This window comes from Rhea pennata, chromosome 3 (genome assembly GCF_028389875.1).
Source record: "Rhea pennata isolate bPtePen1 chromosome 3, bPtePen1.pri, whole genome shotgun sequence".
Taxonomy (NCBI): domain Eukaryota; kingdom Metazoa; phylum Chordata; class Aves; order Rheiformes; family Rheidae; genus Rhea; species Rhea pennata.
This window is the reverse complement of record NC_084665.1, coordinates 80,574,071-80,645,784: the sequence shown is the minus strand read 5'-3', so window position 1 is coordinate 80,645,784 and position 71,714 is coordinate 80,574,071. Positions and strand designations below refer to the sequence as shown.

The window sequence follows — 71,714 nt, the reverse complement described above, 5'->3', positions numbered from 1 at the left end:
CGCATGTCCTCTGAATATGGTAGAGCTTGTTTTTAGAATGCCATCCAGTCTTGATTTAAAGGCATTAGGTAATGCAGAATCCCCCACACTCATATCAGATTGTTCTCTTGGTTCTTATTTATTTAAAATAAATATAATCTTTAGCATTCTATTTTACTTCTCTCTAAATACATCTAGTTTCAGTTTCTTGCTAATGTGTCTATAGGGGGCTTCAGCAGAGCTGCTGTAGAGTAGCTGAGAAGATGTTTTCACCCATGACAGAACATTGTCCGTTTGTTCTTCCCTGTATTTTAGTATAAAGCTACTGGATGCAAGTAGCATCTTTATGAAAAATAGCCTGTCCTTAATAGTTAATTCACAAGCAATTTATTTGCCAGCACAACATATTTTCATAATTATAAGTAAACTTCTGTCCAACTACTTGTTGTCCGGAATTCCTCAAAGCGTTCTTGGTTTGCCAAGTGTGGTTTGAGATGTAGTTCATAATGTGGGGGATTTCAGAATGGCTGATGAGGTTAGTTTTCCTTCCTGTAAAATATAACATTGTAATAGAGATGCTCTCTTTAAATATGCAAGATGCACAGAAAAAAAATATAAAGAATAACGTTGAAAAAAAAGTATGGAATGATTTATATTTAGTATATAGGATTCAGGAATTCTCTTTGCCACAGGAGTCCCTTGCTTGCCGAAAAGCTGCTTCTTCCACTGATCTTTGTAATGTTATACTGCCAAAAGATAATCATATGGTACCATGATACTGCTCCAAAGAATATCTGTTAATACAGATACATTTACAGATATATTTAAATATCATATAAATGCTTATGTAATAAACAGGGAAAAAGGAATCTGTTCTATTACAGGAATGTGTATGTTAGAGGGTTTATGGGGTAGGAATGAGAATTCAAGTGCCGTGAACCAGAGGTAAGGTTTGTAGTAATTGGACTAGTCATAACTTGCAGAAAGAGCCAATTTATCTGTATGCTACTTAGGTTGTCAAGGAAAGTGCTTGATGTAAAGCACGATATATTCACTACTTTGCCACTACACTAGAACTTCAAAACAGTACTTTTCCTTTCCTTAATGACAGAAAGAATATGTTACTATTACATTTCAGTCAGCATTTATTCTCACTTGGGAACAGGATTTTGGTGGCTTAGTACAGTGCCGTTCAGAAATACTTGGATGATTTCAAAAGTGAGTAAGTATATGCTATCTGCTAAAAATGAGTCTTTGTAGCATGGTCATGAGTTTGAAAAGGCTTACACTTTCATGTCCAGATGTAAACAGTTTAAAGAGTGCATAGTCTTGAACTGTACCTATGCTGGAAAAAAAAAGCCTCATCAAATAAGCTGACATAACAGTAGACACCTCTGTTATTTTCCTGACAAATGCATTCTCTCTACTAAAGAAAGGTGATACAGCACAAATTAACTCAGTATTGATAATTATTTTAAAAAATATTATCTCAATGTTATTGTAGAAATTCATGTAAGAGGCCCATCCTGAGCTTGCCTGACTCCATGCATCACCATTGATTTCCATGGACCTGAACAAGTGATTTTCAAATACAGCCAATAGGCTTGCATTCAGCCACTAGCAATATCATGTGCAGCCACCGTGCAAAATCATACTTTTATTACTCAAATGTCTTTCTGGCAATGCTGTGGCCAGTTTGAAATAGCTATGACTAAATATGTAGTCAAAGGAAAAACATATTTTAAAACTCCTGACCTGGAATGGTTGACAGAGGCAAAGGATCCAGCCCAGGCTCTTTAAACAAGCTTACTATAAGCTCAGTTCCCTAGTTGCCCTGATGTGTTTTTTCCTGTTGATTTCTGGATCATCCAGAAAGATATCAATCCATAGCCCAGGGACAGCCGTTTCTTGTTGACTTCAGGATCTGTGCTTTTTGGGGAAGTACGCGCCATGCAGATGAAGTGAATGGGATCAACTATGCAAGTGAAGAACGGAGGCTGGTGCCCTGTAAGCGACTGACTAGGCTTTCTGTGCTTACGGTCTGAATCTGGGGTGGCAGGACAGCTGAGCAAACTGTACAAAATAGCATTTGTTACCAGTGTGGTTGGTGTTTCACAGTGAACTTGTATGTGCATTTATACACAAGTAAGTATGCTTTAAGCAGAGGATGATCTCATGGTAAGTATGCTGACTTGGAAGGAGGCACGTCCAAGCTGAATTTCATGTTCTGCCTTCATTTCCACTATGATCCTGGGCAAGTAGCTGGGATGGCATACTTTTCACCTCCCTTCAGCTGTCCGTATTTGAGTCAGCTCGCTCAGAGCTTCCTTTACCGTCAATGGAGAGAAAAAGCCGACATTTCTAGCACATTTTATCAATCTGTTTCAGACATCTGCAATATAGAAACTTTCATTTAGTTAAATGAAACCAATACTTAACACCAGACTCTAAGACATATGGTGCAGATGGGTACCCACTGGAGATACCAAAAGACTGTGGAGATTTACTTCTAGGCTGCCTCTCTGTTACCCAAGGTGACAAAGTATCTTTAAAAATCAATCTCTGAGCCTCTTTGGGTTAGCAATGCTAATATATTGAGCATTAAACAGTGCAAAAGAGCCCTAGGCCCTGGAAATCTGTACTGTCAACTTGTCGGAGTGGTTGCCAGCAGTTTTGGCCCAGCCCAACCAATGCTTTCAGACAATTCCTGGGCACAACCTGGCTGTTAGGCACAGGCTGGGGATCATTCCTGGCAGCTTGGATGCAGCCCTGTTTTGGAGGCTAAAAGATGTTAGTAGTATGGTAAGGGCCATTCTGTGTGCCCCATCCTCAGTGCCAGAGAACAGTTACAGCCATATTTAACTTGTTAGCCTATCAGTAGCATGTGTGTCTCACTTCCCTATTTTTTGGATAATGGTGATAGTTTTCCTGCCTCAGAGTTGTTTATGAGCGTAAGTTAAAGCTTGTGGAAAATCACTCAGCCGGGTAGTTTACAGCCGGAGCGGTTCCTTGATCCATTTCACACACAGCTGTACAAATGCTCGTGCCTTTATAGCTCAAGGAAGATTGCGGTGGGGGAAGGTAAAAGGTGTCTGCAAGGTAGGAAGAGGGGGGAGGCAGCAACTGCTTAAACCAGCATTGCTGCCAGAAACTTGTTCTTCCAATGACCCCCTGTCGACTTCACCTGCCCATCCGTGATCGTTTGCATAGTTCAGTATATTGGCTCCAGGGAGCCCCAGAACAAAGGCTGTCCTTAAAAACTCAGGCCTTACTCAGATAAAACTCCCACTGCTGCCCCAGGGAGTTTTGCATGACGAAGGATTACAGGATGGTGTCTTAGCTTTTGCAATGTGTACCGCCAGTAGCTGCATTTTAGTTTTGGGTATGACTAGTAAGGCTGTGCCTGTTCTGAGGGCAACTTGGCTTCTGCTTCCTTGCACTACGTTTAATGGAAACTTGTTACCCTCCTTTTTATGAGAATAGAGGTGAGGCTTGCAAAGAATCTGCCCGTTATCCATAAGGGTAGAGGAAGAAGTAGCCCACCAGCCAGAGTTGCCTTGGGTGAACTTGCGGAAGGGAGAGGGCTTCAAAGATCTTCCAGACAAGCAGCGGCATCCGAGTTTCACAAGTTGCTTGCGCTCCCGCCCTCAGGGGCACCAAGGTCTGCCGAGCACAGCGGCTGCTGGGTCTGCTCAGGGTTCGGCCAGTCAGAGGATATTTTTTTTCCTCCTTTCTCAGTGTGATGGGTGCGCTGCATAATGTCTTTAGTTTCTATGATTCTGCGGTTACTCATAGTTATTCCGTGTTAGCAAAGGCAGGCAGGTATTGCGATACCCTCCTCTACACTCACCCTTGTCAGCAGGTCCTACAGTTTCTATTTCCTTGCATAAGTGGTAAAGCAGTCACTTCACGGCCAGCAAATTTGGCCTCATTTCATCAGCTGGAAGGTGACTAGTTAAAATCTAACTAGCAGTCTCACACCCACTGCCTGACAGGAGCAGTCTTTGAAGATTATTAAGAAAATAAAAATTCCCAGCTATGTCATATAATGGAAATGAGTATACTTCCAACAGCCATCCGTTCTAATCTGTTGGCCAGTCCTTAGCAGCTTACCAAGCCTGTATTTAACCTATTTCCCTAATGGCAATTAAGAAATGTTTTCATTTCCCAGGGAGAGGATTGCCAGTGAAATCCCCTTCTCTCCCCCCCCCTGCCCCAATCCCCATCCTGCGCCTTGCTCTCTCCCTCCTCTTCCCCACACCCCAGCTCCTTCTTCCTTAGCCCAAGGCATCTGAAGCATTCCCGGGGTGTTTGGGTAGCATGCAGCGAGGAAGAAATGATTAAGCAGCTGAATGTTTAAAATCCAGCTAAATGCACCGATTATTATCTGCTTAGGGCTTTCTTATCTTGAACTGTGTGGTGCTTAATGGCCGGGCCATTGTTTTCAGCTCGGAGGTATTAATGAAGGAATCAGGGCAGCGGGCTGATGTCAGAGGTGGCTGAAAGGTGACTCGCCGCGCTGATTTCTCTTACTCCACCCCTTCCCAAGTCCCTTCCAACTAGTTCAGGTTAGTATTTTTAGCGTGGAGAGAGAGAGGAAAAAAAAAAAAAAAAAAAAAAAAAAAGGCAGGTTGCATTTGTGTGTCTGGTAAAAGGATTGTGAAGGCTCCTAAATATCCTGCTTAAAAGATGTACTCTCTTAGCTTCTGCTCTACTTTCTCGCTTGATAAAGACTCGCAAATGCTCGCACGGGGCGCAGTGTGAAAGCGGTCTGCCCTGGTTCACACCTGAAATAGCCACTGGCCAGTAAACTGCAGCTTATATTCTGACCTATACTGAAGGTGAGGTTTACGGTTTGCTTTTTTTCAGTTTGAAGAAAAAGCTGTAAGTAACTACTACCAAGAATTACTTCTTGAGCTGGGAACTTTGCTGGAGGACAGCCTTTCTTGCTCCAAAAATGATGTAGAACTTAAAGAAGGGTTTCTGTAATCAACTATCAGATGTGTTTCTGTAACATTTCCAAGTTAAGTTACATATGGTTTTTTTTAATGTACACAGTTATTAAATACAAGGTTTGGTATATGTTGTGTGAAGAGAAACCCCTCTGTCTGGGGTGGGATGTTGTGAGGTATATTTCAGCTTTCTATTATATGGCATAGGCAATGAAAAGAAGTAAAGATTCAAAGTAGATTTACATTTGATTGTGATGTCGTTATATTCTAATCATACTGTTTATTTCCATGATTCTTTATGTGATGGATTTTAACCACTGTTCCATTGCAACCTTCCATGGACTGGAAAACGATGCTGCTTTCTTTGACTTGAAGCTTATGAACTAAATAGCATTGCTTTACACTGTTAAACTTGGCATAATGCTGCCCACAAAAGTGGTAAATGTGAACAAAATTTCATCAAGTATTTTTTTCATAGGCTCAGTGAAGAATCGGAAGAAAAAAAATGTGCTACCAGAACCTGACTTGCGGAGCTCTTGTGGTATATGGAACAATAAAATAAAAATAGTTTTGAAATAGTGGTGTCATAAGGTAGCAGATATAGAGCTCCTGTATATATATTCAAGTGAGGCTCAGACAAGAATCGAAAATGTCCCCCCCCCCCTTTTTTAGAGGGGCTTTTTAATGAGGCAGCCTTTTCTGTAATATGTAATTTAATCTGACTCTTTGTGACTACAGCTAAAATTAATGTCTTCGCTGGCATGTGATTACTGAGTTAGGACTTTAGTCTTATCTAAATGAACGAGTAAATGAATCCTTTTTCTTAATTTTTTTGTTTGTTTTTTCTCAATTTCAGTTTAGTTTTTGTCTGTTGCATATGCATTAGCTTTCACTGCTCGTTGGAGAATTTGGTGCCTATTGAAGGTGCTGTCTGAATAGTTGACTAGTAAAAACTAGATAGCAGAAGAGAAAGCAGAGGCAAAAAAAAAGGAGAGTGGCCCTGAATAATAATACGTACATCGACGCCAGCTGCTATCTTGATGAATAAGTTTTGCTTAACAGTAGCTTTGGAAATACTCTGTTTAAATTTGTTTTTTTTCCTGCCTTGGGGAAAAAAAAAGAAAAAAAAAAACGTATTCCACTATACTTCTATTTTGTCCTCCTAGTCACTTGATCATTGTTGGGTTTGCCACTGAGAATAAAATCTGCTAGCATTTTGATCACGCAAGAAGAATCTGGAGACCTTTTAAAAATCGTTAGCTAAAAGTGCTGAATACATCGATTGGCATGAGTGAGTTTCTCCTGTCTCTCTGATTTAGGCCCAAAGTTTCTCTAGGATCAGCAGTAAAAAGCTATTGAAATGTGAGATTACCAAGCTGAAGCAATCAGTCTGAAATGATTAAGAAAGACGACTATTCTTTTCTTTAGATGACCAAAAGTCATCTTGTTAAGAGTCCCTTATCTTCAAGCTGGTATTTCACAACTGTTTCTTTCTCTTCAAGTTTGTATTTCCTGTTAATCAAAATCTAAGATAGAGTGGTTTACCTCATATGTAAGTTTGCATGTGTATACCGTCACCATTACGTTGTAAGTAATGGGGTCTGTCTTTCTCTTAAAATTATACTGATTTTTATTTTTAAGGAAAAAGCGTTTGTTTATTTCTTCAGTAGTTTAGGAGATTATGTATCAAGCCCAGGGTGAAATTTTGTTTGCTGAACTTATCTTAAACCTGAGAAGGGGGAGGAAGGCTCTGTTTAAAGGTCAAAGTGTTTCAGGATTTGAATTCAGTATATTTTTCACCCTTTAAGTGTTCCCTTACCCCACCCAGACCTCTGACTTTAGAAACTTTTCAAATGCCTTACATGTGTTCATCTTGCATTGAAATATTTAATGTAATGATACATTAAATCTCAGAACAGTTAAATATCTATGGACACTTTATTATCATCCACTGTACAAAACATCCCCTCGAAAAAAAAAATCTGTGTTTGATGAGGTTAGGGGAGAATGCTGGAGCTGACAAAATTCAGGGGCTAATGATAATTAATTTAAGTAGTGGCAAAGATAGGTGCACTGCCAGGTGTTTTACAGACAGATAATATCTGGTTTCTGCTTCAGTGAGTTTACAGTCAGAGGCCCTGGTTTTGTGGATAGTTATGCACAAGAGTTATGCCTCTGAGTGCAGTGACACTACTCATGCATGTGAAGTTACTCACCTGTAGTGAGTATATCTGTATAGTCTCAACTGCATTAGCTTTTCAATCGATTTCACTGTGAGTCACTAATTGTTTAGTGTGATAATTCAAGTTATTTAATCACTGCAATTTAGAAGTGAAGAGAAAATACAGAAAATACTCTTTTCCTTAAGGAATTTGAAAATTTTTGTGGAGTGTTTTTTAGGATGCAAACAATCCATGTTAGATCTGGGAATTTTCTTTCATTTCATGCTGACTTAAATTGTATTTATTTGCTTATCAATCACACAGGAGAAAATAATCATGTGATAATTTGAAGGGAAAAGTGTTATCCCCCTTCCTCATTTGTCCTGATGTTGATCTGGGGCCACATTAAGAGTGTTTCCAGTGAAATTGCTTTCAAGTCTGGGAAGGTTTAATCAGCAAAGGCCTTGGTAGCAGTAAATTTGTGGCAGCAGTCCCTAATTCATCTTGTAATTCTATGACAGGCTCTGAATTGCCCGTATTTGGCCAGGGATCACCTCAGTGGACAGTTAATGAAAGAGTAGAGGGAACTTGAAGGTCAGTCATGCTGAATTCTTTTTTTTTCTTCCTGGATGCATCTTTTTTATTGCAACAAATCTTTGTATAATTTATTCAACAGAACCCCTTTTTGTTTCCTACAGAGTAGAAGTCATTTCTTCTTTGTTAATCCTCTGAGGAAAAATGAGAGAAGTATATAAAGTAGCCAATATTGGAAATCTCAAAGCAGATGTTTTTATAGAAATTACTAGCCAGAATTATACTTTAGCAAGACAATTTATATTTTCTTTCTGCATGTAGATATGAGAATAAAACTTAAATAGATTTTGCTTATTGGTATGGTTTTGAGAGTGGAATTTGTACATCAACATGCACATCTCATCTCAGTTTTAACAATGAAAAGATTTTAGTAGTTGGCTTAAGATCTTTAGTGCCACGGTAAAGTGCAGAATAATGAATTTGAATTTCAGAAAAAACATGAGATTCTAAGGAAAATCACACCAGAGGATGCATTTGGGGCTGTTGGATTCTGGCTGGCCAGCAGATGGGCTGGAATAGCTTGTGTTTATTGAACCACTATAATAAATGGGTGCTGACAAAATACAGGGTTTTCTAGAGAAATGTATAGCTTAATAGGTATGTTGAAAATAAAATGAAAAAGAATATATCCCAAAGAGTGGAATGGAATAAAACATTAGTGACCTTTTCTTTTTCTTCCTTCTTGTTTAGTCTTTTATAAAGTGTCTGTTAACCCTATTTTCTCTTTTTCAGGATTTCTTGTTTCTTTGGAGGACATCTGCCTTACTTTTTTTTTTTTTTTTTTTTAATCCAATTTATTGTCTCCCTCAGATTTCTTTGTGTCTTAACCTTCTCTCTCTAGCTTCTTGGTCTATTCTTTTTGCCTCCTTTTTTTTCTTTTAACTTTTTTTTTTAACCTTCATTTTGGCCCTATTCCAAGTACAGTATCTTCCTACTTCAGAAACCCCTTCCTCCTGTATAGTCTTTGTTGGAATAAATTTTGTAGGGCTTACCATGATTTGACAATTTAATATCAAGTGTCTTGAATGACTACTCTAGTTTCAGAGGGAAAGGAAATTTTAGGAAGATAGAATAGCAGGTATTCAGTACCTAAGCTCTTAGCATCCTTCTAACAAGATTGCTGCTACTTCCTTTGCAGCAGAATTCAGAATCCTTTGCAACTTCTGGATAGCTTCATTGACTGTTAAATTAAACCCGCAAAGTCTTCTGCAGGGAAGAAACAGGAAAAGTGGTAAAGAAGTCCTCTTTCTTCCTGGTATGCAGGGAAAGCTGAAAAAGATTGAAACAAGCTTATTTTGAAAAATAAAATCAAAAATTTAATTTAAAGCAGTCATAAGAATTACCTGCATTTTTATGGTGGTTATCATGTAGTCAAGGATGCCCTTTCTGTAAATATGATAAAAAATAACTTTTCTCAACAAGTTCTTCTATTTGTAAACTTAGAATTTCCTGTCATCTTGTAATAATAGGCTTTTGAAGTCCACATACATTTGACTAGCTCTGATAGAGCAGTAGTCAGTATTAGCTGGAGCACATGGTATTTTGTGCATACTAGCTCTCTGTACTTCCAGCTGTGGGACCTCTTCCTGAATCCTGTGGGGATTCTGGGAGCAACTCTGCATTCAGCATCGGGCATATGGAGCTGCCTTGTAGCATAGAAAATGTAGGTAGAAGCCTACAGATTACTCAGGTCCTGACTGCTACAGAGCCTGAGGAGACAGGAGTTGATCCAGTCCTTGCATTCTGCTGCACAAGCCTTTCGTCCTGCAGTTTCCGCTGAGAGAAATGCAAGGAAGCGTAGGACACACGGGTGAGCTCTCCTACCCACCTTCCAAACTCCTGGCAGTGGCAGGAGTATAAAGTCCTGCTTTCTGAGACTGCTCTCTGACCCAGCCCTGTCCTTTTACCTCATTGCTTCCCCTTCTTTCCTCAGGAAGCAAGCGTGCCACTCCTGTCCTCTTCATTTCTCCTCTTGCAGCCCAAGGAGCATAGGAAGGTGAACTGGGGGTGGTGGGAAAGGGAGAGGGAGAATGAAGTGGCAGTGGGAAGGAAGATTTCAACATCCAGATGGGTAGGTGAGGGGGAGCGTGTTCATCCTGTACTCCAGGGAAGTTGGATTGGAGAAAGGGATCCCACGCGAAGAAGGCGGGTAGTTCAGGAGGTGGAAGCAGAGGGAAACTATGTCCTAGAAACCACTCTCTTTGCACAGATGTGCTGCTTTTGAATCATATAGGTAACACGCAAACAACAGAGTACTCAATAGGGTTGGATGTTAAAGGACACTGGCCCAAAAAAAGTCTCAGTCAAACTCTGCGGAGCAAAAGTGATCCTTGTTCTTATGCAAATCAGTGTGTGTGGGGGGGGGACATGACAGACTGGCCTCTCACGGAGATGATAATTCCTTTCTACGAATTGCTACTTTCCAACTTTTGTACAAGGTGCCATTCTGAAAAAGTTGTTTGGAAATGATCAAGGTGTTTTGCATCTTGATTTTGCTTTTTTTTATGTTATCAGTGAGAGTAAGTGGTCACATTTGAAACAAATAATTGCAAAGTAGCAAAACTGCTTGCAGGAGGACACAGGAATTTTCTGTTTGTAGACTATTAATTTAATATTAATGGGTGTCAAGCTTCACAAGCATTACACACAGTGTTTAGGAAGTACTTTTATTAACAATGTAAAAAATCCCAACTCAAGAAACTTCTCATTGTGAGACAGGAGAAAAGTATCAGCGCTTACCTGATAGAGTTTCTTTCCACAAGAGATTCCTCTATGGAACGCTAATCAAGTCCATTCAGAAAAGCCTTAATTAATTTAATTAAAATCTGTCAGATCAAACTGATTAGCCTGACATTCAGCCTGGCTAGAAGCAGGAGGATGGTACACACATTGTAACTGTATGGAGGTGGGCTTGCTTTCTGCAGCTGAAGACGTGTGGCCACTACAGTGCTCAAAGTTGTCTTTCATTGTCATTGGAATAATCATTATGGCTCCCCTAAGCAAGTGATCCAGCTTCTTTTTGTTAGAAAATATTTCATAACTTCACAGCCCCAGTAGTTCAGGAGGGAATGGCAGATACCTAGCTCTGAGTATGATTGAAGGAAAGTGCGGGGTGACCTTTCCTACCCTTTTGACAACTGGAATACAGATTAAACATTTTTCATCTCTTTGCAATCCTCTGTCTTAATCGTTGGCCATGACCACTGCCACACTGGCAGGAGAGAGATAAAGGCCATGTCACGTGAACTCCTGATAGCGCTGTTGACACAAGAGGCTTCGAGAGCCGCGTTTGGGAGTGAGAAAACAGTGTAAGTGGCCTCTGAGCTGCAAAGAGGAAAGGCGCTCCGCAAATGCACAACTCTCTCGAGCGCTCTGGCGATCGCATACCGTTGGGAGCGTCTGGAGGGGAAAAGTGAGTATGTGCTTGATAGCGGGTTGTGCTCTTCCATCAACAGGCAAGTGAAGAGATGAGAGTGACAGTGAATTCTCTGTTTGTCGTATTTGTCACAGGTAGCAGTAATACAGAAGTGACAACTTGCTGCTACGTCTGCAGTGATTTCTGTAATCCACATTTGTGATGAAACATTTTATACATCTAACAGGGATAAAGGATGAGTGGTGTCAATCAACACATGCATAATATATCCTTTCTGTTCTTATAGATCAGAAGGATTTTATGGAGATCTAAATAAGCAAGATAAATGCTGACTACATTCAATTTTCTTTTACAATGGCAATTGTAGGCAGAAGACTGTCTGATGACAAAATAAGGCAAAATGTTCTGAGCGGTTTCTATATTTACTAAAATTGAAAATGTCATTAAGACAGCCAGAAGATGAACAAAATATCTGTTAAGGCATATTTGTATGTGTTTTTAGTGTGCTTTGGTTTAAAGACATTTCAGGTTTTACTGGAGTGGAAATTCTTCTCCTCTGCCTTAAAGCTCATTCATTCATACCATGCACTTTTAGGATAGGATGAGAGATTTTACAGTTAGGTAAGGACTTTTTTGCCATTTTGCAGGTTTCTCCCCCCCCCCCCCCCCCCGCCCCCCCATAAAATTAGTTATGAGCTTGGGTATTACCAGAACTGGACCTTCCAAGGAATGCTATGTGCACATGGTGAATTGTATATCTTCCTTTCAAAGACTAAACTGAGGTGGAAACTGAGAAATTGCATAATCTAATGTCTGGCTGTACTAGTGCAAACTATGAGGAACCTCCTCAGCTGCATAGGCTTCTTAATCCTACAGCTGCTAATAATGATGTGTGGTTTCTATGGCAAACATCAGGACAGTCAATGCAATCTGTGTTTCTATCCCTTTTCCCTTTCCACTTCCCCTACTCCACACATGTACTTATGCAGTGTTTCTCATCTTCAAAGCTTTTTTCTTTTTTTATAAATACTTTTATCCATCGTTACAGTGGGATGTATTCATCAAAAGGATAATAGCTAGTGGATGCTCAGGTTTTTAGGCCCCAATCCTGTAGGCGCTTAGGCATATGTTTTAACTTTATGTACCGTAATTCAGGCTTCAGTGGAACCATTCACAGTGCATTAAGTTAAGCATATGTGTAAGTCCTTGGAAGATATGAATTGCAAAGATTAAATACCATTCCTATTTGCTAGAAGTCAAAAGGTACATAACAGTGACCCCAGCTATAGAGAAGCAGCAGTTCCTAAGGAAAATGCAAGCAGCAGTTTATGTAAGACTCGACAGTAGCGTGTAAGCTTTGGTCTTGATTTGGGGAAGGACCAGTGCAGCCCTTGCTGAGGGCAGGAGGCATCCTCCGGCACCTCGTCTCAGTCACGTAGGCACACGCATAGTAAAGCTTGTTTCTCGTGTTTACCACTATGCATCTAATTTTAGTACTTGGGCTCGACTAAACTTTTTGCCAATGAAATTACAGAGATGCGTTTTTGGCAGAAACAGAACCTATGTCTATATTTCATTGGCAGCTATTTTTCCTGACTTGTAACTTCCCGATTTTTTACAACCTTGTCAGTTGAATTGATATTGATATCCTTGAAACGGGCGAGGTAGCTTTCGTTTGAACAGTGAACCTGCAGTAAAGACAGCATGTTTGGTCAGTGTAGGATCTTATCACTGGAGAAACATGTTTTATTGAATGATTGAGGGTGGTAAGGCTAGGCAAATGCATAAGAAAATAAACCACTAGCAAATATATTTGTCTTTTTTGAAATCATACAATATTTTGTTTTCTCTGCTATCTTAACTTAAGATATCATGTGGACACATTTTTTCCCCAACCCCTGCAAGGGCTTTTTTGAGTCTGTTCTTTTAATGATCTCCATGCTGACCTGAGGATCCACCAATGATGAAATGTTCTTCCAGGGGAATGTGTTAACAGTGTATGCTCGAACTCTTGTCAGTGACATCTAAGCTCTAGCAATTCCTTCCTAGTGGAGTATTGAAGTAGTGAAGTTTATCCGTAGTGTTCTCTTTCTGGTTGTTTTTCACTATGTATTCCCTTCCTTGGAATCTCCTCAGATTCTCCATTAGTTTTGTCTTAAAATAGTGCAAAACTGAATTCTATTCCAGTGTACTCAGCGAATAGATTCTGTTCTAAATTTATTCTTTTACTTAATCATTGGGTACCTAGCCTGAAAAAATGTAAGATTCCCAGCAGGTAACTGAGAGTGAATGGCTGTCTCAAAAAATTACTATTTTCTGTGTTTGTAGGCATAAGTAGGCAAGAAGAAGAACTTTTTAAAGAGATATTTCTTAGTAGAATTTAAAACATAAAACAACTGCACTGTTTGAACCAGCCTGCTTTTGATTTTTTTTTTCTTCATCTTTTTCCTTCAGCTATTAGCCTAATATCTGTGAGGAAATAATATTGGACTTTATTGATCTATTTTTTTTCTTCCTGGCTCTTAGGTCACAGTTTAGGCCCTAGTTCAGCAAAGTACTTAAGAAGAGGCTTATCTTTAAGCACATGTTCAAGTAAATGAGAATTAAGCAAATACTTAAGTACTTTACTGAATAGGGATAGAATTAAGCACGTAGTTAAATGTTTTGCTGAATCAGGGCCCTAAAATTAAAAATTAATCTTATTTGTGCTACAAAGATTGAAAAGCTAGGCACTAGATTTGGACCTTGCATTAATATAAACCAGGAATAGAGCAGCACCAACTGTCACAAGAAGAAGGGTATATAGGTGTAAAAACGGAGTAAAACTGGTGTTAAAATAGGAAGTAGGAACTGAATACTTGTCTCTCACGTCCTACCTACTATCTTACACTAAATTAATGAATTTCAGCGATCTCTCTTGCTTTCAGCCCTGGTACTGGTGAGCCCTGGCATATGTAAAAAGCTGTGTAACATTAATAGCTGCCTTCCTAAGTCTGAAGTTGCAGAAGAAGGGGCTTAATCTTTCTTAGCCCCAGCACAGCCTCCACTTGTCCTGGGAAGTGAAGATAATGTCACTTCCCTTCTTTCACTTTGTGCCTCCCACTCCTCTCTCTGATTGCAGACTCTTGGAAGCGGTGAAGTTTCTTGCTGTGTGTTTATGTGATGCCTGGCACTTTTGTATTAAAAGCCCAAAATAAAAAAATTTTTGCTTTGGATTTGACAAAATAATGTGTGACGTGACTAGGTATCATTACAGCTAAGTTTTGTTCACCATTTATGTTAATAGAAAATAATGGCAGCACTAAGTCATGTTTTTGACCTCCATGAGTAATTTGTGAGACTCTAGGAAAAAAAAGATTTGAAGAAGTATGGTAACTTCCTGCTTTTTTTTTTTATTATTATTATTATTTTTTTTAGGAATACAGTTGCTATTTTCAGCTTGTATGGTCAAGCTGCTTGCAGGTGAATGTACAGGAATGAAACCTCTTTGGTATGGACTGTTTTTTAGGGATGTTTGTTAAATACACAAACCTCTGTTTGGAGTTCTTATGCCTGTGGCATCCTTCTGGGCAGGTTTTGGTTCACCTAATAAACATTTGAGTTGCGTAAGTGAAGTGCTTGGCAGCCGTCATTTCTGCAAACATGGAGCTGACACCTGAGCCTTGCTCAGCCGGCGACCTGGTATTCGGCGCCATGCCAATTTGCGTTACCGTTTAAAGATTTGTGGAGAAGACTGACTAACCCAAGTGGTTGCCCGAAACTCCACTTCATTCAAGAGCATGTTAACAAGTGTGCGCAATGCAATACGAGCTGGACGAGTGCTAGCTAATGGTTAACTGCCCGAGTTGGACCCGAGCTCCTTGAACAGCTATTGCCCGTGCGGGAAGAGCCCTGCGCTTTCTGCGGCCGGAAGCATCGTACCGGTTGGGAGGGCGCCGCTTTCGTGGCAAGAGGACACGGTGGGGCCGCACCAGGGCTTTCACTGCCTCTCCAAACAGGGAAGGAGGCATCGGCTTACGGGAGCTGCTATTTTCAAATAAAGATGGGAGGGATGAGGGCGATGGGGTCTCTGAATACATACTCAAGTTTGCAGGGGGGCTGACCTCAACTCAGCTGCTATTTTTCTTTTTTAACCGACTGTGGTCTGAACAGGTGCTTGATGCAGTATAAAGCTGCTCAGGATAGTTGGCGTAACTCTGCACTTTGCGAAGCGGGCAGCAATACACAAGACCATGCTTTTACATGGGAAATTGTGGCGCGGAGATAACTCTGTGTGTTGAATGAAGGGGAGCGAGAGTGCCGAAACTTTGAGTCCTTGAGCAAGCCCAAAACCTAATAGATGAGGTGAGTGGAAACCCTGTGGATCTTGCTTGTGTCTTGTGGCCTGTGAAGATTTGTTGAAATTGCTGGTTAAGAAACCAGCCTTCTTGTAAGATAACTCCTTATTTTCTGAACTGGTTATATACATCGAGGCAAATACTTAGGTTTTGTACATGGGAGAGCGCTCTCACTCAAGCAAAGGTTTTGCAGTGATAGCATTGCCTTGTCAGCTTGATTCATCTGCACACTTTAAAAGTGGGGTGAAATAGTATCTTTAGTCTCAACAGTTATTGAACATGAGACACACACTGGCTCTAGTTCAGCAGTAATTCTCTCTCTTTTTTTTTTTTTTTTTTTTTGTAAATAGCAAACACAAATCCACTGTGTACGTCTGAATCTGAAGTAAGAAATGCTGGCTGTTGTTTAGCATATGCGAATTATTCCTCTCTAAATGTAGAAGCCAAACAAAACTCAACACGGAAGGCACCAGAAACACATCTAGGGCAAAACCAATGTATTTTGGTCTTCCACAGTTATGGGCAGGGTAAGCTGGTATTTCAGCTCCTTGACCATGGCTTGTAGGATACACATTAAGTATTTCAGAAATGGTCTTTTTTTTTTTTTTGTGATGTTTTTCCAGAGTAACTTTTCCTCACTTGATGAACTAAGTCTACAAACAAATGAAATTGTTAACTTTGAATTAAAATAATGAATTGATACATAATAGAGAATGGTATAACAGTGAGCATATATTTTAAACAGATCGATGAAATATTGGCAGTCCTGAAACATATGTTATTTTGTTTTGTGAATTCCTGGTGGGTTTTTTCTTAGATAGTCACAATCATATTTTGGCTGTTTTCATGGATTTTCTGTGAACTCAGTTCAGGATACAAAAGGATTAAGATTTTTAAATCAAAATTGCTGAAGTTAATCTGACATTAGGAATCTGGAATGAAAGAGTGTTTTTGGACTCTTATCTATTTTTTGTTTGTTAAGTAGAACTGCAATTTTGACTATTTTGCTGTGGAATTCATCTTCTAAGCATGGCAAAGTTATCAGGAATACTATTTCAGATTAAAGTAAAGAAGTCTAAAATATTTTTTTTCCACTAACATTCATTTTATGGCAACTTTGAGTTCTAGTGCACCTTCCAAATATTTAAAGTGCTGTGTTTGGATGGAAAATTCATTATTGAATCTTTAACCTCATAGTGTTGGTTCTAAAGACTGTCTGGAGTATGAAGGTTGTGAACTGCTTGTAAACTATCTCCATAATAAAAACCCAGGTGGGGGAACATCAGTGCCAGTATTCTGTTCTCCATTCTTATTTTGAATTTTCATTTTCTCCCCATTCTGCCCTTGTGGATTCTTAATGGTGTGAATTGCTTCAGTCTGTTTAATTCAGTGAGTAAAAACCTGTCCTGAGACTCTTCAGAGATGTTAATCTAGTTAATATTACAAAGCTACCAAGAAAACAAAATGTTTTAAATTGTCCCTTGAAGCACTTGATATTAAAACCCCAAATTCAGCAAGGTACTTCAGTGAGTACACAGCTTTAATGGTGTTGATCTAACAGAACTATTTTTTTTTCAAGGTTAGGACAGGTATAACAGATGGAGTACAAACATGAGATGACTGAAGTAATTTGTTAGCAGTAAATCATCGCTTTTTGTAATTTGTTAGCAGTAAAGCATTTGTTCTCTGTTGGGTCTGGCATCATACAGATTAAAATATGCGTTCAGATTACTGAGTACCAGATTGATCGTGTGACTGCTGAAATCAACAGAAATCTTTATATCATTTGAAATTTTAAAGTCCATTTTCATTAGCACTGCGGGATCTGCAAGCTAAATCAAATAAGGCCATTTACATCATGAAATGAGAGGTAGTACAGTGCTCAATGTATAGATGTGCTTGAGCCAGAAAGCTCCACTGGGAGCATCCAGACTTCATCTGCACAAAACAATTCGTGCATCTTTGCAGAAGATGGGAGATAGTCCTCACACATGCGCCCCAAATAAATTAAGAAGTTAGGTTAATTTAATTTAATAGGATAGCTGGATATCCAAAGGATTTCGCTGTTGGATAAAATTAATATAAATGAGAACGAAAGATAGGCTATTAATGCCCAGACATATCTTTGAGAATCCAGGCTCTAGCTCTCAGGCAGAAGTGCAAATGTTGGACAGACTCTTCAGAGTTATCAAACATTTGTTTCTAAATGTACATTTCTACGCAAGGCCCTTTTCCAAAGAAATATTTTTGCCAGAGAGAAAGAGGGGGGTCACTTGCCGCATACCACAAGCATTTAAGTGTGTATTTTGCTCCCAACTCTGATACATTTACTTCTGTTTTAATTTACTAAAGAAAACTTCAGTAGAGAAATGTGATTTCCTCTACCTGAAAAAAACATATCAAATAGTATTTATCTCCTGCTTTTTTTCCCAAAGGTGAAATTTCTTTTATATTGATCTAGTATATATTTTTAAATATTTCCTTTCCTCTATCAGTTTGCAATTTTTACTTAACAACAGAGTATATAGAATCAATGGTTCACCAATGAGATAATATATAATGATAAATAATATAATATATAACGATAAATGTGGACTGCATTTGGTACTGCAGGACAATTACATAAATTACTTCAGTGACTCTCTAAGCTCTTGAGTTGATCCTGAGTGATCAACTTAAACTTGATGCTTTATTCCCAGAAATAACTTTCACTTTGATACCAAATAACTTTCACTTTGATTCTTTTGCCTTTTTTATAGCTTTTTAAATGTTATGATGGTGTTGCCTCATAAATATATGCCAAATAGCCTTATCAGCAGATGGTGGTCTTGGTTATCGATCTTGGTTTAAAAGGCTTTGGATGTTCTTAGCTCTTAATGAAATAATCTAAAATTCAGGATGTTCAGTATTTTTGAGAAATAGGCTTGCTGACTTCAGTCGGCAGGGCTGTTGTGTGCAGCATGCAGTTTTCAGGTACCCAGTATCTCTTGTGTAGTATAACCCAACTTGTTTACCTGGCTATCTAATCTTGCTGCAGGTGAGAAGCTGTCATTCACAGGACATCTTATCAAAATACACAAAACTGGTGCGGAAAGAAGGACGATGATTAAACCCTGTTTGGCCCTATAGTCTTAATTTTCTCTTGTAAAATAGGCAGTAATGAATGAACGCTGTTTAGTGGCCCAAAAGAGCTGTTTAAAAATTACTGGTCTGTGGTGGGAGCAGGAGCGCTGCTGAAGGCATCAGCACTGCTCCATCTCCCGGGACCCAGCATCCCCCCAGCTGCCGCTACCTGTTTGTCCAGTGATGCAAGAGTTTGCTAATTAAACAGTTCACAGCGGTGTTTGGGGCAGAACCTGTGGACATTTAACCAATTGAACCATTTATTGCCGTAATTGAAGGGCTTAGTTGGTGTTTATTAACTAGCCTTCCTCCAATGTTTGAATCACTGGAATAACCCTTGGTCCCTGCCTTGTATTTCCAACCATTCCAGCAGTATTATTGGCACTTCGGATGTCTGTGTTCGGGCTGCTGCTTCAAGGCCAGGACTTTATGTAACCCTGTTTTGTGAATTCAGCAAAATTATTGGCTTAGGCTGGATTGGGCTTTTTTTTCCTATAGGGAGGAGTATTTTATTACAAATGAAGTACTATCCCTTTTGAGCAAAAAGGAGATTTTAACTTAGAAAAACAATTTAAAAAAGGAGAGAGAGACATTGGAAATGATGAAGAAATTTCAGAAAACTACTTTTGGCTTTAAAATGGATGTTAGCCTCCATAATCTCAAAGTAGTGCTAGTTTATTTTCTTTTTACGATCATAGTCACCTCTGCTGTCCTCATCATTAAAGTAGATGTCCACCTAGGATAAAGGCATTATTGCCGTGACATACAGTGAGGATTGCAGGGAAACCTCTGAGGCACAAGCAGTTTTGGACACATAGCTCTTCAGGGGAACAAGGTGTCCTGGTGGTGTTAACAGGCTGCTTCTCCCCCTTACCAATGAAAGGTGCTGTAACTAGAACTAATTGGCCATTCCTAAAGTGCAATTAGCAGAGATATTAATCTAGGCCTGACAAGTGTGAAGATGTGTTTCTTGGAGTCCCCTCAAAAGACACCCTATCTGATCAGCCATAGGGGGAGCCTGAAGCAATTGCATCTGTAAGCTTGCAAGGCTTCAGTTTGTTGGAACTGAACAGCCCACTTTTATTAATCGCATCTGAGTCAGACAACATTAAGTCAAAAAAAATGGATGGGGAGGAAGTTCACTTAATACTGGCATACTACTTGGTATCAGTTCCATCCTTCCAGTAAAGGAAATGCTTGCTTCCGCCCTTATTTGAGGGGGAGGAAGAAAGGGGAACACCATTTTTTTTAAATGTATTTTAGTTAGAAAGATAGGTCTATGTTACTTTGAATTAAAAATCATATTCAGTGGAGTTTTTTTCCTCATTTACTTCTAGATCACTTTGATAATCTCCACTTTTGATGTTCACTACTTTTTGTATGTAATTATTCTTTATCCTACTCCAGGATGGGCGCAGCACATAGCACGGAGATCTTAATACAACGGTGGCACTCATCAGCCTTGGAGATACTAAATACTACTAATATAATAATCTTCTGTTATGGAGTTTCAAGTCTTGTTTAAGGAACTTGAGCCAGATACATAGCTAGTTGTCGAGCTTCTTTACAGCTGGTATTACTGAGCCCAGCTCTGTGGAGATTCACTGATTTATACCTGTCTGGAGATTATGAATTTCAGCAGCAGACATATTGTGGAAGGCTAAAAGGGTTCTAGCTGAATCTGCAGATAGCTGCTTGTGTGAGTGGGCTTTGGGCTTAGAACGAGACAAGGAAATTTGTGTTTCCTGTTTTAATTAAAAGGGACGTTCACAATGCAAGGCTAAAAGACAAAGCCTACCCCAAAGACATGCATCTGTTTTGCATAAAATAAATGCATTGTAAGTGTGAGAAATTACGTGAAGATAGTCTTGATATTGAAAATAGTATGTATTTGTGTGCATGCATGTGCATATATACTGCATAGTCAGCTACAATTTTCTCTAAGGATGGAAACCTTTGTTTTAGTTTGTTATTTATGGTCTGCTCTGAAAAATGTGTGCATAATACTTTACTAGATCATCCTTCTAGAAGTACCCTAAAGTCTAGACCACCATGATATTTCTTAGAAATATATTAGAAGATTTCCTAGGAAAGGGGAGTCTAGAGGAGGTCTCCCTTGTCAGTCAGCCCAGGCACGTGCTGTGAATGGCAGCTTCACCATATAATCCTTTTACTAATGATCAAGGTCCGTCTTGCCACCAACTATGACTTTTTGCCCCGGTGCTGTTGCAGAACCTTGCACCACTGAGACTAAATAACTTCTAGCCTGAACTTGTTCTGGTAAGTTTTGTTCTTGTGTGAAAATCTTTAGCTGAAATAGCTCTCTTTTTTCCTTGCTTGTTACCCTATGACATATTTATGGAGCACAACTGTAACTTCTGCCAGCCTTGGCTAAGCAAGACTCTTTAATCTGATGCTTGCGTTGCACAATGGAAGAAAGTTCAGGGGCCTTCAGTAGCATAAGCAGTGACTGAGGTGCCCTTAGAAACTATATAAATGTGTCCCTGGACTTAAATTTGCATGCCTTGCTGAGCATTGGGGCTTGTTAACATAGCTACTGATGTGTCCCTGCCCCTGGTGACATTTCACTGTGCCACGCTCAGCGTGCTTGGACTCTGCAGTCTCTACGGCAGAGTGTACTGCATGGCCTAGACAGTCTTTTCTGAGAAAGACTGCTTTCTCTAACCTATTGCCATTTAAATTGATCTTGGTTCAACACGGAGAGCCAGCACAGGAAATGACTCCATCCTTCCGGAGCAGTGGGCTGTCGTTTCTTTGGAACCCATTGTCCTTCAGTCTAGACATTTGAATTTTCTAAGGAATTTATAGGTTTAATATTCAATTCCTGATTTAATAGGGCTAGGCAGTCTTCCTTTTGATAGTCCTAGGTAATGCAAAACATACAAGAGGAAGGAGGGCTTTATGATTGAACCAAAGGGCTATGATTCAGGAGGCATGGGTTCAGCTCCTGTCCGCTGTCAGCTTTCAGTGGAACCCCGGGGAAGTCATTTAATCTCTTCCTCTTACGTAAAAACTCTGATTCTTTCTGTCTTCTCTATTGAGAAGATAAATTCTTTTCACCAGCTGTGGGTTTGCAGGCATTCAGTACACGGGCAGTTTGGTGTCTTACAGTACAATAAAGGATGTGTCTGTTGGTATTTGGGAACTCTTACGTTTACCGAGGAGTGTTCAAGCGTGGAAGATCAAGGAACCCTTCTTAGAAGAGAGGATGTGACCTCACGTACCAGTGTGCTACCAGGAATCTTCCCCACTCTTTTAGCCTTTCTTGTTCTCTTTTTTCCTCCCTCTTTCTTTTTCTCCCCCATTCCTTCCAAACCAGCCAAGAGTGGAAAAGGATAGAGGGGGCAGCTTTCCTCCTCCCCACTGTGAAATCAAAATATGTTATCCATCTTTTCTCAACCAGATGTGGGAACAGGATCATTCTGATTCACATCAAACAGAGTACAAGTTGCACGGTCTTGCACGTTGGTGATTGAAACTATTGAAATTACCCAAAGCTAAATGATCTGTTACAGCTGAAAATGGGAGTGAGTGTGGTGTTTACACCATTGTTAGTGGTGGAAGGAGTAAGTTCTGTTGCTTCACCTCTTCACCCTTTTTATATACAAAAGAGGATCACAATGAAGATGTTTGTTCCTACTTGTTTAACCTCAAATGGTCTGGGCAGTTGCTTTCTTCATACCTCCGTTGCATTTTCATTCCTGTTCAGGGTTTTCATTAGTAGATTATTTTACAGCTGCACAGAATGATGTTTAATAATTGCACCAAGATCTTTTTCACTTAGAAATCTAACCTGGAGCACTGTAGTAAATCCTGCTTTTGTTCAAGAACTTTTATGCCCTGGCTTTTGATATCTGAGCAGAAAAAAACAAAGATTAAAATAAGATGAAATGGCTAAGTAAGCATTAATGTGGTATTGAAAGCAAGCTGCAACTCTTTGCTGCACACAACTGCTAAGAAACGAGAGAATGAATAATAGCTACTAGTGTCCCAAGTTTGAAAAGTCAGAGGAAATGGCAGCAAGAAAAAGCAAATGAAGATGGATGGAGCCCCAAAAGGGTGAAGGGAGACGTGGTCCGTGCTGGGCGAGAATGGGCGGCTGACTCCTGGGTCACCTCGGCTGTTGCTTTTCGGAGGGGTGTTTGGAAAGGGCACTGTTTGGGAGCAGTGCTTCCTGGCTGTGACCGCCGCGCAGCACTTACAGGCTCTGTGTGTAGGTCAGGCGGAGGTCACCGCGAGTTAACTCAACACCTCCGAGGAGGAGAAAGCTCTTGGGGATAAACTGCCTTACTATCACCCTCTCCACGGCACTGAGAGAGCTCACACGTGGTTCATTTACCAGTTTACTTTGTCCTGAAATACGTTTTCTTAGCATAAGGTTGCTGTGGACTATTGTACCTCTCCCCTGGCTAATTAAAGTGGGTTCACCACTGATTTCTCCCATCTGGTGGTTTGTTATACTGCTATTAACTCTTTTCTCTGGGCTGTGGCCAGTTCTGTCCTCTGTTGCATTACTGGGGTGAAGCTGCCGAGGGCCAAGTGAGACCTCAGCGTCTGCAGAGGCAGCAGCGTCCTGTATGCTCTTGGGTGCCCCTTAGGCACCCTTGGGTGCTCCCGTCTGCCGTGTGTGTCCAGGCATGGTGAGTCCCATGCTGCAGGGATGGCTCGCTGTCCCATGGGCCGTGGAGCAAGGCCACCTCTGCATGGCCCGTAGCACCACCACAGCTTGGCGTCCAAGCGGAGAGGCAACTCTTGCACCTTCGAGCATGCCATAGTGCTATTAGGCATTGCATCAAGAGTGACATTGAGAATGGATCAACTTAATGTGAAGGTGGGTAGTATTTGCTTCAGAAATGTAAAGTCTGGGTGTCCGTAGCAAACTGCATGTAGTTCTGTAGCTCTCATGATGTAAACCAGGAACAGAGCAACTAGCATTTAAATCAGTGTTTTCAAAAAGAATTCAGTAGAAAAATAAATGGCACAAATAGTGCAATAGCCTATTTATATAGATAGATATGAGAAATCTGAGTGTTTTACATCACTTCCACATTTTTGTTTCTGATAATGTTTGTAGTACGCTGTTCACAAGTGAGTCCAAATGCAGATAGTCCTCAATTGTTACGGGCATTTCCATGAGCAGGAGAATGGGGAGGCTGAATATATGTGTGGAAAAAATTGTTTGGAAAAGTTAAAACGCTGAGGCATGGGGACCAAACTCTGGAAAAACTCTACAGGTTGCAGACTACTCTGTTCTTGTCCATAAAAAAATTTAGTAGGCATATATTTTATGTATGTGGGTACATCAGTAGATATGTAAAAATACTTATGTCTGTTTTCAATAAAAGTATTCCATGATCTAAACCTTTTCCAGATAACAGCTTAAAAACCTTAGGTTTCACGTTTTCTTGAACAGGCTTGTTCAGGGAAACGAAAGAGGGTGCTTGACAAGATTATGGTGTTGCTTCTATACATTTCCTTTATTCTTGTGGCTAAAAGGAAATTACAATGTGTTGTTAAGTCAAAACGTGGTCTGTGGAGCTGAACCAAAAAAAACCTTTAAATGGAGTAAAATTCCCCTTCTGATAAAAGGGAAAACTGCCCAGCAGAGAGACAGGATATCTTTAATTTAAGTAGTGGGTTTAGGTATATTAATTTGAGTTCAAAGCATCTTTCAAAGGGTATGATGCCCACATTTTTAACTTTACCTAATACTGAGCATCTGGTGTGGACTGGTTTGTGGTACTGAGAGCAAAAGGAAATACATTACTCATAGATGAAAGGAGTGAGGGGGAATCACTGTCCTGACTAAAAATAGCTTTTTTTTTTTTCTTCCAGTTAATATCAGCTGGAGGTTTGATTAAATAGTAATTGTCTAGAAAAAGACAATAATTGAGTGTGACTGTTTCCTTTCAGGGGCCAGGCCCAGGTGGTGAAAGTTAAGTATTGTCCTTCAGATAAGGTCCTGAAAGCAGTTTTCCTGGATGTCCACTGAGTTCTTCTGTAAAATGTCCTTTCTGGGTGCTGAGCTGCAGACAGACAAAATCCAGGCCTATTCACAGGGCAGCAACAGCTTTCGGGGAGACGTAGCACTGGAGGATTTTATGGCTGTATTTCAGATAGGAGCTGGCTCACCTCTTTGGCTGGAACTCTAACCCAGAGGCGCAGAGATCACAGGAGACAAATGGCTTGAATTAAGGAACGGAGTTGACATCTATAAAAGTCAGAGCATGTCTAGTAGGCAACATGTGTAATAAGACTATAACATTATATCTAATAGGGATATTTGGAAAGCTGTCTAAAAATCCGGCTTCCGTTCAGATCTGCTGATTCAAACCCCAAATACCCCAGCTTAATAAAGCTTTCTGTGAATCTACTGATCAGAGTCTTACAGTCTTTTCCCAAGAATATTTCTTTTTCAATACAGATTTTGTGATGATATTTGTAACAACTTTGCACAGCTTTATTTCAGTTTGTAGTGAAGAAATACATATTTCTGTGTAGGTTAATACTTCCTTCTATGTTTCTGCAGGATAATTCTTGCTGAATGACCCCTTTGTGCTTTATAACTTTAATACATATCACTTGGACTTTTTGTATTATAAATATCTAAACACTATTTAATTAACCTTTTCAAGAGTTTAATGAGCCAGGGAACCATGAGATAGAGCCAAGCAGGAAATGCTTTTTCTACATGGTGAAAGGTTTCCAAATGCTGCCTATTCAGAGTGGAGTGGCCGCAAAGGCTTTGATTCAGAGCTTTTCGTGAAGGAGGAGAGAGCGTGAGAGAGCAACTGGTCTGCTGCAAAATAGCCCAAAGTCAGAGTACTCCCTTGGGAAGGGAAAAGCTATGGTCTCAGTCCTTTGTTCTGCTTCTTGCAGATTTGGGACTTTAACCTTACGCCTCCACATCCTGAATTAGGGTGGTAACCGCTGGGCCAAAGAGTCTGTTGGGCCCTGCGGAGTGGCCGGCGGATGGGAGCGCGGGCAGGAGGCAGCTGTGGTGGCTTTGTCGGCCCCAGCTCAGACTGCCTTTTCTCCGGCGTTCCAGGTAAGTGCACTCCTCCCAGCCCCAAATTTCACTCATTTAAGCAGCTGTAGGCATGTTCTCTCAGGAAGCCTTAGTTTTGGCCATTCAGCATTTTCCAGAGAGGGGAAGAAAGCTTGTCAGAATGCTTCCATGTGTATTACCAAGAGGGAGACTGACCCATAGGGTAGGTGAGGGTAGTTGCTCAAAGCCTCAGCAGAAATTGATATTGTTATTCAATTTGAGAATTAGGATGCCTTTATTCTGTGGTTTAAACCACTAGACCACACTCTTTCTGAAATAGGTAGGAATATTTGCATTTTTATATAAGGAAACTGAGGCACGGAGAAGGTGCATGACATGCCAAAAGCCACGTAAAAAGCCTGTGGCAAAGCTAAGAACAGAACCCGGATTTCCTGATACTAGCACCTGTGATTTAACTAAAGTATTCTGCGAAGGCGAGACAGGAAGGAACAAAGTATTTAAAAATTGAATTTATTCTAAAAGTGAAGACTTCTTGCTTCAGTTAGCGTTTTCCATTTTACCCAAAGCAAAGATAAAGTCATATTTGTATCCCTATAATACTTTTTTTTTCTTTCTTTTTTTTTTTTTTTAACAATTGGGCTTAACAATGAATATCATTTTGGCACTTACCTCAGAAAAACTGCTGGCCTTCTGCTAACCACAGATTGATAGGATAAAATAAGAGACTGCCCATTCAGAATATAATCCCATGTCTGCAGGGGGCACAGGGATTTCTTCACCTCTGGGAGGCAGCCTGTAGTTTAAAGTAACTAGAGCCTCAAACTCCTCATTGAGATGCAGCACATCATGCTAAAAATTCACATAAACTTTTAAGAGGGGGAAACAGGCCTTCAGCCAAGAAGAAGGGTGACAAGTTTTCTTGTGACAAGTCCAAATATGTGTCAAATACATATAAAATTTTAAAGGGCATGTTATCAGTTAGTTTGGGAAAGCAGATATTCTCCTGTCTTCCTCTCTTGCAAATATACTGGAAAAAATGTGTCATTTTGTCTACATTTATCAGTGTGTTTTAATAGAAATGAGGTCAATAAATCCTCTGAAAATAGGCTAAAATAAAGGAAGATTGAGAGTTCATTGCTTCCATATTTTGAGCCTATGACTTCCAAAATCAAAGGCCTAGTAATCCTAATGGATTGACTTCCAAAATTCCTTGGATTTGTATTGCTGGACTTGTCTCTCTCCAGGGCTTAGCTGGATCCCTGCAGATAGATTTTCAGGTTTATATGCTGTAATTCCACTTAGTCCAGCTGTAAAGTTGTGGTGGCTGAATTAATACATTATAGGGAGGGGAAAAAAAACACCAAAAAAAACAGTGTACCTACAAAGCTTCTAGCTTGTATATCAAATCCTGGGGGGGGGGGTGGAATGGGCGTTTCAATTAGTTAGTTGTGTGGCCTGATTGAAGAACAGCCCTGTGGCTAACAAAGCTTTGTCTGTAGTATCAGCTTGCTCCTCATCCAAGAGGACAAATAGAGTGGTTGGTCATTAACGGGCTAGCCATCGGGTAGGGGTTTTGTTCTTAAATGGGGGCTTTGTCTTATCCCTGCTGTTTAAGCCCTCTCCAAGCACTCCTCACCTGTCATATCTGTCATACATTTAATTCATCACGCTCTCTGGTCAAAAGCTACACTGATAGTATCAAAAGAAGAGGAGGGGGCTTCTTATAACTTTAGCGATCAAAGGAGATTATCAAGCAAATAAGATTTTAATGAAGACGGCAGGTTTGGAAAGGAGAATTTACTGCATTGTGAATCACCAACACATAAAGGTTCATTTTATCTGTGTAGTATTTGAGAATGGAATTCCTAACTATTACAGAAAGAAGGCTAGATAAATGTTTTGGTTTGTGGTTTTAATTAAAAACATGGATGGAGGGGATGTAAGAAAAAAAAGCCATTTTATTTCACTTTTTAAAGGTCATATTTTTAATCTGTAAATATGAAAGGTGTAGCAGACTCTTTAAACATGAGTTTGTTGCAATGATGATAAATACATCAAGTAATCAGCCGCTGAACTCTTACTAGTTTTGGCAGGCCAATACATTCTGTTATTTGGCTTAAGTTTCAGAATATTAATCACAGTACTGAAATGTGCTTGGCTTCGCTGTAACCACTTCAGAGGTGACATCAAACAGGCAGTTTTCAGTTCCAGACTTGGACACCAAGATACTACTGTGATCATGTATTACTGAGGCCAGAGATAGAGAAATGCACCTTTTGTGCTGACCAGCATTTGCCAGGAAATCAGCCCTATGTAGAGTGAGCAGCAAATAGTGAAATGTCTTCTGCTTAAGTATTTACAAGGAAAAGCACTTGCTACCCTGTTGTGCTTTGTAGTGGAATATAAGCCTGCAATATCCACTGTACAGTACATTAATTCACAATTATTTTCTATTAAAACTACAGTTTTTCCACAGAGGAATTAGCCAACTTGGACTGGCAATCCAGAACACTTACTCCATTTTCTTGGTAAAATGGAAACAACTGCTGCTGCATTATCTGTTAGGGTTCCTACTGCTGCTGGCATGCAGTGGTCAAGTGCTGAATGGCCAGTCACTCAAAGATTCACTTAGCAGCAAAGATACTCAACTGGAAACATAAAGCAGTACTTCCACCACTGGCTACCTTCCATACAGGGTATAACCAAACGTGCACTGCCAGCAGCAGAGCTAGACAGCTTTATTTCTGACGTTTTCCCTTTTGATAAAAAGAAAGCCTCTCTGAATTGTTGAAGTCTTTGACAGAGGAACAGGTACGTGTATTACCGCAGATGTTAAAATCTTTTATATAAAGACAAGGGGAAGTGGCTGGCCAACTTTTTTTTTTTTTTTTAATTGAATTTAAATTGTGGGGTCCAGGAGGCCATTGTGAAAACATGTCAGAGCTTGTCAGGCTTTATGGTTTTGGGGTGGAAAACTCCAATTCTCGCCTTCCACTGAGTAATACTGAGAGCTCATCATTTGTGTGGTTTTTAACTTGGCTATGAAATAAGAATATTTATTCAAGAAGCAATACGCTGCGGGCCTGCCCTTCAGCTGCTTTAGCTTCGGGGAGGTCCCTACAGCTGATATGTTTTACATCTGCTGAGGAGATGGGCCTCAGCACCCTCCTGACATTGGAGCTAGTTCCTTGTATTTTCAGTTGAGGCTAGTATCTATCCCTTTAGTTGTTTTTTTGGTAGCCCCTTGGATGTCCTGTTATATACACAGCACGATGAACTAGTTTTGCTGAAGGAGAGGTGAAAACTGTATGTTTTCATCTGATGACATCAGTTTAGCAGAACCGAAATCAAAAACAGTTCTATTTGCAAGTGAAGATAGGATAAAGATACAGTCAGCATCGATTAAGAAACTCTTCTTGAACCTTGCTTTGAGCAAGCATTTCAGCAAATAGCTTCTAAACTGATTTACCTGAATCAATAGTGATAAAACCTGTGTGTGAATAGGGCCTGTATTTAACTAATGCTGAGACCAGACACTACAACAGACCCAGCTCTGATAGGGCTTTTCCCAGTGCTCACACGGATTCAGTGACGTGGTCTTAGGTCCACGTGGAGTTGGTCACTGTAAACTGGGTTGGCCTGTGTGCCAGATGCCAACATAGGTTTTTGCATTTAGTGTTGGCTTAAGGACTTCCATGCTTTCATTCAGTTGGAAATCTTCTTCTTTTATTTTCCTTTCCTATAAGCTAATGGAGCCAGAGGCTAACTTACAGTCTTTCCCTTCGCAAATTAAAAGCTCTGAGAAGTTACGTGGGTTACAGGAAGCATGGACCCACAGTCTTGACTAATGTGTTCTGATTATACATCTTAAGAGGTGTTTGCAGGACCAAAGTACTTACGTAAAGAAGTGTTTTTTAAAATGGCATGAGTCCACATGACAGCATATAAATGTCAAATGACAGAGCAGTTCATGGGTTATTGTTACAAAACTAACCTTTCAAACACGTTTTTAAAGTACTCTGTGGTTGAAGTTTCACTTGAGGAATTTACTTTTAAGCCACTTTCTCCCAGTTTAAATCTGTCTACAGAAAACTTCATAAACTCTTTAGGGAGAAAAAAAAAAAGCAAGGGGAGCATACACTTTATGTTTTAAAGTGAAAGCTTGTGAAACCTATCACCCCATACCTGATGGGAAGAAAAAAAAAGCTACTTTTTGAAATTGGGCATCAGTTCTCTTCAACAGAACAAAAGTCGCTGTGCCAACACTTAGAAATGCAACACCTCAGCTGCTCTTCTAGCTCATACTTTATTCTCTGCATCAAAGCTTTGATGGAGGGAGAAAAAAAAAAACGGAGAGTGAGAGAGCGAAAGAGCCAGGCTCTTCAGAGCCTCTAATGGCGCGTGCCAAACACGTGGAAGGTAAATCCCCTAATTCAGGCTATTCTTTCAGCATTCCCTGGCGGGCAGCCAAGCTAAATATTTCTGCCGGATAAAAAATGCACCCTTATATGCTGCACTTTCTTAACAGGATGGCTCTCCGGCTTTAGCAGAGGGGGCTTCTCTGGGGGAAAGCCAACATGTGTGTTCTCTTATCTATTTATTTATTTTATTAAAAAGGGGCTTTATGGGCTGTGATTGGATTAACTTAGTGAACCCTGGAGGAAGAGGAAAAACAAATTGGGAAGCTGGTTTAGCACCCCCACCTTTTTGTCATCTTCTTTTGGGATTTCCTGGCTGGCTGCCACCTTGAGCCTGTTGAATGTTCTTTAGATCAATCAATTAAAAAGGCTTTAATATTTGGGTGATTGGAACGCAACATATGGGCTGCTGGTGCGGATGTCATGTGGTGCGTGTAGTTAATTGAAATGATTAATAGAGGTGTTAGTTTCTTCAAGACTAATTGAAAGAATATAATTGGAAGCATGGATGAACCATTATTGCTGACTTTTTTAAAAACAAGTTGTCTCTCTTAAACATTTTTTACATGTTTATAAGCATGTAAGGTGATTTGGTGTAGGTTTCTGCAACACAGCGGTTTGCAAAACCGCGTTTACTGTACATCAAAAATGCAATCTATTTTTATGTAAATTAACCTGAAAAAATACTTCCACATTTCTTGTCTGTTTTAGCAACAACTCTGTAATTACAGTGCCTTTTTGTCTTTAGATCCTTACTGGACTGAAACCAGTTTGCCAGCCTCATTGTTACTTGTGTGGTCCCAGCATTTATGCTCAGAAACCAATCATGAGTCTCTGAAGATCTGTTAGGTAACTCCTCTCTGTACACTATGAGTTGTGCTAATTTACCTTCTCCTGATGTCACAGCACACTGCAAATGTGCCAGGCACTCCAGGTGTACCATACCTGAATTGTACTGCCCCATAACTCATCAGCTTGACCATATTTCAAAGGGGTCCAATTATCTGTACCTGTGACTGGCAAAGGACATCAGAAGGAAACATGAAATGAGAGAAATTCAGAGGATTAGACTGAAACTGGGCCCTTTGGCTTCTCCACTTTCTTTACGAGTAATCAACACATACTTTTTCTCAATAGTATTGTGCTGTGATTTTTTACCAAAATTCTTAAGCTAATATGAAATGCAAAACCAAGGCTGTGAACTGGCTGCGTAGGACATCTGGCAGCAAGGAGAGGGTACAAAGAATGTGTCTTCTGAAAGTAGCCTTACCAACAAGGGTAGCTGTCACATTAGAAATGAGGAAACTGAGAAAACATGAAAATCTCTCATCTGTAGTCAGCAAGCTCAGGCTGGCCTACTGGACAGTGCACTAAGAGGAGCAGTGCTCTCTCACTTTTGTGCTGTAGCTGTGAGTAGTACAGAAAGCTTTCATCTGGGGATTTCTTAAGACTGAAAATCGTGGCTTAAATAACTTGTGAATCTGCTAGAGGGTAAATGGTTACCTTTGGTAGAAAAAAAGCAGGCAAGATGGCAATAGGGTGTTAATCCAAAAGAAAGGTAAGTCAGTTCTGATTTTTAAGAACAGAGAAGTTATATTTTTAAGTGCATATTATCACATTAGACTTCTTTTTGCCTGCTTTTCGTAATGGAAGAAAAGCATATGCACAATTTTAATGTTTTGGGAGAGAATTGTCTTTTTGGAAAGCTCATACGGATTTTCTGTATTGTTTTCTTTTGCACATGTGGTGCTGCCTTGTGCATCTATTTCAGCAGTCAGAAAATTTATTCTGTCAACCCAGAAAAAGTTGAACAGAGAAGTAATGAACAAGTTTGGAAGATTTTTGCTATTGGCTTAAAAAATAGTATAGAATGGTTTTAATATTTTAGTATCTTCCCACACAGATTTCCAGTGATGCTTTGAAGGGAACTTTGTGTCTGCAAAGACTTTGAGCCTCCCCGGAAGATGTGGCCTGTCTTGTGTACAGATCTAAGTGAAGCGTTTGTAGAAAGGAAGTGGCTGTCCTGTACTGGGGGCTGAGAGGAAAGGAAGACATTAGGTCTGATTGCAAGCTTCCCTTCCTCCCTGTTGCCCGATTTGTGTGCATTTAGTGCTAATAATTTTAGATGAAGCAGGCCAGGAGCAGGTGTGCCAGGGCAGATTACTGCAAATTAATATTTCAGAAATCTTTTTTTCTGATTATTATTTGGTGGCAAGATTAGTCATTTAAGGATCTTTTTTTACTACAGTGAACTATTGCAATTAGACAGTCGCTTGTTTATTTTTTAAATATAACAGTAGTGAAAAATAATAGCCTCAGCATTTCTGCTTTCTCCATTGCCATTTAGGATTTAGGACACAAGAAGGAGAACTTTATGTAAACTTCTTGGAGTCAGGAGCATTCTCTCTCTCTCTTTATCAAATCCTGCAATGTTTTATAATTAATAAAGTTTTGGTGCATTTGGTCTAGGCCACTAAGAGAGGAATAGCAGAGTCAAGGAAGCAAGATTTAAATCTGTGCTGGTGCTTTGTGTGTGATGTGTATTCTATGCATGTTCTCATACAAAGGGGAATTATCTATACCATCCCCCTAAAACTAATCTCAGGAAACCAGTTTCTAGTATAAGCAGGGTGGGTAGTATCACTTGTTGTTAAAACTGACAGATCATCCCCATTAGGAGAAGCTACTTCTAGGTGTTTGTAAATTTACCAAATTCTGAACATGTGGCTCAGTAATATCTTAAAGACTACTTGCCTCATAGTGTATTTTTCCCCAAAACCTGTTCTGTAATTTCCAAGAACTTGGCTATGGAAATTGAGTTGCTAACATTAAAAGAGTGTGATGACCTACGTTTTGAAAGGTAATCTCTTCTCTGTGATGACAGCCTCCATTTTTTGAAGCAGAGTTTTGAATGACAAGTTCAGAAGACAGGAATGGACAGTGCATTTGGCAGGGGAGGGTGGTCTTTGTCATCAGGGATGCTGGAATGCCATCCTGTCCCTCTGCAAGTCAACCAAAAATGCCTTCCAGTTCCTGGGTCTGCACATGTGCTTCATCCACCATGTGACTCTGTCAGAGCAAGACCAGGATATGCACCAGTCTTCCCCTGTCTCCAGCTCCAGCTCCCACCTCCAGAATTGCTTTTGAGCTGGAAGCCAACCTAGATGAGTGGCAGACCAGCGTCCTGAGCGTCTCTAGCAGGGCACATGGCTCTCTTCAGTCAGCATACACTGCTGGGTCTAGAGCTGATAGCACAGTACATGTTCAGTGCTTACTGCAAACCCTCTTGAGGCTGGGAACCGTAAAAGGAGCTATTTTTAAAAGCCTGTGGACAAGAGCTGAACCTGGAGAGAGGATTATGAAAGAGGAGAGACTGGGCCTAGAGATCATCAGTGTCAGGGAGGAGGGAAACTGAGAGTAAGGTTGGTACGAGACCTAGGGATTTATCTTTAAGGGTTATTGTAGACAAAGGCAAGCAAGCTCGGTGTTAAAAGCGGGTGGGATGTAAGCCAACTCTGATCCAAAAGCTGCCTGACTGCATTAGCACGGTGCTAAGCCCAAGCTAATATATCCGGCTTCTCACCAGGGCTTATTAGCTCAGGCTCAATGCCATACTAACATAGTCACAGGACTTCCAGTTGGCTTCACACCAAGTCTGCTCAAAGTGAGAGCTGAGCACACTGCTACATGTCCCCTTACCATAGCCCTGAGCTGGGACTGGAGCCTGGGCCGGGGAAGGGAGTGGATACCAAACAGGGATAAGGGGGCTAGGAGTGGGGTAGCAGAGAGGCTGGAGCAAGGAGCTGGGAGAGGGGGACCCTGGGCCCAGTGGAGAAGGTGTACTTCACCTGCCTGACTTCTGTTTTACTCAGCTGATCAGATTCCCAGAGAAACACCAGGAGATCCTTGAAGATCACATTGCTGTGCAGACTGTGGAGACTAGGCCAGCTAGTCGCTGGGAAAAAGGAATGTGGAGATGGAGAGTATATGGTGTATTCTGGATCAGAAGTGCAGCTCAGGGAAGGAACCAGGAGGGACTGAAACTGGCTTGATAACAAGACTCCCACAGAGAGTCTGGGTGTGGGGAGAGGAAAGTGGGAGTGACTGGAAAGGGAAACTGAGAGGTGTCAGGAAGGACAAGATGAGGACTTGTTGGGCAAGGAGACAGATGAGAAGTCTGAGTGGAGGACTGAAGAAGGTCTGGGACAGGAAGAGAAGGAAGGAGGAGCAAACTCCTCACCAACCCAGGACTGAAGCCAAGATTCCTGAATCCAGTCCTTCCTCTGCTTCCAGCAAGTCACTTGGCAAAATCTACTGGCAAAAGTGCCCCATCCCTTCTAGTGCTTGAGCTGATGCTGACAACAACATATGGCTGCTCTGAGCCAGGTTTGTTAGCTTTGCTGGCGGAGGTCTCTCGCTCTCTGGCACATCGGAATATCCTAGCTCTGCTGATGATCTGTGTGGGTATTGGTGTGATGCCAGGTCATAGGATTTCTGCTTTTTCTATTTACAGTTTTAAAAATCAGGAAACTGTACACACAAGAACTGTTTAAGAACATTACTAAAATTGCAAACTCAAGTACTCCAGAATATAAGTTGTTTGCCTAACCTCAATTTGATCCTCTTATGCATTATGATACAGTCTTTAATTACTCATTTAATTACTGTTTTTTCTACTGGTTACTTGCTTCATTCAAGCCTCAGACAAGCTTGCTAGGGGAGATGAATTGGGGTGGTGTAATAAAACATTGTCTTTAAGACACCTCCCCCCCTCCCATCTCGTTTGCTGTAGTGTAAGAAAGTAAAATGGGAGTTGCAGGGAAAAGGTACTGTTCTGTTTAGGACAGGTGAATTCTGTTCTGAGGAACTAGATACTATGCCCATGATTCTGAGTAAAATGCATGGCAGTTCATCTCAAAAATGCTTTTTCAGGTGGTCATTAATTTTGTCATTTTTGAGTGCCTGATTTGAAGCTCTGCAAAATACAGAGCCATCACAGATGCCAGTAAGAGAATGTCTTGAGCACATACATAATGCTGAGTACATTGGCTTCTCTGCATCCCCAAATTAATGTATACTTTTGATGTTAATGTCATTGTGTCTTCACAACCCTTCTGCAGAGTGAGAATGATAGTAATAATACCCTCATCAGCATATGGGGGAGGTATTGTGAAAATGAGATTAGTCATTATTTGATATTTGTGAGGCATTCAAGCACTGCTGTTGTGATGAGCAAAGTGGAAAAATACAAGACAGAACTGGTCAGTGTGTCTCCCATTTGAAGAGCCTGAGCTAAAAGTAATGCCTTGATAGAAAAGTAAGGCATGGAGAATGAAGAGGGAAAGAACAAAATACGGAATAGTTACTTTTTAAATCCTCATTGTTCTTCCTAAATATTGAACTAGCAAGAGATCTGGGGCGGGGGAAATATGGTACTTTGTATGTCAGAGGTGCAGAATTATGTTCCTGCATGTAATTCTGTTCCTGGTACCCAATTTTGTGCTATAATCATGTAATTCTGGAGTGTTTTTCTTACTGCAAAGCATGTCTTTCTGTGTGAGGCTGTAGTCTTGCAAATCTGATGGACCATTGTGGGTTTTTATAGAACTTTGACTCATCTTCAAGGAAGGAAGGATGAAGAAGCAGAAGAGTGAACTTCTGGAAGTTGAAACTTTCCTTTCCCTGTGTTTGAGCAATCTGCACTCTTATGAAACCTTTTGAAATCTCATTTGCTGATGTATTTCTGACCCCCAAATTTATTCTTGTGCAAATGTTGACACCCAGTAGAGATGAAATCAGAAACCTGAGAAAACATATCTGGCTTATCAGAAACTGTGGGATTCCAAAAATACACTCTCACAGACTTTTTTCTTTTCTTTTTTTCTTTTCTTTCTCAGTTGTTACTGCAGTTAGTTGGCAGATGGTATTGCAAATCAGGTTATATGTATCTGAAGGAGCAGAATATCTATTCAGTTCATGTGAAGCTGAGTTCATGTCACGTACCAAACTAGTTTCATTTTCTGGTCTTCTCTTCTGCTTACTGGTTTTCTGTGAGATTAGGATTTTGATATGTTTACTGATTTATGTAGACAATTGTAATTATACAGATTTCAGTCTGAAGAGTGTAATTAATTTATGCAAGTACTACTGCAAACAGTGTTTCCTAGTTTTGATCAGGTGTATAGTTAACATGTTTCCATTCTCAGAGGGTATAAGTAGAACAAGAACTAGAGATGACCTGGAGGTAGATCTCAGTACAAGCATATATGTTTTCCAGTTGAATACAGGCTGTGTGTAAAGTTTTATATGGGTTGGACCCATATAGTTCACTGAAATCAAACGAGGGTTTTTCCCTAACTGCATTTTCAATCAGTCCTTAATTGCTGTATCTTGATGATTCTGGCAGTAAATTTCTTTGATTTGATAACTGAATAAAAGCAAACATCTGAAAATGGATGGAGAAAAGCATAAGAATATTTTTTGAGACTTTGGCCTCCCATATCTTGTCATTAGGTAACAGGTAGGGAAAGGAGCAGCTGCAAGCCATGGATTCATGGACACATATAAAACCAGAAGATGCGTTTAAGCTTTATTTTACATTTTAGATTTTTAGGGTCACTAGATAATTCAAAAAAGAAAAATGTGTTTATAAAGAGTATGGATACTGTTGTGCACATGGGAGGAAGGAACTGCACTCCAATAAATCAGTGAAAAACAAAATAGTCTTGTTGGTCCAAAAGCGACATTTTTGCGTTCTACTGTTCAGAGGTGAGTTTTGGTTTTTAAATTAAAGGCGTTGTTGAGCATTCATTATCTGTATGATAAAAGCGGTAAAATAGGTGTAAAATGGGTCTTGGGCAACGTTGCAATTTACTTTTATTTTAAACTGGCTTACACATCTTAATACATTATGACAATCAGAATTATCAGGCCACCAGGCGGAGAGGAGTTTGTTTTGTTAATTGCTCTTGTTAAGCCTAATTACAGAATGGGGTGGAGTGGATGCGAAGGGGAGGGAGGACTCAGCCAGCGAGAGGAAATCCTAAAATCCCCGGCCCGGTGGTGGCCGGCAGAGCGTGCGGGTGTCAGGGCGTGCGAGCGGATGGCACGCTTTCCGTATGGACTAAAAGCCTGAGATGCAGGAGCCGGAGGTGGCGAGCCCGGTCAGTGTGGACACTTGAAGGTACAGTTAAAGAAAGAAATGTGCTGCCTTTGCCTTTATGAATCGACTCTCTCTCTTTTTTTTTTTTTTTTTTTTTTTTGGCATGATTACTGTCAATTTTTTTATTACACGGTCATTTGGGTGCCAGATAGGTTTGTGGATAAGACGTGCCATCCTTTGATATTATGGTGCTGCAGGCACAAGATCTGTATGCACATAGCTTTGGGTTTGTATCCTAAATTCCTTTGAACTGCTTTCCTTCTTCCTTCACTGTTACTGCAGCAGGGAGGTGCTACCCCAAAATCACGTTATTCCTTTAGGCTTTGAAATGGCAAGCGGGCATCCAGAGAGCCTTTCTGCCCTGAGTCATCCCAGTTTGTCTGTGTGCCCCTCACAGCGACTTACCGGGGGCCGGGCCTGACCCGCATCGTGTGGCCGCTCTGCTCCGCTTCCTCGGGACCCCGCTGGACAGCAGTTTCTGATAAGGCAATTTTGAGCGAGCAAAATGTGAAGTGAATGAGCATGTAACCAATCTGTGATCTTCTCTGGGATATGTTACCTGACTTGTTTGCTGCCAGGGTGGTTTTATTGTTTTGGCTACTGGGTGGAGGGAGGAGACTAGAACAGCAGAGGAGTCACGCTTTAGTTTTGTTTAATTACAATGTGTGCTTTTAATAAAACCTTTTAGAGCCGTGAATGAAATGGCATTGCAATACTGCACAGGAAGAAAAATGCTACTGCTGTCGCAGCTGACAGCTGAGTGGTTAAATGGCTAGTGTGGGTTTGGGACTCAGAAGCCTTTTCTTTGCTGGCTGGAGATACTGCTGGGTAAATGTGTTTACTTTTTCCTTCGTATTTATACTAGTTAATGTGTCGCACTAGATAAATCTATTTCCTGAGTCCATCTTTCAGCTTGCTCTCTTCCCTCCCAGCTGACAAATGGTTTGAGTTTGACACCGTTTTATCAGTTGAGCCCCTGCTGGGTGCTGCATGCCTGCTTGTTTTTGCTTTATCATGAAAAGTGAATTATCTGCAATATTTTGTTACCATCCAGCTAGCAGTTGGCAGGCTTTCATATAGGAGCTGATTTAGATTTCAGCAAGGGGAGGCTGTTGTCTTTCTTTGCAAAGCCCTGTTGTTGCTCTCTAGGAAAACAAAAGATCCCCAAGCTTTCTGCACCGCAATCTGCTGCTGTCCCACTTTCAAGGAGGTGTTTTGTTTGTTGCAGCAGCTTCCTATCTTAAAATGATAAATTGAGCGGACATGTGCAGTGTTTTAAACCCCTGTCTCCGGGGCTTTGCCTTCACTTAGGATAAAATACGTTATTTTGTGGTAGCCTCTGGTGTGATTTAAACTTTGTTTAAAGATTACAAGCAAAAGGGAAAGCATCAGCGTCTTTATAGCACTGGTAGTTTGATAAGGAATGGTTGTCAGGAGAAGGACTCAACTGACTTAACTCAAGTGGGTTTCAAATGTATTAGAGATTCATAAGTATTAATAACAGAATAGACGTTTCCTTCATTCATTTGCTGTATCCCGTGCCCCCCCCCCCTTTTTTAAGGGCAACCTGGAGTGCAGTTTTAACACTTATTCAAGTTAATACAAGGATGATAAGCTAAAGTTAAACAGAAGGAGACCCCTGAGTGTGTGAGGTCGGTCTCTAGGAGTCCTGGAATTTGGTGCTGTGCTTTATGGAAAGATTGTGGTAAACTCTTGGGTGAGGCTTTCAGGGCAGCTTGCAAACAGGGTCCGCTACGTACAGTTGTAACCACAAGAAATAGTGAGAATCCAGTTCTCTGAGGGTGACTAGGAGGTCACTATCCAAATGGCATGTAAAGGTTAAAAACTTTAGCGATTTAAGGTGGACGCAAGGATGCCATGTTCATATATTCAGGGGTAAAGAAAAAAAATCCAAACTATTCTTCAGTCTCTCAAATGCTCATGATATTGGCTTAAAATTTCATTTTGAAAAATAATTAGATCCAAGGTAATTTATACTTGTTTTCTGAGTCCCATGAGGAGCATTTTCGGGCTCTTGTTTGGTCACCAGTAGGATCTTAAGCTTTCTTAAGAAAAACAAAAGGGGGGGGCTGGAAATTTGAAAAAATCACCAAATTTCTTTGAGACGCCAAATAAAAGCAAGAGTATTATTAACACTAGGAGTTAACATGTAATTGCAATGGTCTTTTTTCAGTATCCTGCATAGCACATCACAGTTCCACCCGGTGAGTCCTTTAACTACCAGAAATTGTTGGAGTAAAGCAAGGAAGGGGTGAGGGGGAGATTGCTTTCTGTAGAAAAGATAGCTGAGAGTTGCGGCCCATAAAATGTCAAAAGAACGATATAAATCCATGCAATACGTTTAGTTTGGCACAGAGAGCAAAACTAGGGAGGCAGCAGATAAAACTGCAGGAGTGCCCACGAGTTTGGCAGCTCTTATTGACAGGGCAATTTGAATTGTCAGTGTGCGTCTGCTCTACTGGTTGAGCCTAATGAAAAGTACAGTTTAATCACTGTTGTGCCAAATTGAGCATGATTAGCTGTTATTGCAGATTAGTGCATTGTCTGGGGCTCCCGAATTATTGATCTGAGTGCTGCGCTCTGATGTTTTCTGTGCCCTCTACTGTAACCTCTTCTTAATGCTTGGGGGGGGGGAAGCAGGAAAGGAGAGTAGGAGGAAAGAAGTCCAGATGGGAAGAAAACAGGTCCTGAAAAGACCACATAGGAACTAGGTCAGGTACTGCGGAGATTAAAGAAGCATGCTTCATCCCTGGACGCAGGAGGCAGGGGCAAGTAGCATACAATTACGAGGAATTAGAACGGCAACAAGTAGTGCAGATTTATCAGCTTTAATTGTCTATTGTCAGGACAGAGCCCTTCTTGTAGATCAGGCGCTGCCAATGCTTTAATACCTCTAATGGACTCTCTATTGTGGGATTATCTCTCCTAAGGACAATGTCTTTCTTTAAAACTAGTTGTTTGGGGAGACCAGGAGGGGAAAAGAAAAAAAAAAAAAAAAAAAAAAAAAAAAAAGGAAGAAGAAGTAGCTCCAGTCATAGTTTTTTTTTCTCTTTGATTTGTCACATTCTGCAGGAAGTAGCTGAGAGCCCAGTGTTGCTCTTCTGTCAGCAGTAGTATTCCTTCAGGGGAACTGGTAGATACCTATTGAACATTAACCCTCTTTGCTCCACCTTCCCCAACAAGCTCCTCGAGAAACAATAGCTGGCTGATAAAAAGCAGATAAGCAAGGACACAGGGCTTAAGAATCTCTCTGCTATCTTTATTCTAAAAGCTTTCCTGGGTTTTACAAAGTAAACATTACAACATTTAAAGAAGGATAAGGTGTCAACTATTTAATGAGAAGTTGTGTTTAATAGCAGAGGAATTCTTCTTCCCTCCCCCATCCAACACACAGGTATGAAAAGACTGTTATTTCACCACTGTGGGGTAGGAAAGGTGGAGAAATGACGACTGTACTCTTAGAAGCTTAAAAAGGACTCTTCCGAGCCACCCTAGCTGGAATTCCCTAATGGACTCTAAACATGTCACTCCTTCAAATCCTTTGGTCCTAGATGCATGTTGGTAACAATGTTGGGTCTGTGATAATCTAGGGCTAAATACATTTATTTCTGCCATACATTAATTTTGCCATGGTACATAACTGTCTGTTTTGTTTTGTTTTTGTCGATCAGTTTTGAAATGTGCTTCATGGCCAGTTCTTTGTCTGAGAAAAGTGGCATGGTTCCACTGACTGAAAAGTGGTTCTCACCCTCTTTCTAACACGTCAGCTCCACAAAATTGGGCAGCCTGGAAAGTATGTGAAATGAGAACAGAATTGTGCAGGAACAAGGTCTAAAATTCCCTTGTTGTTCAAATCACTGTTACTTACCAGGCAAGTTGAGGGAAGAATGTCTGCGAAAGGGTTATGATTGTCAAGTTGAGAAGAGACATGAAAACTGAAATCATGCAACTAAATGTGACTTTGTTATTTGAGATTGTTGTGAAATGGTTCCAAGGTTGACATATTTGAAATATTCATAGGAATGATTCCGCCGATATATGTATTCCTTCCCAATCCTCCCCCACAATAATTTGGAAATCAGTCCACTTTAAATGAAAGTTTCCCCATTTTTTTTTTCCAGGCTTCTTCTCTGTCACCAGTAGGGTCAGAAAATGGTTGGAACTGGTCAGCCTATTTTTTTTTTTTTCCCCCAACTCAGTCACTGTGGACAGAATATTCAAAATTCTATGCCTGGGATGTAGCACCAGATTTCTGTGCTCAGGTTCTCCTGTCCAGGCTAAATATGGGTTGGTTAATTATGTAAAGGCAATACAAGCTATATTGTATTGGCAGCTGGCTATTTTCCCTACTTTCCCAAGACCACTGTCATTCAGGACTGCAATAGGAAAGCTGCTGGTAACCAAGAAGGAACATCTGTGGTCTTCAGCGGGAGGCATTTTGCTTCTCATAAGGGGGAGGGAGATGGCTTCTTACATTTAGTCATTTTCTTCTTCCATACCCTACTGCCTGCTGCCCTGTCCCACTCTGAAATCAAAGAAATGCAATGACAAAGCTTCTCCTACTGCTTCTTTCTCAATACCTTCACCCCAGCATGCTTCCTGGAAAATGAGATCAAGTGCCTTTAGACTACTTCTTCTCAGCTGCATTTGCACTGAAGAGAAGCCAAACTTCTCACAGCGTACTCTTGCCCTCCAATAAGTAGGAGGTGTCTGATAGTGGGCTCAGACAGCCTCAGCTCCTTTCCTCAAACTTGAGCCTCAACAAGAGGAAATGGCTGAAGCTTAGTTCTTGCTTCTGTGTGCTGCAAGAACAGGTTTTTTTCCATTTCAGGAGGGTTGTTTTGGCTTGTTCATAAGTATTTTAATAAGGCCTAGAAGGAAATAAAAGGGAATGTGATATTTTAGTTTGACTATTTCTTTTTCTCCTTTTAAGGGAAATATCTCTTAGAAGGTAAAAGAACATTGAAATCAAGAAACATGCAAACTTAGGCAGTAGTTGAGAGTGCAACCAACAGATCTACTCCTGGTATTGCACAGCAGAAACAAAAATAAATATGAAGGCATTTGGAAGTGCTGCAAGGCAATGACCAAGGTGCTCTGTATTTAAAGGCAGTCTCTGAAAGCTGCACGTATTAATTCAAAAGCCTGCTAGCTACAACATACATCACTCCAAATGCCCTTGCAAAAACCCTTCATATAGATTCAAGCGTAATTTTAATTTCTCTTCTTATAGGCAGTATCGTACCAAAGTAGTACAGGGCATACAAAATGTCTGAGATCATATCTGAAGCCCATAGCCTGCTTTGCAAAGGTCAGGACTGTATGTGAGAGCAGGCTCTAACTTTCAATGTTGCAAAGTCACCATTGTATGCTGGATCTCTGTCCTTTTCTTGAACCTTTCCTTTCAGTGGCCATTTTTTTTCAGAAATGTGTCCTCAGAACACAAGTGCATCTTAGAAGAACTTGAAAGAAGTTCTTCTTTGAGTTTTGTTTCGAAGCTGGCTTTTAAAAGCTGTGCAGTCATGCATCTACATCATGTGCCTTCTCCAAGTAATGACCACAACTGGTCCCCAAATGTTTACCAGCACAAGGATGCATACATGCCGGAAGTGGGAAATGGGGGTGGGTACTCTTGATGTGGTCAATCTGCCACTGACCTTGTCTGGGTAAGGGGAAGGGGAGGATGTGAAAATGAGACTGTGCTTTAATCTCTTGTGTGCATTTTATCTCCCCTCCAACTTTCTAAAGAAGTTTCATCTATCTGAGCCAGCTCCCTTCCCTCCTCCTTCCCCTTACGATTACAGCTCTCCCAGGCACCAGGAAAACAACAGCAGCAGCAGCTGAAGCCGAGTCACATTGGCTTGTTGTTGAGCTGAAGCGGTGATAGCATCAAAGGAAATGGATGGGGATTTCTGAGATCAGAGCTGTTAGGGCCATTCATGATTTGTTACCAGGCTGAAAGCGGCTGCAGGGAAGAGCTGCCTGAGAAATGCTGATTAATAAGGTAATTGAGGTTTTCTATGAGCGAGAAGGAAAAAATGAAAATATGACTAAAAATGTTCTTTTTGAAATGAACAACATTTTGAGATTGCACATTCCAGACAATAGCAGCTACTGGTATGAAAGATTTCTATAAAAGAGCAGAAAACTGCTAGCTGAATAGGGCGTCTTTTAATGTTTCTCTATTAAGGAGGAAGGTCAGAAGGTCAGTCTATATATTTTTTTCTAATGGCAGAGCTTCCTTTATGATTCTTACTTTTAATATAGATTCTTAACAATTTCTTTCTGTCTCTCCTTTTTTAGTACACCTAGTTTTGTTCCATATTGGACAGCATTAGGCTAGACCCACATGCTGGTGAAATCCCATTTCCTATACTGCTGTAGTTCTGCACTTAGGCTTTGTTCAGCTTCACTGAGACACTTGGAGCTAACTCTATGATAGAAAAAGCGTGTGCCACAGAGCTCATGAAGTCTGTGTGCCTCATAGACTGCGTTCACCTCCCTTAGCTCTGAAGAGAGATCTGTACTGACCTGGAATATTGGCATCCTCCATCATCTCGACGAAGGTTTTGCTAGATCTGATCTGATCTAATCTCTGCCTCCTCTTCTCCAGCTAAACAGCATTCTCAGTTCCTTCAAAGGCAGATTTACTTTTCTCCTGTTTTCCTTCATGGTAAGAAGATCAGCCCCTGAAGGGAATGCATCTACTTTGTGTGTGTCTTCTTTCTTTCTTTCTTTCTTTCTTTCTTTTTTTTAAGCTAACAGGGAAGTGAAAAGCTCTGAAACAGCTGCCTGTCAAAGTGAGACTATTTTTTGGTAAAATAATCACCTTCAGTATGACTACATTGTTTTTCTGTTCTGTGTGGTGTGACTCAGCATCAGTTAATTAACCCAATCAAGTAGGCCGGATTTCTCTCCTTTAATGAGTGGTTCTTCCTACTTCAGAGCCTTCCTAGACCTCATTTTGGATGTGCCTCGGTTTTGCCATGTATATCCAATTACATTTCTCTCCTTCAGCCCAGTGCTCTGGCCACCTCTCTTGTGGAATCACACGGTGGCAGAAGTTAAGCCAGGACACTCACTTGCAGCAGTTGCCCTACTTATGTCTGCTGCCGTGAGCCCTTTGGTGTTAGAGCCTACAGAAGGTCTTTACACAGATATGCTATTCTCAGCGTTGCAGAACTAAAACGACAAGTAATCCTTCTCATCGGTCTCTTTATCAGAGGGAGGAGGAGCAGGTTAAGGGAAAGGAAGGTGTGTACAACCACCAGACAGAGGGACAGGCATGCATCCAATTTCATAAAGCCTGCTTTCTTTTTTTTTTTTTCCTCTTTTCTTTTTCCTGTAAAGAAATGAGTAGCATCCAGATTACCCCAAAATACAAGCATGTGTTTGTTTAAAAAAAAAGGGGGGGGGAGGGGATTGTGAAACTAGCTGCAACGTAAAGTACTGGGAAAGAAAAGAAAGCTATGCTTGCAGACGTGAGAGGAGAAGGAAAAGTGGGAGACTTGCCTTTCAGTGAACCGGCTGGTGTTTGCAATAGGCTATAGATGGCTATAAATGGAGTTGTGCATCATTGTTCCTCTGGGCTGGAGGATTCCTCACCGAAGAGACAGGACCACTGAAGGAAGTAAGGCATCTGGTTGTTTTGTAATGAGAAGCAGGAATGCTCTTAATAATAAACAAACAGGACATTGTATGCCATCATCACAGGATGTCCTTCCTTCGGCCAACACACTGACTTGGATCGGAGGGAGAAATTGGGTTCAGGGTCCGCTAATTACTATACCAACCCTCCTCCCATTACCAGCACACTCCCAGGTGATCACTTACGGATTGCCCTGCACAACATTAGTGCTGTTTTTCCTTTTTCATTTTTTTACCACACTGCAGAAGAGGTGTCAAGTTTTAAAATATTGCCTCCCTTGTATTTCTCTTGTAAGCATCCCTGTTGCTGCTTAGGCAGTGGGAGAAGTTTTTATTTAGAGAAATGGAGTGCCATGTTTTTCCTAATTCCTTTAACAAACATTGATTAAAAAGAGACTCTAGAAGGGAATAGTCCTTGCAGTCAAAATCAGGATCCTGAAACTCAAGAGCTGTGTCAGATAAAGCAATAAAGAATGGAGATTTGGGAGTGAGAGCTTTAAATCTTGTTTTTTTAATCAATATTCTGTAATCTGGAGGTCATTTAAATTGTTATCATTACTGTGCTATATGTATTTAAATTGAGGGAGAGTAAAATCATGTAGTTGTTGACCTTTGGAATTTAAAGCAGCGTGAAAAGTAAAATTTCTATTTTTTTTTATATATAAAAAAAAGGCAGCTCACGTGCTCCTCTTGCTAAGTGCATAGGTGCACTTCCTTGCGTGAAGCCCCGCCAGGCTCGGCGGGACCGCGGCTGGCCCCCTTCACGGAGGGGACGGTCCCCGGACGTGAAGTTTTGGTCAAGAGGGGCGGAGGAAGAGCCCGCGCTGCCCTCGGCCGGCCGGGGCCGCGGCCGCGGCCGGGGCCGCAGGTATAGCCCCACCTCCCGCGCTCGGCGGCCGCCGCTGCGCGTAAATCAGGCGAGCGGCTAATAGGAAATCTGAAACAGGGAGGGGAAAGGAGCCGGCTGGTTAGTTAGCGCCGGCTGAAAGTACTGCTGTGACACTCAGCCCTCCAGTGTCTCTGGGAGGCAAAAGCAGCGCGCGGCAGCACCTGTCTGGCGGCGAGGAGGAGGAGGAGGAGGAGGGCGCCGAGGCGGACGGCAGAAGAAATGCTCACTCGGTCGATATGAGCGAGACCGGCCGCAGCCCGAGGGCTCCTGCGTGGCGACGCTGGCGGACTCTGCCCGGGTAAGCGGCGCGGCGCGGCGCCTCGCTCCCCCGTCTCCCTCGGCGGGCCGCGCCGGCGGCTGCGCCCGCCGGGACGGCGACGGGCTCCGGGGCGGGCGCGGAGCCGGAGTTTCTTCGCAGGCGCTTCTGGCTCGGAAGCGCGGAGCTCATGAGTATTAACCCTTTCGCTTCTTAGTGCAACTGTCAGTTCCCCGGAGTTTCGCTATTAGTCCTCCCCCCCCCCCGCGCTGTTTTAGTGCTCAAAGCCGGTAAATATCTCGCGGATCGCTTTGATTTAAATCAGACCCCGGCGTAAGGACGTGTGCTCTGCGGCGGGAGGCGTCGCCGCGCAGACCCGTCGGGAAGCTCCGCGCTGTGACCTCCGCGTCAACTCCGCTCTCGCGGATACTGCAGGGGCCGCGGCGCGTCCGCCGGCGGCTGAGCGCGTCTCTGCCGCGCTGGCGAAGGCGCCCGGTGAGCGCCCCGCTGGGTGCCGTGTTTAAACAGGCACTCACCGGGAGTAAGTTTTTAACCTCTTTCGCAAAAGATTGCGCTCTTCGTGCCACAGTCTGGACTGCTTAATTTTCGAGGAGGGAGGCCGAGAGCTTCTTAACAGCCGCGTATTCAAGAAGGAAAAATGAAGAGATTTTATGCCCGTCTTAAATACAGTTCACAACTGCTGATACAGGCGCAGATTTGGGGCTTTTATTTTCCTTTTGGAAAGACTCTGTTGTCGTACCTGTTTGGTAATACGTTTGATAACAGTGCTTTTGTCCTGAATAGGAATAGGTAGTGAAGGACTTGACAGAACTGTCCTTGAGGATCTTATTTAGTGTTTTGAGCGAGTAACTCTCAGAGGCGCCATCAGAATCAAAAGGGATATAAGAACTTTTTTTGCCCCCCCCCCCTTTCTTTTCTTTTCTGGTCCACGGGAACACGTTCCAGCGTTTTTTGAAGGGCTGTTGCTGCAGGGATGCTGGCAGGATGTAGACTTTCTCAGCCATCCATGCCAAAGGATAAGGGGACGGCGGGGCGGGGGCAGGTTGTTTTGAAAGTTGTTTGTGTGTTGAGAGCCGGTGGGAAAGTTCAGGCTTCCCCATTTGGAAAAGGCAAGGCTGGGTTCCGCTCTTCCAACATGCGCTTTCCATTTTTAGCTTCATTCAGACGCAGACAGCAGCTCCTTTCCTCTTCCTCTCCTTGTTTGTGACACTTTTCTGAGGCAGCTTTTCCACAGGCAACTAAGTGGTCTTGCGGCCATGACCCCACATTTTCTTCAGCACGGAATATGTTTTTTTTCTCTAAGGCATTAAGGGAAGAGGCTGAAAAAGGTAACGCAGTTGTCAGCCTAGGGATTTTTCTCCTCTTTGTTTTTATTCCCTCCTCATTATTACCGAGGCTGGCGTTTTAACGCACTGCTTCAGTCAGAGCAGCTTAGTTTACACTGCTTTTTTGGCTATTACTCAACTGTACCAACTATCCTGCATACGCTTTTAAAGTGTCACAGACTACTGTATTAGTCACACTGTCTCAACGGAAACCACAACACTGAAGGACAATGAGGATTAAAGGCTGTTTTCTTATTTTCCAGGCTGCTACACAGTGTAGCTCGGACGCTGTGAGTTTCAAGGATCTGGTGAAAGGGAGAGAGTGGACAATGAAAATGGACATGGAGGATGCTGACATGACCCTGTGGACAGAAGCTGATTTTGAAGAGAAATGTACCTACATCGTAAACGATCACCCGTGGGATCCGAGCGCTGATGGAGGCACCCTAACTCAGGCAGAGGCTTCCTTGCCAAGGAACTTGACTTTCAAATATGCATCTAACTGCAAAGAGGTAAGCGGCAATGCTCTGGGGAAGGCTGAAGCCAGACAAGCCAAATCACAGCGCTTTGGGAAGTGTGTGCTCACCCTCGCTTCCCTTCTTTAACACACACCACTGCCACCACCACCAAATACTGCCAGCTTTTAAGATGGGGTCCTGGTAACTCTTTTAAGAGACTGTGTAATATTGTCACTGGAAATTTTAGCCAGCCTATCCCTGAAAATGATTCTGTACCTATTTGCAAACAGTTAAATTTTCACGCGATTTGGACAGCATCTGAATAAGCATATTTAAAATGTGGGGTAGTTGTCTGTGCCAATTTCTAGACTGCTGTTTGCCAGAACCATTCATTGCCTCTGGCTCAGAGATTAAAGTGCCTTGGTTGTCCAATAAATAGCATTAAAAAAGTAGAGGAAAAAAGCAAATTCCTGGAAATGTGCTTAATTATTTCTTTTTGTTTTTCCCTTGTTATGAAATTTTTTTATTCTTTTCACAAGCTTGCCTTGTTCGCAACTTCCTAATTCTTAAAAGCTCCAGCATATCGATTAAGGAAGTGATGGTAAAACTGTAGTGAATTTCACAGAAGGATGGCTATAGCTTTGTTTATCTGGGACAGTATCTTGAGTGGTAGCTAGACATGGGAGTCTGCCCTATCCTTGCCCCTGGAGTGGGGACATTCTTTGTTGTTGTTTCAGAAGGGCTGGAAAGAAATGAGCCCGGATGAGCAATTTGGTTGTGTTTACTCCTTCATACAGAGTACCTATTATAGCTAGGTGTGATGTTCAGCAGGGTAATAACCCAAGGAACAACCCTTCATTTCTCCTTGTGCTGAGACTTGTGGTACAGCAGCTATTACCTGTGCTTCTACTTTAGCTAAACACACTGACCACAGGGCTGAAAAGAAGGGGTACGCTCATCCACGTCTATCAAATATTTCCTTCCGAAGGAGGTACTTGTTTGATCCTGCATGCAGAAATAGGGCTGGATTCCCAGCTGGAGGGTGTTGGTGCCAGAGAATTCAGCTTGGCAGCACCTAACAGACTACCTGGTAGGTTTGGTAAAAGGCTAAATCTGAATTCCCGTGTAAATCACTCTTCTTCTCTCTCCTGCCCTGCCCTGTAGAACTTGGCAGGGAGAGGGCACGGTTAAGAGACAAAGGCGAAACTTTGTTTTGCATTATCTCGTTGTTAGATAAGTCTGACTTTTGGGGGAGATTAAGGTGCAATTCTGCCAAGTGCCACAGAAAGATCTCTTTGCTGAACGATGAGTTTGCAGCATTACAGCTCCCTCGGATTGTAGGCAGCCGGCTCATAGCCGATTGGCTGCTCACATTCCTTGCTCTGCTGCCTCAATTCAGCTTTGCTCTTGCAAAAGGATAAGTCCAAGAAGCTTTTAAAATTCCCAGAGGTGTGTTTGGAAACACCAACATGTAGTTTTAGCTCAGCTCAATGAATCAGGGTTGTGATCCCTATCTGGGTTGGGGGGAGGAAGAGAAAAATTGTTGAAAGGTTCTTAGTTCTTTCTTGTAAAATATGACCAATACAGATCCCTGCTAGTGGGAGTCTGAATATAGAACATCCTCCTTTTGTTTTCTAAAGTTCCCCATTCTCTTTTATTTACACTAAAGAGCACCTACTGTAAGGAGCAATAGAAACTTCTGAATCCTTACTCTATTTCTAACACAGCTCTGAACGAAGAAGCCAATCTGAATTTTCCTTGCTATGAAAGCCACAGTACTGTAAATTTATAGGTAGGTCACTCGCTCTTTACTTGTCTGCAGGGTAAAACAGTTGCGAATGGCATAACGTGCTTGTGTTCTAGCAACTTCTGGTTTGAAATGCTGTGTTCTTCTGTCTGATTTAGAAGTTTAGTTTTGCTCAGAGGGGTCAGAACTGTGTCCACTGTTTACGCACATAAGTATTTGTGAGATCAGAGAGGGAGAGGACAGAAAGGAAAGGGAGCCCGATTTTGATTTTGACCCAATGTAAAACTGCTGGAGTTCTAACAATTTGATAGGACTTTTTTTTTTTCACTTGCAAAAGGATGAGGTAAGATTTTGGGGAGTGCATGCGTGCGTGTATGCCAGTGGATTTCGGATGTGAGCTGTCTTCATTATTAACTTTGGGGAGAGCTGTGGCTTCATCTGGTTGAGAGTTGTAAATGCTGAGTCAATTTATTGACAAAAACATATAATACATTGCTTGTGAAATGCTAACGCTGTCATGATTAGATCATGAAATACTAATGCCGTCATGATTAGTATTGTATCTCCTTTTGGAGTAGGAAAACTACTGCTTGGGAGGGAGGAGGTACAATCAGTGTTGCTTGGCGGGGGGAGAGGCCGCTTCTTGTGCTTCTGTTCTTTGCATGCTTGGTGAAGGCAGTAGCTCCTCTTTAAAGGTTTGTTGAATTTGTAAGAGATTCCGTGACACGTCATACTTTTGTTTATTCTTGGATCTTGATTGGGGATTTTTCTAAAGGATGCATTTTTCATTATGAGTTCTCAGTATGTGTCAGCATTTTAAAAAATGAATTACTATTGCTCGTAACATTTTAGGCAGTTTGATTTACATGAAGTCATTTATTTAGTTTTGTGTGCGAGTTATTTACCCTTTGCTCCAGTTTTAACAATTAACAGAAATGATGAAACACAGGGACAAAATCACGCTCTACAAGACTGCATGTGAATAATCTTTTTCCTGCAGATACTTAAAAAGCGTTTTTTTTTTTTCCAAAATATTTTTTTCCTTTCATTTCATTTTCTTAAACCTCTAACAGCCCTTCCTGATATAAAATGTCAGTTGCTTTGTGGTCTTGAATATTACTAGTACCTCATCCTGGCCTTTGATTTTCTTAGAGAGAAATATACCTCAGCAAACCCATTACCTATTGCATTTTTCTGACAAGCCATTCTTTAGAGAGGGACATTGAATTCTGAAGCTGTGATTTTGAACTGTTACAAAGTACACTGTAATGACCTCATATGCTTGCTGTCCTATATTTTGTTTGTTTTATTTCTTTTATATATGATCACAGAGGAAACAATCTGAAATCATTTTCCTGTGTGGCTTTCTTTCTAGAAGACTGCTAGCTGAATTAAAGGGTCAGTTATATGTGGGCTTATGTAACTGTAGATCCAGTAGATAAAAAATATTATTAGTGTTATTCCAGAACACATGATGGCATGCTCTAATTTATGTTTGGAAAATAGAGTTGTTTTAAAGGGCACTGAAGCCAGTAAGAGTTTTGTTTGTTTGTTTTTAAAGCAATTTATAAATTTATAAATTGCTCTCCCAAAATACTCTCTTCTGTCAGAATTAGTAGGGCTTGTTGTTTCCTTCCCGTGCCCTCACCCTGAACAAAGATGCATTTGAAAGTGCTTTGGAGTATCAGAAAGAGAACCTAAGCCGTACCGTTTTTTGTCTGGGAGCTGCGGCTTGTCAGGATGTGCTCCGTGACCCAGCCCCGCTGACGAAGACGGATCCGCCGAAACGGCCGGGAGGTCGGCGCGGCCCATAAAGCATCTCCTGGCCGGGCTTCTGTGAGGGGAGCTGAAGCATGAAAGTGTTGAAAGGTTGGAGCTGGTGGCCGCCGGCTTTGCAGGAGGCGGGCGGGCGCCCGGCCCCGCCGCGCGCCATTAGGACCCTGGTCAGTTCCAGCGGTGCCTCCTGCCTGGGCTAGGTGCTCCCCTCCTTTGCCGGCCTTCCCACCACCCCGCAGGTCCCGTGTCCTGGCAGAGACCGCGGGGCTCTGCTCGCCGGCGGCGCTGGGCACGGCCACGGGAGGGTCTCCAGGTGGCCGCCGGCACAGACGTGGCTGCTCTTCCTTCTAAACGCCAGCACCTGGTTGCTGGCCCGAACGCTCTCCCTTCTTCTCGTCCCGCTGCAGCCATGGTGAAGGTGGTTCAGCACATCTCAGCACAACAGGAGCGCTGCTTGTGTGCAGCTCAGAGAAGGGATCTCCAGTTGGGAGTTTCGAGATAACATTAGATGCAACTTTCATGGGAGAAGTGTTGCTCTAGCAATAGGAAAAATATGTTAACAGCCTGCTGGCAGCAATGCTAAAAGGTTTTAGATGGTTGTAGCTTGAAGAGAGAGGAGAAAAAAGGTCAGTAGGGAGGATCCTGGGAAAATAGCGTGCTGTTTGTTATGCCTTTGTAGTTCAGCCTGGTGTATTCGCAGCAGCTGCATAGGGGTGCCAGGAGTTTGGCAGTGGGGAGAGAGCTGAGGGCCGTGCTGTTGCTCTGTGCATCCCTGCGCTGAAACAGCCTCAGATGGTCTCATCGCAGAGAGGCAGACATGTGCCGAAGGACACCTGGTGGACACAAGTCTGAAATGCCTCTCCGTGCCGGCTTTTTGGCAGCCGGCGGCCTGCTTCCCCTCTCCTCTGAGTGTGGAGTTTCTTCCTTGCTTTGCGTGCAGTCCTGCGCGACACCGTCCTCGGTTGCCTACTGTTAAGCACCACTGCCAAGTCCCAGCATGGCACGAGACCCTTTGGCAGTGGCACCAGATCCGCCGGGGGCTGGTGGTAGCCTTGCATGGCCAGCACCCTCCTCTGCCTCTCCTGCTCCTCGGCTGCACCAGCGGAGAGTCTGGGGCCGCAACAGAGGCGATGAACCTCTGCCCGGGAAGCCACCCTGCGTTGAAAAATGGCTGAACGATTTTAGTCTGGTTTAACAAACCTTTAGTAACATTGACGTGCAAGTGTCCAGAGTGCACTCTGCCCAGATACCTTCTGATAGTTACACGATGACAAATTATACTCGTATTCTGCCTGTTGGGGGAAAAAGCAAATGCTATATAAGGTAAACATCGAAAAGCATCTGCTGTGTCAGAGAAGCCAGTGCAGTGAATGTTTCAAGTTGAATAGTCCAAGGAGTGATTTCTAGAGATTCTGAGAATTTCATTAAAGTTAGTTTAATTAAGAACAAGATATTTTAAAACTGTGAAGGAACTCGAGCTACCTTGCAGTAGAACTGCTAGGGTGTGCTATAGCTTAGTTGTGAACTTTTCTTGAAAGGGCAAATGGATGTAAATGAAGATATATGGGGAAGATGAGAAGAACATCTGCCTTTTTCAGCTCTCTATGAGAAATGTACAGGCAAGACAAAAATAAAACTGAGGCACTGAGCTTGTTTCAGCTTGTGGTAGGTGTAGGAAAATTTCTGGAAGTCCCTTTTCTCTCTCTTCAGTCCAGATGCACAGATCAATGGAGCATTTAACTACCTCCACTGTTGATGTTTAATGTTTTTTGTAGTGTTCTGAAACACATGTTAAAACATAGACAAGTGCAAACAGCCACCACCTATACTCAGCAGTCTTATCTCCTTAATTCTATGGCAGTTATTGGTCCCCCCTTATTTTGAGATTTAATGTAAAATTATGCTAAGCGTTAGTCATTTACTGGGATTTTTAATCAAGGGCTCAAGTGGCTTTTGGAGTATTCATGCATTGTTAGCAGACAGTAGGACCTCACCAATTCTCACTTGCCCAATACACAAACAGATATTTCTGTGTCTCTCCCTTTCTCACACCCAAGGTGAAATGACAGAAGAAAATGTAGCGTGACAAAATCACAAGGCTTAGCAAATTTATCAAGTGCTGTTTACAGTCCAGGGTTTTTACTGTTATACAGTTACATCTGCTTTGTGAGAATGGTAATTCCTTGCAGAGTGCAGACAGCAGTAATCGCTTCTCTCAATGTTTATCAACAAGTTCTGCTATTGCTCGCTTTTTCTGAAATTCTAAGACCATAATTATTAAGTAGCAAGGTGTGTGGAAGGGATATGATTAATACATTTTGCTGTGAAAGTTTGGTTAGACCATCAAATTAATGGACTCTTTACCTCCCTTTTTCTCCACCATTTGAGCAGCAGGTTTAACCTTGCAAAATCTTGGGTTTTGGTTGCCAAATTGCTGTATTTTTGGACACCTTAAAAGTAAGAAGATTGGTAAGGAACAGAGAGAGACAAAACCAATAACTCAGCAGTGTTTTGCAAAGGGTTACTCTAAGGCACGTTCTTCTGAATAATGATGAATTGCTTCCTGATTTGTGGTCAGTGACTTTTTTTGGTATAATTACTGTCAAGAAGGAAGCTGAACAACTAGAGTACATTTCTTAGACCTAACATAGTGGAGCATTTTTATCAAAACCCTTACGCCTTTTTGACCAAACCCACTTGACATATGTTACCGGAACTGCTGCCTCCTTTTTATAAAAGAGGGTGATCTGTGAGTACACGTCCCAAAGCCATTTCGTGTTCTGTTCTGTTTCTTACTGAGTGCTGGTGAGAGAATTGTAGGGGGAGGAGGTTATCTTTTTGTTCTCCTTTTAGCTATTGGGAAGGGTACAGAGCAAGAAAAAAGCAGGGAGGTTTCATTTTGGTCTAGAGGAGGAATGTGCATTCCAATTCCCAACTTCCTAGAAAAGTAGGCTTTCTAGCAGTAAAGTGATCAATGGTTGTTGAGTATTTTTGTTTTGTGGGACTTCTGGGGTTTGCCTTTAATAGGGGAAACAACTTATGAAACTGTTTGACAGACTCTGTATACTTCATTTAGTGTTTCTCCTTGTAAATCTATGTTTCCACAAAACACATTTTTCAGTCAGTATTCATCACTGGCTTCCATATGTTTCAGTAAGATGTTAGGATCCAGCAGAGCTGGTCATATCATATCAAACATGGTTGTTAAGTTATTTATGTTTTGCTGACCTGTCACTAAAAAAATTGTTGCATTGAGTGTTTTACCTTGTAAGATCTGAGGACGAGGAGAGGGAGTAATTTTCAATTTCTTCTGAGACGGAGACTGATCCTGTGCTGTTCTTCTTGTAGGTCACTGGAGTGATAAGCAAAGAGTATATCCCAAAAGGAACACGCTTTGGACCCCTGGTAGGAGAGATCTATACCAGCGATACGGTTCCCAAGAATGCGAACAGAAAATACTTTTGGCGGGTAAGCAGGAAAAAACAGCACCATGTTGTTGCAGTAAGCAGATCACTAAATGAGTACAGCTGAAAAGCTGGGTCACTTCCTGCTTCAGACCTGTGTGAATGCAGGGAGCAACTTCTTTTCTCTGTCATATATGAACAGAGCAAATGCGGTGAACAGAGCTGAGTAAAAGTCTGGCTCTCTTGGATATCAGGACTGTGTGGGTGGAGAGAGCAGGGGAGATGCACAGCTCTTGTTAACTAATGCTTGATCTTACAAAGAAACAGATCTGCTGCTTGCTGTAGGGGCAGATTATTTTGCATTTCTTCACAGCAAAAAGTCATTCTTGCTTATGCAAATGTCACATACACTTGATTTTTCCAGCTATGAAGAAGTAATGAAAAGTATTGCATAGTTTTTTTATTCTGAAATTGTGATATATTTTGTGATTTACCCCTCCCCCTCCCCCGCAGATTTTGAATAGAACTGCTGTAATACAGTGGTGTTGATCTTCAATATATATCTTTCAAATCATAGGCTTTTCTAGACCACTTCAGAAAATGTTAAAATAGCAGCCCATGGATCTTGGTTTAGAGAAAATCCATGAATGGCAGGTAGAAATGTTAGAGGTGATGCTTAATTTTTGTTTTCCGTAGTATAGGTTGGAAGGGAGCGTCAGCCAGTTTGCTTTGGTTTGGGAACTCTGTGCTGAGGAATGATATGTTTCTAGTTTATCAATTAACACAGTGCTCAGTTTCCTTTATAGACCTCTTATTAATTGTTAGAGAATATTCCTTCAGCCTCATCTCCTTCCATGGATTTGTTTTGCTGCCATCTAGTCAGTTAGGTTGGGTTTAAATCAGTGGATTTGGGAATACATCCAAGCTCTTGTGCCCAGGCACCTGCCTTAGCAAAATTCCAACCTCATACCTAGGTGAAGCGCGGGGCAGGACCCAGCATTGCCCACACTCCTTTCTTCCCACTTAATGGCATCATCTGGGGTTTCTTATACTGTCTTCATCCCATGTTACACAGCATTGCACAGGCAGTTATTCGCGGGACACTTCTACAAAGCTTACAACTGTATTCACATTCATAAGGATAAGATTTTTTTTTTTCTCGAGCTTTCAGGAGCTTGTGTCCAGCATAGGAAGCAATCACTGCACTGGCCTGGCCCTACCAGTTGTTAATAATTCAGCAGATGTTAGGAAGAAGGGCTGTTAACCATCTTGCAGGGCTTTATTGATATATTGTGGCAAGAGAGACGGTATCATTTTCATGATGTGATTTTAAGCCTTAACGCAGAGAGATCCTCAGAAATAATATTATAGGAGTCGTCTAAGCATCACTGAATCCACTGCTATAATCTCTTGATTCGTTCAAGATACAGTGCTGCAGCGAAAATGCGTTCCGGCCGAAGGGTCCCAAGCAGGCTTGCGTCTGCAGAGGAAACGGTGGGAGACAACTCTCCGCGCGGTATTAAAGGCCGAGCGGCCGCGGCTGCGCGCGCGGGGGGCAATGCCCCGCGCGGGCCGCCCGCGCGCGCCCGGGCCCGCGGCCACGTCACTTCTCGTAAGGGCGCCGTGACTCAGCAGGCTTGTTGTAATCTTCTCGATCGGGCGTGGAAACCGAGCGAGATAGCAGGACGAAGCCCCGCGGAGGCGTGCGTGTGACCTCAGAGCCCTGGTGCCTTTTCCTTTTTCTGAAAAGAGAAGTACAGTAAATGGCCCGATCTCCGGCCCGGTGCCTGGAAGCCGTCGAGGGCAGCTTTAGAAAGCAGCTTCCGCTGGGCGCTGCGGCGCTGGAGCCCCGCGTTCCTGGAAGTTTGCGCTGCCGAGTAAACAAAGAAACGTGAAAAAAAAAAAAATAGCAGAATTCACCCGGCTCCGTTCCATTTTCTCATAACAAACACACCACAAAATCTCTCACAAGCCTCTTTGATGAGGCCACATGTATTTCCCCCTTCTCAGTTTACAGGAAGTTACTCTTAAAGAAAGTGATTCTGGTGTTTACTGCCCGCATTAAAGGGCCAGCCTGCCTTCTCCTTCTGCCTGCCCTGCTCCCCTTATATCCCCTTAAAGAGAGCCGGCCAGGCGGACTTTCGCCATGACTCTGCTCGCTGATGGTATGAAAAAGAAAGTGGTGCGAGCACAAAGGCAGGAACGTGCGGCCGAGTGCTTTTCTCCTTGAGATAAGCTGTATCTGCGCTTCAGAAAGGCATTTCCTGCTCAAAGAGATTCATCGCTGATGCAGATTGCTCCCGCTTTAAGGTCTGCCTTGTGCTTGGTTATTTGTTGCAGGAAACCTTAAAGCCCCATTTCACCAAGTGTGGACGTATCTCTAGCAAATGTACTTGCTGAATTTGATAGTTTTTTTATTATTATTATTAATTCTCATTCTTACCACTTTAAGAAACAGTAGCTTCTCTCAGTGATTTGGGCTCCCTTCTCCCACAAGTTGCTGAGCACTTTTTGAATTTGCCTTTTCTTTCCCCTGCGCGGACAAGCCAGAACGTGTCCCTTGATAGGAAAAGTGACTTCTCATCCACTGGCCCTTCTCCAGGTCGTCGCGGAGTTATGGCAGGTGAAGTTCATCTCTGCCTCACCCAGCCTTTCTACTGAAGGGCTACGGTCCAACTGTGAGCAAGTGCTCCTTTAGGACTCGGGGCGGGGGGGGGGGGGTGGGGGGGGAGGATGTTTGCATAGTTTAAACCTTTGGGCGGGGGTGGTAGGAAACTGCAAGTACAGAGGCCATAGAAAAAGGCGAGAAAGACTCTGACGTAGCACAGCCACTCAGTCTTAAACACAGGTGACTCAAAGCTTTAATGCAAGCATGCACTCAGACCTGCAGTCATTAGCATTACCCACTTGTTGATCATAGCACCAGGAAAAGGACTCTCAGGTAGGTAGGCTCTTTATGCAGGGAGAGGACTCTTCATTTCAAATTTTGCATGTGTCTCAGTTGTATGTATTAGCAGAGCCACACAGGCTAAGCCAAAATGGAAAAGGTAACTGTATACTTACCTTTCAATAAACATTCCTTTTCTTAATGCAGAAGAAATTGTAGTTGGAAGAGGGACCCACCCTGAATTCTGATTTCAGTAGTACTTAATCCTTTTCCTTTTTTTCTTCTATTTTTTTCTTTTTTTTTTTTTTTTTTAAGAAAAACTCATCATCCCCACTCTGGACTCTATGAGCACATGTTGGGTATTATGTATATATATGTACATGTATATGTATTCATATGTACTTCCTCTCTATCCCAGATCTATTCAAACAGTGAGCTTCACCACTTCATTGACGGATTTAACGAGGACAAGAGCAACTGGATGCGTTATGTAAACCCGGGTTACTCTGTCCAGGAGCAGAACTTGGCTGCTTGTCAGAATGGAATGAACATCTACTTCTACACCATCAAGCCCATCCCTGCCAACCAGGAGCTGCTCGTGTGGTATTGTCGGGACTTTGCAGAGAGGCTCCACTACCCCTCTTCCAGAGAGCTGACAATGATGAACCTCAGTAAGTGGATTACAGTATGAACAAAGAATGCTAGTAATGTCTCTTCTGCCTATATGATCTAATAATAAGTTGTATAATTATATAGCTGCATCATCTGTTGTGTCACAGCAGGTAGCTTGGAGTGAAAAGAGGAAATTAAAAAAAAAAAAAAAAAAGCAGCAGAATGAATTCACTGTCCCTGTTTAAGTCTAAACAGATTATTCAAAATCTAAACAGCTATTGGTATATAATCTGAACATTATCGATGAAGTTCTGGACAAGCAACCCAAATATATCTTCTCCCTTCAGAGTCACAGATGTTGATTCATCCTCAGACTTTCAAAGTGCAGACTTCTAGTGCATCGATCAAAAATCTGCTTTGACAGTGTATACTAAAGGCAGTCCAGTCATGCTCCCAAAGGGCTACCCTTACTGCACACGGAAATGGCCGTTTGCCGTGACTCTGTCTAGGTATCTAGCAAGATAAATGTTGACTGTATAATGGTCTTCAAAGTTTGCATGTAAGGTTACTTCTTATGGGAGCAAACTCCATGTAGTCTTCTAATCTGGTTACTTATTTTTTTAAGCTCTGTGTATTTTGTCCCCATTTCTTGACTGTATATTTCAGCTTTCATTTTGTGTTCAAAAATAACAGCAATGGTAACAGGGGGAAGAGGTATTTCCAGGAGTTTATCTCTGGGTTCTGCTGTGGTTTCTGACCATTTCCAGCCTCGGTGCTTTGCTTGTAGCTTTAATCTCTGTACAGCAGGTCACCCGGAGGCCCTTGAACAGAGGGAGCGATTCATGTGGGCTTTCATTCAATTCCTAGGCTACCTCCCCTCCTATTAGCTGATATGAAATACAGCAGAGCATTCTCTCGTCATTCGGCCAGTGGCTCCACTGGAATTTGAAGCAAAAACTGCAAGCACCTTTTTTTTTGTTTTTCCCATGAAAATGATGTCTCAGATTCAGTTTAATCAGAAATACATCAGTCCTCTGTGAACATCTTCCTTTCGGCAGTTTTTGTCTTTTCGTTTCTCTACTGAATGTTACAAATTATAGAAGAAAACTGGCTTTCTTTTAATGTAGGCGGGAGAGAGAGAGAGAGAGAGAGAGAGAGAGAGAGGTCATATGCTGCTATATTCTCTGTTCACAAAATATCTCATCAGTTTTGTCATCTTTGTTCAGAGGTCATTTCACCACTCTGTGTGTGGTTTTATTTCCCCATACGAAACCTTTTCAGTGGGGCCTATAGGTAGGACAGGTCAACAGCATTAAACGCTCCTGTGAACCAGGAGTTTGCAAAGCGCTAATCAGACCCATTTGGATACTAGCTGGGTGGATACACAGATACATTCTCAGTTTTCTGCATCTGCTGGTATCTTCAGTTACCTTCCAGAAGTAGTAAGGCGTGTATTCACAAAGTGTTAACAAATTAACCAGTAGCTCTTATTTGGGTGAAAACTGGTTGTGTCTGATCATATGTAGCATGTCCCTTTTTAGTAAAAGGAAGTTTAATAAGTGGATTAAAACAGACTGGATCTTGTAAGAATTAGGTATTTCGGGCTTGACAGTAGAAAGAACAATCTTTGTAGACACAAAGACTGAGGCATCCCTTCTACTTTTAAAAGTTGTTCCATGTAAACCACTTAGTTATTTTATATTGACATGCAGACTAGGAAAATAACAGCACAGAAAAATGTGCAAAAGTTCTCTGGCTTTTTAATTGTCTTCCACTAGCTAGCAGCAGCTCTCACTTTTTTTGATATTTTTCTCTTGTCTTTGTAACAAACCCATTCAGACCTGAGGACTACAGTCAGGCCAGAAAACCTTCATATAATGTAAGGAGTGGAGTTTTTTAGAGTTTCAGTGCCATTTCTTGAAGAGTAATGAATATGCCCCAGGGGTCTCGCAAAGACACCCATTCACTGAAGAACTAGCAACAGCAATGCAAATAGGGCTTCTTTTGCCAGCATTAATACTGGAACCAAATGAGTTTAAAGCAGATGCCAGCACTGTTTAGTTGGGAGAGGTCTTCAGCTTTCTCCTTCGCCTTCCTCCCAGGCTACTACTTATAGTTAAATTCCAAACCAGCAAGTATCGCAATGACTCTCCAGCTTTTCTGTCTACAACAAGCATGACCAAGGTGTCCTCAAACTGTGTTGAGCTGTGAATAAATTTCAGACCAATATTCCCTGAAGTGTTGAAACTGCACCTGCTGCAGACTTTAGGGCTTTGTCCCATCAAAACATCTTAAAACAGTGTTTGAGACAGCTGTGCTAGAGAGTAAGGCCCTCTCCAGCCTAACGAATCGTTGATTTTCTGTGTTTAGAGGGGCGCTGTTTCCGTAGGACGAGCAGCAGAGAGTATCGTACACTTCTGCCAACCCCTAGCTGGGGAGTTTGGCATGCTCTGAGGAAGAGGGAGGGAGAATTGGGGTCCAGTCCCTCCAGACTGAGACAGTTGCTGGCATCCAGGCTCTCTCCTGGTAGGACATGTGCAGTCAGCTGGGCACAGCATGAACGTGCAGCAGCAGCACCGTCAGGCTTTCGCACGGATGTGGCCACCACCACGGTTCGTTGTGTTTGCTCAGTCCTGCTGGGTGTGCAGTGAGTGCTGGCACCCACTGGAGGCTTAGGGAGAACCAGGACTGACCGCAGGCACTGGCACAGCAGAGGCCATCTGGGATACTTGCCGACGAAGAACTGCCAGTGGTGCCTGAACTTTACCAAGTAAAATGTAGGCAGCTACTTCAGGCACCTTGGGGATTTGGAGATCAGTCTCTTGAACTTCAGCACTAAATGTTCCTCTGTAAATGCATGTGCCTGAGCTGGATGGGCCTCCAGGGAAAATGCATCAGAGAATTTCTCTGGCTTTATTTCCTGTAATTAATGGCCTCAGAAATGAGAACTACCACTTTAGAGCATAAATATATTTACACATCCATGTATAAATACCTATTTGCCTCTGTAACAGCAAACTTTCAAATTAAAGGTAACTTCTCTAGCGTTAGTTCATTTCTACCACAAAAGGAAAGCATCCAGATTCAAGCAGCTACTAGGCATGTACTTAGTTATGGGTTTAACCATGTCCTCTCTGTTTTGTTGAATTGGGGCCTTTGACCTAGTCCTTCAGTCGCTGAAGCACACACCTGTTTTCATGGCCGTGATTAGATCCAAGAGGAGCTCTGAGAACATGCTAAAGTGCCTGCAAGGAATTGTACAATGCTTGTAGAATCAAGGCTCCGCATAATACTGGAGGAGGAAACTGATTCTCATTTTAGATAAATCCATTTTCCTTCTTTTTGAGGCTATTGGTGTTGTTTCCTGCCAAGATTTGAGATATATCACCTTCAGATGGTGCCGTTGTCAAATAAATGGTTTTAAGCATGATAACACGGGATTTTTGATTTCTGCTGGCCAAAAAATTAATCAGTTCAATAATTTGTTTAAAGCATTCTTAACCTCATTCAATTGTGCCTCCAATCTTTAATATTTGTGGCATTTGGACTAGCAGACAGACCCAGGAAGTTTGCTTAGGGGGTTCCACATAGGCTAGCATTTCATTTCTATCTCTTCTTAACACCATTATTTTGAGATAGAGGGTGGAGAGGGTAAAAGTTAAAAAAAAAAAACAAAAAACAAAACACAATTGCATTGACTCAGGACATGACTATTTGATAATAATGTTAACGTATTGCAATCATGTGATGCAACTTCCTGCTATTCACGACATGTTTGTCTCATCAGTCAAGCACAGGCAGTTGACATCTTCTTTTGGTCAAGCCTCAGAAAAAAGTTAGTTGGGGCAGAGAATTTGCATATTTAAACATTTGCTTTTTTTTGGTTTTATAAACAATTTTAACGAGGTATATTTTAAAATTCTTCAAATTCTAGCAAGACTAACTTTCAAAAGTTCGGTTTAAAAGCATGGTTTGTTTTTTGTTTTCTGTGCTGGCCCCCATAAATTTCTCCTTAGATAAAATATACTAGTTGTTTTCCCTTTTGTTTATGGTCAGTTTCACTTTCTGGTTTTAAAAGCTTTTCTATTTGGGTTAAGAGGAAACATCTGCATTTGTTACAAATTAAGAAAAAAACCCTACTGGAATCTTCAAAAGGGCACAGGAAAATGATTTTTAGATTATATGAAAGGTTGTTTTCATAAAATCAGAATTTTGGGCTAAATTTGACTTAATATTGAGGATTACTTGAAGGATCCTTTGAAGACCTCCTTTGAGCAAAATGTTTTCAAAGTCATGTCACACTGCCTTGGACACATTTAGAAAACAGATGATCAAACTATATACTTCTAAATGTTGGTCTCCATTCTCATTTTGAGTGGAAACTCTCTTTGTTTTGCCTGCTTCATAACTTCTAGGTTCTCTTTGTACTAGCAAAGAAGGTTCTTAATTTAGATCGAAAATGTGAATCGGCATAATTAAGCTTCACCACTCAAAGTGCTCGGTACCATTTCACTCTTGAAATTACTATTGAAATTACTGTCTGCCTACAACCGTTTTTCAAGTTTTTAGAAAAAAACAGATCTTTGCTTTTGCGAAGTCTTTCTCAGGCTACAGCTAGGAGCATCAGAATGAGAGCAAAACCAACAGCTATGCAGCAGCTTGTGACTGGAACATGTATATTTAAGTTACAGTGACTTCAGACAACCCCTCCATTCAGGTTTTGTTCACAGTTGCAAGTAACAAGAGTTTTGTCCCCTTTTTTCTTGGCACATATTCACTAATCTCAGATCTGAGCACATACCTGTTGACCTCAGGGAGAAGCAGATCAGGCTCCTAAAGAGGCAGGGCTGGATTTTTCTTTCTCAGATCAGTAGCTTACCAATGCGATTGCACTGTTCTTGTTTTGTCATGAACCCCCCCTTTTTGTGTGTCTATTTGACCACAGAAACTAGACGGATTTTGGAAGAGTGTGTGTCTGTATTTATTACATGTGTATACACATGTATGTGGAGTGTGAGAGAGGGGTGCGTATTACGAGTGAGAGAGAGACATTTGTGACCAGTAAGAACTGAAATCTAAAGTCACAGGTTAAAAAATAAGTTTTTAAGAAATGCCTCTCTAACTTCGAAGGCTTTGGATGGCTCCTTTAAGAGCCTCTTTTTTTTTTTTTTTTTTTTTTTTTTTTTTTTTTTTTTTTAACAGTGTTGACACCCTTGTTTATATATTTAAATCTCTCTGATGTTCCCAAGTGTTCCCTGTGCTCAGGTAGTAGGGGAAGAAGTCAAGTGGGATTTATGGAACAAAGCTAACGTGCAAACTAAAGAGATCTGTCACAGTTAGATGTGACAAATAATCTTTAAATATTGCAATTTCTGTCCACACGTAGAAATTAATAGGAGGGAAGGTTTTATTGGGAACCCTGAAGGGAAACTGCAATTATCATTAGTCTGCCAAGGGGGGACATCAGGATGTTGTGCACAGAAAGTTTTATTCTCTGCATGAGCTTCCTTTCTGTCACTCAAAGGCCAGCTCCTGCACATAAGGCACGTACGTTCCCCACCCTGAGTGTTTAACCTTGTCACAGTGAAAGCCGTTCCTCCCGCAGAGGCAGCCCGAGTTTCTGTATCACTTTTCCAGTAGCGTTGGCACTTCTTCTTCCTCTTCCCCTCCCCCCGGAGTCATTGTTTTTTTCTCTTTTTCTTTTTTTAAAAAGAAAAGTGTCAATTTGAACTTCCTGCTTGACAGACCCCACTGAGAAACTGATACGGGCCTGATAGGGTGATATTTATTTATTTTTTCTGTTCCGGGGCTTCCCGGGTCCTTCTCCACCCCCGCCGCCCCCCCTGCCCAGCTTTTGATACTTCCCAGACAGCCTCGCTGCTGATAATGTCGCCGGGAATGTTTGCTCTGAGATGCTGGCGCGGTGACAGACAGCTGATAAGAAGGTGAAGATAATATTCTCCTCTCCACACTTGTGGAGCTTCCTAAATCTAGCAGGACCTAGATGCTCTATACCTAAAATCTGAGTGGGGTTTTAGTGAATTAGCCATTAGTCTGGGAGTAGGGACAAATTTACAAAATAAAGTAGATGATTTCTAATGCCAGATAACATGATGCATTATTAATTCATCTTTGAAGTGGCTCTGAATTATACTTCAATATCTAGAAAAGCAATTGGAAAGCTATCTGCACACCTCTGTGTGTATGTGCTTGTATATATTAAACCATATATTTCATCGTAAATATATTACTTGAATGTATCTGTGTTCAATCACACTTCACTGCACCTTCAAAATATGCAGACTGCCCACATCACTAAATTTGCTTGCTACTGGTCTAATGCTGTTGGAAAAAAAGATGCTACTGTAAAAGCAAGTAGCTGTGAGTAGGAGCATGCTTTGAAAGCGGCTGTTTTCTTGGATAGATTGAATAAATAGCTGTTTCTTTGCCTTATAGGGTAATGTTGCCAAACGATAGATTCCGTGAGGGCAGTGAATAGCAAAGCAAAGAATCTGTGATGAAAGTGGCCGTTTCCATCTTCCCTGCTGGGTTAGCCAGTCCTCCAAAAATTAGAAACAACTGTTTCTCACTCCACTTAGTGAAGTAAGAGCAGTCAGTCACAAAGTAGAAGTTTATCTAAAAACTGCGATACTTTCAAGTCACATACCTATCAGTGTTGACTTGTACCTCCTGATGGAAAACCTTGCGCATAACTAACCACAAATACAAAACCTTCATGTTGTTTTTCCCCTGTAATAAAATATCTCACCAGTAATCATTCCAAGATTATATAACTATTAACTTTGGGAGATTAGATAGAAGCAGAATTCTTTTTCTATTGTATATGTCTTTCAATGTAGTGTTTATATTACATTATGTTCAGATAACAAGGTAGAGTCTTTGAATACAAATAAACAGTGTATGTGCTGACCTGAGCCAAATGGATGCTAGCTTGTATTTGTTTCTAAATGCATATTTCTGTTTCTTTTTCTTTTTTTTTCCTTTCTTTTTAAAAGTACATTTCAGCTTAAGCTGGGGCCGACTAGACTTGCTTTCTTTTGCTTTGCTTCAGCATATTTCTTTTTTTTTATAAAGTACAGCTGCAAGCAGAGGAGTGTTGCATAGACTGAATGCCACAGAAATCTGCAGTAAATAATCTGCTTTGTTGTAGATGTTCCTAAGCAGTATATTTAATGAGTAATGATCTGTTTACTGATGGAGAATACCTTCTCTTTGAAGAAGGCTTTCATCCTAGCCAGCCACGGGGTTTTTTGGTACTGTAAGTAATTGAACTGGCTAGTGAAGTGACTGCTGTGGTTTGGCGAAAGCTGATTTGTCGTGCCTTGTTATTTTAGTGAGGAACATTTCTGGGAGCTTGCATTCTGCACAGGCTTTCTGTTAAACTTGTATTGTGGACAAATACTTGTTACCTCATTTATTAGATATACAGCTTATGTAGATAATCAACAGTGAATCTAGTCAAATTTAAGGGGAAAGAAAGGCGAAATCAGTTTACAAAGTGGAGACTATCACTCTGCAAATGAATTATCATCCAGATCTATATGTACTGGCTGATGCCCCTTAAATTAACGTACTGGCTGATGCCCCTTAAATTAACCGTACCTTTGATTAACACTTCATATCAGCAGGCATTTCTTTGCACAGAAGTTAAATTTTTGGTGAGTTAAGTGATTCTTCACCTCCAGGACTAGCCCTTCCTTCCTAATAAACTTGTAGGAGTTAGATTGTGTTTTGAAAAGAGATAATTGTGGAGGCTTATCTAAATAATCATTACCTTGTTTTTGTATTTCAGCACAAACCCATGTTAATCCAAAGCAGCACAGTGCTGATAAAGATGAACTTTGTCAGAAAAGCATTCCAAAGAAAGAGCACAGTGTGAAAGAAATCCTGAAAATGGAATCTAACCCTCCAAAAGGAAAAGACTTCTTCCAGACCAACATTTCACCAGTTACTCCAGAAAAAGACTTAGATGATTTGCGTAAGAACTATAGCCCTGAGAGGTGTTTCTTCCCTCGAGTTGTCTATCCAATACGACCTCACATTCCTGAAGACTATCTGAAAGCTTCCCTAGCGTATGGGGTGGACAGACCCAGCTACATTACTCACTCACCCGTTCAGTCATCTACTACACCAAGTCCTTCTGGAAGGAGCAGCCCAGACCAAAGTTTAAAAAGTTCAAGCCCTCATAGCAGTCCAGGGGTCACAGTTTCACCTCTGGCACCTACTTCTCGAGAGCACAGAGAGTCATACTCTTACTTGAACAGCTCATACAGCTCAGAAGGATTGGGGTCTTATCCTGGATACGTACCCCCTAGCCATCTCTCGTCTGCCTTTCTACCGTCTTATAACCCCCACTACCCGAAATTCCTGTTACCTCCATTCAATATGAGCTGTAATAACCTGAGCGCTCTGAACAATATCAATGGCATCAACAATTTCAGTCTCTTCCCAAGGATGTATCCTCTTTATGGCAACCTGCTCAGTGGAGGTAGCCTTTCCCACCACATGTTGAACCCAGCCGCGCTCCCCGGTTCATTGCCCAGTGAAGGAGGCCGTCGATTGCTGCAGCCTGATCATCCAAGAGACTTCCTCATACCAGCACCTAACAGTGCCTTCTCTATCACGGGTGCTGCTGCCAGCATGAAGGACAAGCCATGCAGCCCCACCAGTGGGTCACCCACCGCTGGTACAGCAGCCAGTTCAGAACACATAATGCAACCTAAACCTACCTCAGTGGTGTTGGCTGCCACCGGCAGTGAAGAAGCCATGAATCTCATTAAAAGTAAGAGGAATGTGACCGGTTACAAAACTCTTCCATACCCACTGAAGAAGCAAAATGGGAAGATCAAGTATGAATGCAATGTCTGCTCCAAGACCTTTGGCCAGCTCTCCAATCTGAAGGTAGGCAGTGGAGAATAAGACGTACGAGCCTTCTTGTAAGGCTCTTACTTCTTTCTATAGATTATCTAGGAAAACTAGGGACAGGCCTTCCCTTTTTGTTAGGTTCTTTATCAGTCAGGGCTTGATTCCATATCCCATGCCAAGACAGCATAGTGTGTAAAGACAATGTTTTAGAACTAGTGCCAGCTAACTAATTGGATAGGAGTATATTTTGGCAATGGGATGGCTTCTGCTAACTTTAGGAAACATTTGAAAGTACTTTCATTATGGTTACTGGGAACTGCAAGCTTAAGTGCTTTGTTTCTCTGTAGGTCCACCTCCGAGTACACAGTGGAGAGAGACCGTTTAAATGCCAGACTTGCAATAAAGGCTTCACACAACTGGCGCACCTCCAGAAGCACTATCTGGTACACACAGGAGAAAAACCCCACGAGTGTCAGGTATGTAACACACCACAGGCACAACTTCTCTCAGAGGCCAAAGGGACTGCAAGGCCTGCGCGCTCCTTGCCCCGTGTGCACACCCAGTGTGGCATGCGCAGTGGGTTGCGTTACAAACAGTGGCTGCTCTTCAAGTCTGTATCACGGCTGTCTCCAGTCCTGGGTGTGCCAGTGCCTGTGAGAAAATGTGATTGCCTGTTGCTCGGTAGAGCAGCATCTGCCTGATACAGTTCTGCCACACCAGCTGTACTCTAAATGCTGTGCAGCAAAATTTAAATAAAAGAGGTGGGGATATTTTTTCCCCCGTGAGAAAGTGTAAAGATATAAAAAGCTGCTATTTCATTGTGCTGTCTCCTCCTAGAAGTCTGTGATTTAAAACATAAAATCCCTTCCCACTCACTCACTGTTTCTCTGCTGCCCTCCCCCCCGACCCACACTAGGTTTGTCACAAGCGATTCAGCAGCACCAGCAATCTCAAAACCCACCTGCGGCTCCACTCTGGAGAGAAGCCTTACCAGTGCAAGCTGTGCCCAGCCAAATTCACCCAGTTTGTGCACCTGAAGCTGCACAAGCGTCTCCATACCCGGGAACGTCCGCATAAATGCATCCACTGCCACAAGAGCTACATTCACCTCTGCAGCCTCCAGGTCCATCTGAAGGGCAACTGCCCTGTAGCCCCTGCCTCCGACCACTCCATGGAGAACCTGAATCGAATCAATGAAGAGATAGAAAAGTTTGACATCAGTGACAATGCCGACAAGCTGGAGGAAATGGAGGACAATATCGACTTAACGTCGATAGTGGAGAAGGAAATACTGACCATGCTCAGAAGGGAAATGGAAGGAGCTAATCTGAAAGTATCTTTACAGAGGAACCTGGGAAATGGACTTATCTCCTCAGGATGCAACCTTTATGAGTCTTCAGATATGTCAATTATGAAGTTGCCTCATGGTCACCCACTACCTCTGTTACCTGTAAAGGTCAAGCAAGAAACAGTTGAACCAATGGACCCTTAAGACTTTGACAGTTTGATTTATTTTTTCTTTTTTTTTTTTTTTTTTTTATTTATGACTTGGCAAGTCAGGGTGCCTGTAGCAGTTGCTTGTACATAGTTTCAATGCTGCAAAGCAATCTTGGCTTACAGTAGTTTCCCTAAGCTCTCCAACTGAAAGAAGGAACTCCAAAGTTACTGTTTTCTCAGGGCATAAAAAGAGGCAGAGAACTGTGCATTGCCTCACCAGTTACTAAAAGACAATCATCTATCCATAATTATTTTTTTCAATGATAGTACTTCATAATTTATTATGCAATTTATCATTCTAAAAGCAATAATTAGAAAAATGTTTACAATGGCTGGAAAATTCATTGTAATTTTTACTTTAAATGTTTTTATTTTTTTGTTTTATGGCCATTCTTTGTAGATACTTTTTTCTGCACATCTGTGTTAAAAACCTAAGATTGGGGTTTCAGTAAATGTGTTTTATGTACCAATGTCTTTTAAACAAATGTGGGTTTTTGTATTGCCAAAGTTGGACATTTGACATACAGAATCCTAGATCAGTTGGTTTGAAAAAAAAATGCTGTGTAGTCTTATGTGCAAATTGCCCCATTGGGAATTCAAACAAACAAACAAACAAAAAAAAGGAGTAGCGAGAGAGATTCTTCTACCTGCAGGTTTACCCAGAACAGATGTGGCACAGCAAACACCTACTTGCCATGGGACAATATGTTAAGTTTTTAGAAAACAGCTATCATCCCACATGTTGCCGTGTAACTTTATGACCAAAGGAATGCATCAGCTTAAAGTGGCTCTTCCAAAATAGAATATCACTTACATTATTTTATTTCCAAAAGCAGTCTAAAAACAAAAACAAACACACAAGTATTCTTAATATTCTCTTAAAAGAAGTTTTAGGCAGACTTATTTTATTTTATTTTATTTTATTGCCAGAGCCTTCTAGGGATAAAAAGGATGGTCAAATTCCCTGAGAAATAAGAGGTTTGTTTTTATTTGTATTTTCCTCTCCCACTTTGTCTGGGTAGAGGTAGAGAACGAAAGTCCTTTTCTGGCACATACATTTTTTTTTCTTCCTTCCTCTACAACTCAGATTTTTTCTCAGTATTTGTGTTTGTACATTTTGTGGTTAATTTAATTAAAGATGAAAAGGGCATTGCAAAGATGTTGAACAACAATTACCTCAGTGCTTGTGTCCAGTGGTGCAGACAATGCTGTTTTATCTAAATGCTTTGCTACTTTAGAGAAGAAACCAAAATGTGGGAAAGATAGAATGCACGTCCTTTTATCTTTTTGTTTTGCTAAGCCCAAAGATGATATGGTGACATTTGAGGTGTAGCAAAGAATACATGTATATTTATAGATATATTTATACCACTATACTATATATGTATATGTATATATATTTATACCACTTAAGTTGTGAGCCAAACCATGTAATAAAACCTATTTTTCATCTAAGTGTGAAAATCAAATGTTATCCAGTTTTGCATATTACCAATGACCTCAGAACCAGAAGGTTGTGCTAAGGCATTTACCACTTGCAAGTGCACGTGGCGCAGTTGGCCCCGTGACGCCTGAACTTGCAAATACCTTATGTGAACGACTCCCCGTGCACGTGGAGTCTCAGAGGACTGAGTGGGAATTGTATCACGTTCGCAGGACCGGACCGGGGGCCTTCGGTCCCCCCACCCCACCCCCGGCAGTGCGTACTGGGGGGAAGGAGGAGGGTTGTCAGTGAACGAACAGCCAGAAAACTTAACTGAAAGAACTTGAAGCCAAATGTTGCCCGTGTGTGGTGTAAGCGCAGCGCACAGCGAAGGGCAGAGTTAAAGTTAGTTGGGGTGAGCCCGTAGTCTCACGTTACCCTGCCGTTAAAAGAGTTGCACGGTCAACTCACGTAAATAATAGCATTATTACACACTTTCCCTCCATGTATATCTTTTTGTCTGTTTGTATTCTTATAGTGTTAAGAATAGCCCACTTCGTTAGTCCAGGATTTGGAGATTTTTTTTTCCCATAAACTTCATTCTAATGCCTTCTGTTAAAAACAATCCTGAAATCTAAGAAAGTCTCTCGGCACAGCTTTTGAAGGACTACAGTTCATTACATTTCCACTCCTGCAAATTGTGAGGCTGACATCTTTTAAATGTAGCAATAGTTCATAAGTATAGTACTTTTAACTGTAGGATAAACCAAAGTATCACTACTCTGTCACTGGACACACACTTTTCCTGTTATTTGCCTGTAGTGCTTTCTTGTATTTGATACAAATTTTACAAGAATTTATATGCATCAGCTTTAAGAATTGTTACTTCTCTTTACTGTTTCCCCCTCCCTTAGAAGTTTTACATGTGAATGTAGCAACAATCAACAGTGTTTTGGGGTTTTTTTGTCTCTCTTAAGAAAGACTCTGACCAAAGTTAACAGGCTTTTTACTTTGCTAGAACAACAAACTATCATATGTTTACGTATTGGTTTACATCATTATTTATGTGCAAATTGTCAAATGTAAATTAAATATAAGTGTTCATTGCTTTACCAATGCTTCGCTTGTCTTCACTATCTCTACACTGGCCGCACGCAGCGCGCTCCCAGAGCGCCTTCCCAGCGTCGCCGCAAACCCGGCGTTGCTGCCAGTGCCTCGAGCGGTGCCGACTTCTGCCTTTGCGGCCTCCGATTTTCCACGGTTCAGAGTCACAAGTGACAGCGCCAGAGCCAGGCAGCCTGTTCTGTTCAGTAGGGCGCTCGCTCGGTTTCTAGTCAATACCTTAAAAAAGAAAAACCAGCATCTTTCTAGAATTGTCAGTGTTTCGATGGAAGTGTGTGAATGCTATCTGCCGCCCGGCGATGTAACCAGGGCTCTCGTTTGCATTTTTCCAAATGATTGTCATTTCTGGCCTGAAACTGTAACCACTGGGACCACAATGACACAATCAAAATGTCAGCATGAGACCACTTAGTGCTGTATCAACATGGTGGGAACTGCATTCAAAACAAATGTGGATCTGTTTTCACCGCTTGCAAATGAGATGTGAGTTTGAACTAAGCCTAGAAAAAGGTCAAGTGTCCTCCCCCCCAAAAAAAAAACCCACCTCAGCCAAAAAGCAACAATATGCTGGGATGCCTCAGAAAGCTGATTCAACATTTGCTACTTCCAT

General features: G+C 41.7%; 1 protein-coding gene across 2 annotated transcripts; it reads left to right on the top strand.

Moving 5' to 3' along the window:
• Positions 1 to 45,917: 45,917 nt before the first annotated feature.
• PRDM1 (PR/SET domain 1) lies at positions 45,918 to 68,794 on the top strand. Of its 2 annotated transcripts, XM_062570997.1 has the most exons (7): positions 45,918 to 45,988; positions 47,556 to 47,804; positions 54,622 to 54,741; positions 57,983 to 58,235; positions 65,990 to 67,098; positions 67,410 to 67,538; positions 67,979 to 68,794. In XM_062570997.1, the coding sequence occupies exons 2-7, from the start codon at positions 47,622 to 47,624 to the stop codon at positions 68,552 to 68,554; spliced, it is 2,370 nt and encodes a 789-aa protein (XP_062426981.1). In that variant the 5' UTR covers positions 45,918 to 45,988; positions 47,556 to 47,621; the 3' UTR covers positions 68,555 to 68,794. The 2 variants fall into 2 exon arrangements, with proteins under 2 accessions (XP_062426981.1, XP_062426979.1); XM_062570995.1 differs by lacking the exon at positions 45,918 to 45,988 and having other exon boundaries at positions 47,523 to 47,804.
• Positions 68,795 to 71,714: the final 2,920 nt, after the last annotated feature.

What these genes read in the sequence shown, in the direction of transcription:
- PRDM1 (XM_062570995.1), top strand. Translation starts at nt 47,523, where the DNA reads ATGAGGATTAAAGGCTGTTTTCTTATTTTCCAGGCTGCTACACAGTGT. An exon ending in ATGCATCTAACTGCAAAGAG is followed by an intron (nt 47,805 to 54,621) that starts GTAAGCGGCAAT and finishes TTCTTCTTGTAG; the next exon opens with GTCACTGGAGTGATAAGCAA. An exon ending in AAAAACCCCACGAGTGTCAG is followed by an intron (nt 67,539 to 67,978) that starts GTATGTAACACA and finishes GACCCACACTAG; the next exon opens with GTTTGTCACAAGCGATTCAG.